General features: G+C 31.8%; 2 protein-coding genes across 4 annotated transcripts; one reads left to right on the forward strand and one right to left on the reverse strand.

Annotated features, from left to right (window-relative positions):
* Positions 1 to 1,986: 1,986 nt before the first annotated feature.
* On the forward strand, positions 1,987 to 37,379 carry LOC148609836 (uncharacterized). Of its 3 annotated transcripts, none has more exons than XM_088541764.1 (8): positions 1,987 to 2,055; positions 21,143 to 21,262; positions 21,715 to 21,789; positions 23,158 to 23,226; positions 32,595 to 32,717; positions 33,275 to 33,481; positions 36,350 to 36,591; positions 36,972 to 37,379. In XM_088541764.1, exons 2-8 carry the CDS (start codon positions 21,196 to 21,198, stop codon positions 37,044 to 37,046), a joined length of 858 nt encoding a protein of 285 aa, XP_088397890.1. In that variant the 5' UTR covers positions 1,987 to 2,055; positions 21,143 to 21,195; the 3' UTR covers positions 37,047 to 37,379. The 3 variants fall into 3 exon arrangements, with proteins under 3 accessions (XP_088397890.1, XP_088397893.1, XP_088397891.1); XM_088541765.1 differs by lacking the exon at positions 1,987 to 2,055 and adding an exon at positions 9,563 to 9,641; XM_088541767.1 differs by lacking the exon at positions 21,715 to 21,789.
* LOC148609837 (uncharacterized) lies at positions 30,023 to 31,947 on the reverse strand. The gene is made up of 2 exons (XM_088541210.1): positions 31,620 to 31,947; positions 30,023 to 31,198 (listed from the first exon to the last, which is right to left on the reverse strand). The coding sequence occupies exon 2, from the start codon at positions 30,938 to 30,940 to the stop codon at positions 30,023 to 30,025; it is 918 nt and encodes a 305-aa protein (XP_088397336.1). The 5' UTR covers positions 30,941 to 31,198; positions 31,620 to 31,947.
* Positions 37,380 to 62,494: the final 25,115 nt, after the last annotated feature.

The raw sequence follows: 62,494 nt of genomic DNA on the forward strand, positions 1-62,494 counted from the left end.
TATAAAATAAGAGTACAAAAGAATACCAATTCTTTATCAACGTAACACAGTTTTGCTACAAGCCTAAGACTAGGTTGACAAAAACATAGAAAAATTCATTAAACAGAAATTTGATTTTGCTCAAGACAGAAATTGATTTTCATATTATTGCAAGTCTATAAAATTATAAACAGCTTCGATCAAATTTCAAATGGCTGCAATAAATCACAAGATGGCAATCTTAAGAGCAAGATGACAACTATTATTACTTTCAATTGGCATATATTAAGTCGTAATTTAGAAAACGTCGTTAACGAAAGTAAACGACGAGGACTACTATATTTTTTCTGTTGCAATGCAGGGGTATTAACAGGGATAAGTCATTTGTAGAAAATTATCTCTCTTATCTCAATAGGAGAAATTCTAATGAGGAAACACTAAGTTGTCCATAGACCTCGCGTACTTCAATTTCCACTGTAAGCACAAGTTTTTTATATATGTCATATTTGTTTTCCGCCTCTCAATTAAAACCGAAACAAAATATTTTTAATTTCCTTAGGACCACCTGGTCCTAATTCTTCTCTGTCATTCATTTGACATTTCGTATTCCTACTATGTACATCGTCTAATAAACTGAATTCCATCGACCACCTTCTCCGAATCACAAACTAAATCTATTTACGGTAGCATACTTTCTTTTTTATCGAATACAAGTCACAAATATGATCTTGTTAAATAAACGTAACGGTTCCCATATAGTGAATGGTTAAACAAAATTAAAGCTGCATTAGCTGTCATATTCGTAATTTTTTTTTCTATTGAAATATACCTTAACTTTGAATTATTTCTACTAATTTTTACTTTTCCTGTATAATTCCATTTAATATCATTACATAAAATGCATAAAATGCATGAACTAGATGTCTATATATTTATTGCCTTGCAAGACAAAAAGCGACCTAGATAACTTCGTATGCATGTGACTTCTGGTGACCTTAATACACGCATGTGCTGTAAGGGTCGCTTTTTTAGTAACAAATCTGATTGCAAAGCGAAAGTGGTTATTCAAAGGCAAGGAAGACCGACGGACTCAAGCCGTAAAAGAAAAAAAATGTTCGAATATAACGCAAGGATCCTTTTGAAATTTACGTATTGTTATTTAATGTGGCTCAAATATGGTCATTTTTCATTTGCAAACTAATCAAGAAATAGATGAAATGAAAACAAATTATTAAACACATGCTTACCTTTGTATCTGTTATTCTTATTTTTTACCAAGGTTAAAGTCTCTTTAACCCACGTGTATGTCCTGTCGACAATCTTCGGAAGTAATGGCGAAAAATAGTAGATCAGAGCTATTAATCTTCCCTTATTAAAAAAACCCATTATTTTCACAACATTCTGTAGGTATTATCGACATTGATAGATTCAGTTACAATACTACAAATGTAGTTCATTGAATCAGCAAAATTCAGTAGAATCAAAACTCAACAAATTTGACAGGTAATGCAGCTTTAAAAAAAGAGTGATCTATTTTTTATCCCGTCAACTTTAGGGATTTTAGCAATGTTTGTTTGTTTGTTTGTTTGTTTGTTTGTTTTTGTTTGTTTGTTTTGTTTTGTTTTGTTTTTGTTGTTGTTGTTTTTTTCTTACTTTTTTGCATTCACACCATTGGAAGATGCTATGATTGTAGTTTACAAAAATATGTTATTAAGGTAAAACTGTTTTGCTACAAGACCAGCTCGAAAAATGTAGAAAAAGACATTCAGCAGAAACGTGATGTTGCTCAAGACAGAAATTGATTTTCATTATTATTGCAAGTCTATAAAACTATCAACAACTCTATTCAAATTTCAAGTTTCAAACTGCTCCCAATCACAAACTAAATTTTTAATAGCATACTTTTTTAACATTGAATACAAGCCATAAATATAATCTTGTTTGGAAATACCAGTTTTTTTAAATATCGAGGGTTGACAAACATTGTATCTAAGTATCATAAGCATGCGCGCCACAGATAGTTTACAAGAAGAAAGACTGATTTGAAGAACAGAATTTACGTTTTCTTTATTGAAGGTATTGTTTTTTTTCTTTCAATTTAGAGGATTCACATTGCAAAACATGGATATTGTCCTATAATAGATTTTGATAAGAATCTCGTTTGGTAAATACAAGTTTTTTTTAATATCGGTCGTTTAAATAACATTGTTTCTAAGTATCATAAGCATGCGCATCACAGAAAGTTTGCAAGATGGTAGACTGGCTTGACGAACCGAATATACGTTTTTTGTTATGAAGGTATTATTTTTTTTTCATCAAAATTTTTTTTTTTTATTTCTGTCGAAATAAATGAAAATCAAGACTTTTTTTCCAGTCATTAAAACGATTTAATCAAATATTCTTGACCAAATATCTGTTAAAGTAGACATGACACAAACATTTCATTTTTTAACATTTATATTTATAAGAACTATAGTATGCTTAGATACGAGTAATGAATGTTTTCTCATCACGTTAGCACTAAATAAAGTTTTAATTTGTGTTATCACGACGACCTTATGAATATGCATAAATGAAAACCGGAATGAACAACTACTAACCATATATGGAAGTGCTACGTCATTGGTTCTCAATCTCTATTTGGGTGCATTTAAATGTATACACATGCCTGACAACAGTAACAAATTTTCAAAAATAGCTTGAATATATAATGTAGAGTGATCCAACGATCCGTGTATGAGTTCGATAGTCTTGTTTAGAAAGTAAGAAGACTTAAGTTCTTCTTGCTTTCTGTCAACTTTTCATTTTCTTTAGGCACTTTGCACACTATTTTTAGGATTTGTACTCTATTTGTCTCAGTTTTTATTCTTTTGGTTTGTTGCATCAGTTTTTGTCAGCTGATGTTTATGACTTATGGCTGATTATCGCGATTATCCCTTTGGTTTGTTGACTGGTGTGGGTACAGGTGTCAAAAGAGTAGGCCTGCAGCAGCACTAAACTTGACGTAAAAGGCAACTAAACAGTGCTCAAACCCCTGATCGGGGGCTCGGGTGCTCTGACCAGGGCAACTGGGTTGTGTGCATCAGGTGGTTGAACGAGTAACCATTGTATTCTACATGCTAGGGTCGTCACGCAATAATATGGAAAACCTGACCCCAAACCATAGTGGTGCAATGTGTTTTGAAAAACGCCAAGTTCCTTGCACGTTAAAGAATTCTGGGTTGTATTCATAAGAATTTGGAACCTCTGCGCTCCGACACAGGAGGTTTAATTCACTGAAATTACCCACAATTCCTATTTCTCTGGTGTTAAACACAAACAAATCATGCAATCAATCATGTTTCTGTATTCGATAGTGATGTTTGTATTTATATATTTTAATGGAAAATGGCAGCAATTAGCTTGGAGTGCTCCAACTCATTCCAAGAGCAAACTTATATATATATTATATTTTAATTATGCTTTCATTAAATAATTAGCATTGCTGAAATTATACTCAAATCAAAATCATTATTAATTCATATAATATTCGACCCCGAAAGCATTAAAAATACTGGATATTTAAAAAAAATATATCAAATATTTTTCTTTTAAAAAGTATGATTAGTTTTGATATTAAATATCCAAAACAATATAAAAAAAAGTATATTTCAAATCAAAATGATCCCTCATCTATTTTAAGACTGTTTTTATATTTAATCTGTTTAAATATATATTTATTGTTTATTTACTTATAAGAGAAAACCCTTGCTACCCTCAAATTATAATGATGTTGTTTGATTAACGACAATTAAATAGGACAATCAGAACTTTTGTTGTTGGACAATCAGAACTCTATAATATTAAAATGTTGGACAATCGAGAATAAACCTTTTCTGCGCCTCGTGACAGGTGCCGACGCAGGCGTATGACTTCGATAATTGAAATGAAATTGCATTTCTTTTGTCTTACGAATTTTGAAATAAGACAATTTACATGGAGAATTTGACACAATACACAATTTGTAACAGGCGCCCCTAGGTGAGTTTAACGGAGCTTTTCTGGTACGAACAATATTTAATCATAGGTCAGTTCAAGGATTTATATTTAATTCCATGGTCAGTTAAAATATTTAATTTTAGCAAGACAGATTTAGAACACAAGGAATTTTCAGCACGAAACCTTTATGGGTTCTCAAAAAGAATTATCAAAAACCAATAAAAAATAAACATGTTCGTATTATTCTATTGCTGTGCTTGCGGGGTATAATTTGAATGTATTTTTAAGAATGTTTTCTTCTTTGTTGCTTTGGACATTTTTAATTTTATGAGTTGTCAATTGGGTATCTGCTGGTACACTTGCCAGAAGTAACGTTCCTTAAAAAAGGGTAAAATCATTATTTTCATTGAAGATCGAGATCGAAACAGTTTAATTCTTAGAATGTGAATTTATGAAAAAAATCAATCGAACATGATAGAACAAAATGAAATATTTTTATGTAATCTTCGAAAAGAAGTGGTGTCGTCTCTCGGTAGAGTCTAGTCTTCTCACATGTAAATGTTAAATATTTCTGTCATTGTTTATCAATTTCTTCTCGAAGTTGTTTGAATAATACAACATTAGGCATATATTTGCTGGCAAACTAAAACTTTCAATACTTTCAATCTCAATTGTAGAAATCAGGTAAAAAGTGCAGACGCCCCACGCATTTCAGCTACTCGATCTATGAATTGAGAACCAATGACGTAGCACGGTCATGTGACCACATGGCTAATTAAGATTCGTATGGCTTTGACCTTCGTCGACATTGAATCAATTTATCTTCAATTAAGCGGCCTAAGTGATCACAAGGGGCGTTTTCATGATATATATTAGGTGTAATAAATCAAATCAACAAGAAATTCAAAAAAATAAATATTTGTGTCATGTCTCCTTTAAGGATAATATGTTAATATACTTTCTGTTCTGGTACAAAAAAAAAAAAAGAAAAACGGGATAAATAGTACAATGAATGCATTTTCATTTCCACAATCTGATATGTACGATATTTTTGTTGTGGTGATGTAATAAACGCTGTAAATATGATTCATAAAATTGGATATATATTGCAGAATTTCATATTTGATTGTGCAGTGTATAAAGACCTACATGTTTTAGATCGTATCATTTGCAGAAATACCTTGATATAATTTTGTGTATCCCCAGTGTAACATTTTTGTAATAAACGTAACGCTAGCCATATCGTGAATGGATAAACAAAATTGTAAAAAAGAGTGAATTATACTTTATCCTGTCAACTTTTTTGTGATTTTTGCTATTTTATTTTTTTGTTTGTTTTTATTCTATTTGTTTTGTTTTTGTTTTGTTTTTGCGTTTGTTTTTTTTTTGTCTTTTTTAATTGTTGTTTTTCTTATTTTTTTATATTCACATCATTGGAGGATGCTATGATTGTAGTTGATAACATAGAAATGGTAACATAAATTGAGGCGTATATGACTCCTCCTTAAATAAAAGAATACGAATACAATAAAAGACCAATACTTTATTAATGTAAAACAGTTTTGCTGCCAGACCAGATTGATAAATGTATAAAAAAGACAACTAACAGAAATTTGAGGTCGCTAAAAACTGAAACTGATTTTCATTAATATTGCAAGTCTATAAAACTATAAACAACTTCAGTCAAATTTGAAGTTTCAAACTTCTTCCAATCACAAACTATATATCTATACACAACTATTAGTGTCACCCATAAAACCACTTAGGATATTAAGTATGATTTACAGAGGAATCGATCTTGGCATGACATATTTGTCATATTGATTTGGTTTAGTATGATTTTCCCATGATGGGATGTAGGAGCTTTATATTTGTTTCACTAAAATGTGAATATTACTTACACCGTTGCAAGCCAATATATACTCATAAGATAATCAAATAAATACCATGGGAGTATAAAGTTATATGGGTGTCCGTCTGCCCGTGATGCAAGGGGTGTCCGTTCCTTATCTTTTAATTCTCTAACATCACTGAATGAATAAAATTGAAACTTTCACAAAATCTTTAATATTGTTCTTGTGTTTCAATTGTCTGCCTCCTATATTAGATTTCGATTGGAATCAATTTAGAGGATTCACATTGCAAAACATGGATATTATAATTTGTGAATATTGAGTAAAGGGGTATAACTCTCCTATCCTTTACAACTTCCATACCACTGAATGGAATTGAATGAAACTTTCACATAATCTTTATTATGTTATTTTTCCATCGCGCAGCTCCTTTTTTAGATTTTGATACGAATCGATTTCGGGTTTTACATAACAAAACATGTTCGTTGTCATTTGTGAATGTGGGTACATTGGGGAACTATTTCCTGGTCGTTTGTCCTATAACACTACTAAATAGAATTGAATGACACATTCACGGAATCTTTATAAAATGTTCCCATTGAGCAGATCCTATCCTATACATTTTTCAAAAGCAATATGGAGGTCAGTCAAAAGTGAATACGGGAGGTGATGGTAACAATATAATGTGCATTACTCAGTTTGTGTTCCTTTTTCGTAAGAATTCAAGATAAAACAAACTTGCTGGGTTAAAAACTTGCTTAAAAACTTGTAAGTTATCAAAGAGTTCAGGATATCGGGAAAATAAATCAAGATAGTTTCGTTGGTAAGGTCATTAGATATAGGCAACTAAATAACGTTTATGATATTTGATTCTCATCACCTTACTTATAATACGAAATCTGGGAAAAGATCTTTTTTTTAGAGAAAAGTCCAATAACTCCAAAACTTAAAATAAGAAATTTATATTAAGAAAATGTAAGATTGTTGTAGATTGTTGACAAAAGTAAGAAAGTTATGTTTCTTGAAATCCGATATTCTTACCCCTTTTAACGGTAAATCTTGTGTGTCTTGTTTCCAAATAGCTGACAAAGTGCTGAAACTTGCATCTTTGTAGCTAATGGTCAAAGTTGACTTCATATGGTTTTCTTTATAAGCCAATATTTGTTCATTCATTTGAATTTGGCCTTTCAAGAAACAATCTTTAGTTCTTATGGAACGAACTTTAATGTTCAAATACTGACGAATTAAAAAAAAATACAAAGTGAATTTTTACGATGTTTGTGTTGTGGTGATGGAGGAAACGCTAAAAATATTCATCATATAATTGTCTTAGATCCTGTTGTTTGCAGAAATACCATGATATTTTTTACGTATTCCCAGTCTAATATTTTTCTGATAAACGTAACGCTTGCTTTATAGAGTATGGTTAGAAATAAATTAAAAGTGTAATTTTATTAATTATCTGTTCCACTTTATTTTTTCGCTCATTATTTGTTTTGTTTTGTGTTATTTTTGTTTTTTATTGCTTTTTTCACACTGTTTTGTATTGACACCATATGAGGAATAATGATTGTAGTGTAACACCTAAATGTTCACATAAATTAAGGTGTATATGAGACCTCCCTATTCTATCAAAAGCTACTAATAACAAAAACACCCAGGTCTCTGTAACTAATGTTACAAAAACTTAACACCTCCAATTACAAAAGTGCAGTGTGAGCAACTTCGTTTAATGCTGATGTACGAAAAATAATGAACTTAAGCCAAATGAAAACTATTGTTTTGGTTAAGTTGAACCTTTCAATAAAATATATATAAAATAAGAGTGCAAAAGAATACCAATACTTTATTAACGTAACACAGTTTTGCTACAAGCCTAAGACTAGGTTGACAAAAAAAAAAGAAAAAGTCATTAAACAGAAATTTGATGTTGCTCAAGACAGAAATTGATTTTCATATTAGTGCAAGTCTATAAAACTATAAACAGCTTCGATCAAATTTCAAATGGCTGCAATAAATCACAAGATGGCAAACTTAAGCGCAAGATGACAACTATTATTACTTTCAATTGGCATATATTAAGTCGTAATTTAGAAAACGTCGTTAACGAAAGTAAACGACGAGGATATTTATTCTGTTGCAATGCAGGGGTAATAACAGGGATAAGTCATTTGTAGAAAATTGTCTTATCTCAATAGGAGAAATTCTAATGAGGAAACACTAAGTTGTCCATAGACCTCGTGCACTTCAATTTCCACTGTAAGCACAAGTTTTTGATATATGTCATATTTGTTTTCCGCCTCTCAATTAAAACCGAAACAAAATATTTTTAATTTCCTTAGGACCACCTGGTCCTAATTCTTCTCTGTCATTCATTTGACATTTCGTATTCCTCATATGTACATCGTCTAATAAACTGAATTCTATCGACCACCTTCTCCGAATCACAAACTATATATATTTACGGTAGCATACTTTCTTTTTATCGAATACAAGTCACAAATATAAATTTGTTAAATAAACGTAACGCTTCCCATATAGTGAATGGTTAAACAAAATTAAAGCTGCATTAGCTGTCATATTCGTAATTTTTTTTCTGTTGAAATATACCTTAACTTTGAATTATTTCTACTAGTTTTTACTTTTCCTGTATAATTCCATTAAATATCCATACATAAAATGCATAAAATGCATGAACTAGATGTCTATATATTTATTGCCTTGCAAGACAAAAAGCGACCTAGATAACTTCGTATGCATGTGACTTCTGGTGACCTTAATACACGCATGTACTGTAAGGATCGCTTTTTTCAGTAACAAATCTGATTGCAAAGCGAAAGTGGTTATTCAAAGGCAAGGAAGACCGACGGACTCAAGCCGTAAAAGAAAAATATTCGAATATAACGCAAGGATCCTTTTGAAATTTACGTATTGTTATTTAATGTGGCTCAAATATGGTCATTTTTCATTTGAAAACTAATCAAGAAATAGATGAAATGAAATGAAAACAAATTATTAAACACATGCTTACCTTTGTATCTGTTATTCTTAGTTTTTACCAAGGTTAAAGTATCTTTAACCCACGTGTATGTCCTGTCGACAATCTTCGGAAGTAATGGCGAAAAATAATTAGATCAGAGCTATTAATCTTCCCTTATTAAAAAAAAAACATTATTTTCACAACATTCTGTAGGTATTTTCGACATTAATTGATTCAGTTACAATAATACAAATGTAGTTAATTGAATCAGCAAAATTCAGTAGAATCAAAACTCAACAAATTTGACAGCTAATGCAGCTTTAAAAAAAGAGTGAGTGATCTATTTTTATCCCGTCAACTTTAGGGATTTTTGCTATGTTTGTTTGTTTGTTTTTGTTTGTTTGTTTTGTTTTGTTCTTGTTTTTGTTCTTGTTGTTTTTTTTCTTGCTTTTTTTGCATCCACACCATTGGAAGATGCTATGATTGTAGTTTATAAAAGTATTTTATTAAGGTAAAACTGTTTTGCTACAAGACCAGCTCGAAAAATGTAGAAAAAGACATTCAACAGAAATGTGATGTTGCTCAAGACTGAAATTGATTTTCATTATTATTGCAAGTCTATAAAACTATCAACAATTTTAGTCACATTTCAAGTTTCAAACTCCCAATCACAAACTAAATTATTAACGGTGGCATAATTTTTTAACATTGAATACAAGCCATAGATCAAATACCAGTTTTTCAATACAATACAAACATTGTATCTAAGTATCATAAGCATGCGCGCCGCAGATAGTTTACAAGAAGGAAGACTGATTTGAAGAACATAATTTACGTGTTCTTTATTGAAGGTATTGTTCTTTTCTTTCAATTTAGAGGATTCACATTGCAAAACATGGATATTGTCCTATTATAGATTTTGATAAGAATCTTGTTTGGTAAATACAAGTTTTTTTTAATATCGATTGTTGAAATAACATTGTTTCTAAGTATCATAAGCATGCGCATCACAGAAAGTTTGCAAGATGGTAGACTGGCTTGACGAACCGAATATACGTTTTTTGTTATGAAGGTATTTTTTTTTCTTTATCAAGACATTTTTTTTTTATTTCTGTCGAAATAAATGAAAATCAAGACTTTTGTCCAGTCATTAAAACGATTTAATCAAATATTCTTGACCAAATATCTGTTAAAGTAGACATGACACAAACATTTCATTTTTTAACATTTATATTTATAAAAAACTATAGTATGCTTAGATACGCGTAATGAATGTTTTCTCATCACGTTAGCACTAAATAAAGTTTTAATTTGTGTTATCACGACGACCTTATGAATATGCATAAATGAAAACCGGAAAGAACAATCACTAACCATATATGGAAGTGCTACGTCATTGGTTCTCAATCTCTATTTGGGTGCATTTAAATGGATACACATGCCTGACGACAGTAACAAATCTTCAAAAATAGCTTGAATATATAATGTAAAGTGATCCAACGATCTGTGTATGAGTTCGATAATCTTGTTTAGAAAGTAAAAAGTCTTAAGTTCTTCTTGCTTTCTGTCAACTTTTCATTTTCTTTAGGCACTTTGCACACTATTTTAAGGACTTGTACAGAAGGGTGAAAATAACATAGTAACACTGTGAGTATTGTTCTTTCTTTGCCGTTGTGTTATATCAATTAACAAGCCCTGTAGACTTAATTATGGCCAAGAGAAAGCATGAGCGGCTTCTTTTATTTTTACATGGTTCTGTGGTGTCTTCCCGATTTGAAAATTACAGGTAAAAAAGGGGGAAAAATGTTGGACAATTGGGAATGTTTTAAAAAGAAATTTACATGTTGGTTAATTTGAAAATGTTTTGATAAAGATATTTCTAGGTCCTATAAGGGATATTCATTAAGAGAAAAATATTCTAGTGTTGATTTAGGTTTGTGATATAAATTTGTACTCTATTTGTCTTAGTTTTTATTCTTTTGGTTTGTTGCATCTGTATTTGTTAGCTGATGTTTATGATTTATGGCTGATTATCGCGATTATCCCTTTGGTTTGTTGCCTGGTGTGGGTCCAGGTATCAAAAGAGTAGGCCTGCAGCAGCACTAAGTTTGACGTAAAAGGCAACTAAACAGTGCTCAAACCCCTGATCGGGGACATAGGTGCTCTGCCCAGGGCAACTGAGTTGTGTGCATCAGGTGGTTGAACAAGTAACCCTTGTATTCTACATGCTAGGGTCGTCACGCAATAATATGGAAAACCTGACCCCAAACCATAGTGGTGCAATGTGTTTTGAAAGACACCAAGTTCCATGCACGTTAAAGAACTCTGGGTTGTATTAATAAGAAATTGGAACCTCTGCACTCCGACACAGCCGGCTTAATTCACTGAAATTACCCACTCTTCCTATTTCTCTGGTGTTAAACACAAGCAAATCATGCAATCAATCATGTTTCTGTATTCGATAGTGATGTTTGTATTTATATATTTTAATGGAAAATGGGAACATATTTTCACTTTAATTTTTATACATGTGATATTTAAATGTTTTAGTTTTGTTAAAAAAATATGAAATTATACATGCATATTAAAGCAATGCGCATACTATTACAGTTATTAACAATTATTATATATCACTTGTGAGAAGTGTTCTGTCAACATCCCATACTCAGTTAATCATAGACCTTGGACTGGTTAGGCTAGTACAGTTGTCATTTTTGTTGAATGAAAACATATCATTAAGCAATTAGCTTGGAGTGCTCCAACTCATTCCAAGAGTAAACTTCATTTATTATATTTTAATTATGCTTTTATTAAATAGTTAGTATTGCTGAAATTATACTCAAATCAAAATCATTATTAATTCATATAATATTCGATCCCGAAAGCATTAAAAATACTGGATATTTAAAAAAAACCTATATCAAATAGTTTTCGTTTAAAAAGTATGATTAGTTTTTGATATGAAATATCCAAAACAATATTAAAAAAGTATATTTCAAATCAAAATTATTCTTCATCTATTTTATTATATTTAATCTGTTTAAATATGTATTTATTATTTATTTATTTACAAAAGAAACCCCTTGCTACCCTCAAATTATAATGATGATCATATATTGTTTGATTAACGACAATTAAAGTAGGACAATCAGAACTTTTGTTGTTGGACAAACTATATAATATTAAAATGTTGGACTATCGCGAATAAACCTTTTCTGCGCCTCGTGACACAGGTGTCGACGCAGGCGTATGACTTCGATAATTGGATTGAAATTGCATTTCTTTTGAAATAAGACAATTTACATGGGGAATTTGACACAATGCACAATTTATTACGGGCGCCCCTAGGTGAGTTTAAGTGAGCTTTTCTGGTGCGAACAATATTTTTTCATAGGTCAGTTCAAGGATTTATATTTAAAATAATTAATTTTAGCAACACAGATTTAGAACACGAGGAATTTTCAGCACGAAACCTTTATTGGTTCTCAAAAAGAATTATCAAAAACCAATAAAAAATAAACATGTTCGTATTATTCTATTGCTGTACTTGCGGGGTATAATTTGAATGTATTTTTAAGAATGTTTTCTTCTTTGTTGCTTTGGACATTTTTAATTTTATGAGTTGTCAATTGGGTATCTGCTGGTACACTTGTCAGAAGTAACGTTCCTTAAAAAGGGTAAAATCAATATTTTCATTGAAGATCGAGATCGAAACAGTTTAAATCTTAGAATGTGAATTTACTTTATGTAAAAAGTACAATCGAACATGATAGAACAAAATGAAATATTTTTATGTAATCTTCGAAAAAGAAGTGGTGTCGTCTCTCGGTAGAGTCTAGTCTCCACACATGTAAAAGTTGAATATTTCTGTCATTGTTTATCAATTTCTTCTCGAAGTTGTTTGAATAATACAACATTAAGCATATATTTGCTGGCAAACTAAAACTTTCAATATTTGCACTCTCAATTGTAGAAATCAGGTAAATAGTGCAGACGCCCCACGCATTTCAGCTACTCGATCTATGAATTGAGAACCAATGACGTAGCACGGTCACGTGACCACATGGCTAATTAAGATTCGTATGGCTTGGGCGATTGTCGACATTAATTTAATTTATCTTCAATTAAACGGCGTAGGTGGGGCGTTTTATGATATATATTAGGTGTAATAAATCAAATCAACAAGAAATTCAAAAAATAAATATTTGTGTGATGTCTCCTTTAAGGATAATATGTTAATATACTTTCTGTTCTGGTACAAAAAATAAATAAACGATAAAAATAAAAACATAAAAAAAAAAAAACAAAACAAAACAAAACAAAACATAAAAACGGATAAATAATACGATGAATGCATTTTCATTTCCACAATCTGATATGTACGATATTTTTGTTGCGGTGATGGAATAAACGCTGTAAATATGAATAATAAAATTGGATATAAATTGCCGAATTTCATATTTGTTTGTGCAGTGTATAAAAACTTACATGTCTATGATCGTATCATTTGCAGAAATACCTTGATATATTTTGTATATTCCCAGTGTAACATTTTTGTAATAAACGTTACGCTATCCATGTCGTGAATGGTTAAACAAAATTGTAAAAAAGAGTGAATTATACTTTATCCTGTCATCTTAAGTGATTTTTGCTATGTTATTTTCTGTTTGTTTTTATTCTATTTGTTTTGATTTTGTTTTGTTTTTGCTTCTGTTTTGTTTTTGTTTTTGTTTTGTTTTTGTTTTGTTTTTCTTACTTTTTTTATATTAACACCATTGGAGGATGCTATGATTGTAGTTGATAACATAGAAATTGTGACATAAATTGAGGCGTATATGACTCCTCCTTAAAAAAAAAAGAATACGAATACAATAAAAGACCAATACTTTATTAATGTAAAACAGTTTTGCTGCCAGACCAGATTGATAAATGTAGAAAAAAAGACATTAAACAGAAATTTGATGTCGCTAAAAACTGAAACTGATTTTCATTATTATTGGAAGTCTACAAATCTATAAACAACTTCAGTCAAATTTTAAGTTTCAAACTTCTCCCAATCACAAACTAAATCTATTAAAGGTAGTATACTTTTGTTACATTGAATACAAGCCATATATATAATCTTGAATGGAAATACAAGTTTTTTTTAATATCGATCGTTGACAAACATTGTATGTTAGTATCATAAGCATGTGCACAAAAAAACAAAAACAAAAACAAACAAAAACAAAACAAAAACAAAAACAAAACAAAAAAACCCAAAAATGCAAAAAAAAACAAAAACAAAAAAACAAAAAAAACAAAACAAAAAAAAACGAACAAACAAACAAACGAACAAATAAAAAACAACGGGGTAAATTATACGACGCATGTAATTTTATTTCCATAATTTCAAAAGTTCTGGCATCGTACGTTCTTCGTTTAAGTATATATCTATACACATCTATTAGTGTCACCCATAAAACCACTTAGGATATTATGATTTACAGAGGAATCGAACTTGGCATGACATTTTTATCATATTGGTTTAGTATCATTTTCCCATGATGAAATGTAGGAGCTTTATATTTGTTTCACTAAAATGTAAATATTACTTACACCGATGCAAACCAATTTCTTCATAATTCGGAAGTATTGGCTTAAACTTGTTCCCTGCTTTGATTTTTACGCTTTCAGTGTTGTAGATACACTCTCCTAGATGACTCCTTAGCCTGCATTAGAAATGGACAGGCTCTGTATTTACATGTTTGTATAAAAAAAACCATCTATTTCTCTCTTTGTTGACATTTTTAACAGTTTTTTAACAATGCCCTGCGATAAAAAAAAGTATTTTTCAGTATTTCGATGATTACTAGTAGGAATCACCTTTACATGTTTGTACATGTACAAGTATAACAAGTGGGAAACTTCGTGAACATTTACTATTTGATGAAGGAAATGACAGACGGTGGACTGAAATGCTATAATAACCTCCTTGAATGCCTTCATAGTTGTAATTCAAACTCATTTCCTTGTGAATGACATGTTGAAGATAATTCTTCTTTTCAACGAAAAATATAAAATATAGACATTTATATGTTCATAGTATTTACTTGTAAATGTGTATCTACAACACTGAAAGTGAAAAAAATCAAAGCAGGGAACAAGTTTTGCAAGGGCCCGACAGTCAATACTTCTGAAAAATCTAGTGGACCCATAACAGGAAAAACCTCATTTATGAAACAATTTTAACATTAAATTTATAAATGTATAACATACATTTATGGTCGGTATTTATTAGAGTTTCCTATCAACTATACATAATCTAATATGTCCAGTGGGAGGCTAAATCAGAAAACAGCCCAGGACACTGAATCCCAAAAAGGGATTAGGTTGTACTATATACGACCAATACATAAAGTATTCACTACATTCGGAATTACACCTAGTCCACGCCTATTCAGTACATTGTACCATACTTTGTACATGTACATGTACAACTACAAAATGTACATTTGTACATGTTTCAGTAGTATCGAAATGTTATGGACTAAAATTATCCTTTTGGTCAATAATTATCATATCAGTACACGTGTCTTACCTGTCTTTGATGATACCATTAATGGCGTTAAAGTTTCCGTGATTCCGTCCATCATTTATCAATACACCATTTTAGTCAATCCTTCAAACTCATATAAAGCAACATTTAAAGATAATGCTGTGCTGTGTTTTCCCTAGTCCTTTTAAGCATCGCTATAATTCATGCTTAATAACAGTCATTGTTGGGCTCACAGCCAAATTTCTGAATTGTTAGTCAGTGTATAATAGCAATCCACGACCTTTACTATTTCCGCATTACAACACATAAATATGTCGACATTTGTTCTGACAAAGTCAGGTTCAAACCCTTCCGATAAAAAAGATACTCAAGAACGAGTTAATCATCATATTTAAGCTGTATTAGTTTATAAGTTGTTTATTTCGTACAATATGCAACATTTTCTAAACAAACAAAGGAGGAACAGAATGTAGGGAATGGGAACATCTAATTTTTCAATTGATCAAGTCGAACCCCAGTAATCTCGTCCCATAAATTGCCTCTATATGAAATATTGTTTTCAAACTTGTATTCAGTGTTTCACTGATTCCATTCTTATATTTATTCCATTTAATGAATAAATTGTATGAAGATTGGGATATGGTATACATAGCATATAAAAAAAAACTTTTCACCAAACATACCTATCATAATGTAAAACTACCAGCTCCACATTTTACAAATAGGTAATTTAAAGCTACATTAGATGTCAACTTTGCTCAGTTTTGATTCTACTGAGTTTTGCTGATTAAATGAAATAGGTTTGTAGTATAGCAATTGACGCGAATGTTCAGTTTGCAAAAAGTATGTTAAAACTTTCCCATGTTTTCTGTTTACAAATTTACAACAGTTGACGCACACTTCGCAAGTCGTGATGGTTCACTTCCTGATCATAGTCTATAAGCATTCATTTGGATCTCCGATAAAAACTAAGTAATCTACATCTTACATTTAACTTTGGCTCTTATATGTCCTAGCGAAGCGATTGAATAAGTACACTGTTGTAAGTTTTTAAACAGAAAACATGTGAAAGTTTTAACATACTTTTTGCATACTGTAAATTCGCAGCATTAAAAGAATTATTTTTGTTTGTTTTGTTGTAATTTTAGCATAGAATACAAGCAAAACTTATTTTTTTAGGTTTCTAAGGAGTAGTCCGTTATCCATTATGTCATGGCAAAAAAACATGCATGGTATTTTCCAGGCACGGATCATAATACATGCGTGCTTATGGTATGCACCAATGAAATTATGAATTTTCTGTTTTGCATGCATTTTTTTTTTACAAAATATACCTCCAACACACTGTTTTACCACGTTTCGCGCGGCATTATGTTCTTTTAATGCTTTTTAACATTATTAGCATGATTCCGCTGTTTTTTCATATTTTGTAATATCTGACCTTGAATTTCTCGCAATTGTGTGGCGTGAGTTTCTCTTTCTGATCTCGCGTCGCAATTTAGAACTAAATCCATGTCCATGTGGCAGAGAAAGCAGTCATACATTTTTCTGCATGTAATAATTCTCCTCATTGGAAATAAATAGTTTGAATATTGAAATCGTAACTTGTTTTATATAATGCATAAATAAATGGTGTCTGGGTATTTTTTGTGTTATTTTGTAACCCTATGCTGGTCTATCCCTATCGTTCCGCATTCCACTGCAGACGACCGGTAGTCGTCCAAAAATGTCTTCCGACAGTAAAACGGAGCCTGTATCGCAATTCAACATGGACTGGTTACCGACCTTAAACATCCAGAATCTTAATGTTCACATGTACCGCCAAATTCCATGTATGAATGACTCGTTTCGTGACGTAATGATACTGTAAAAGCCTTTGACATGACTTGTTGACATTTTTTATCCAGGTGAAAAAAGTTATATTATTTATTTATAGTATTGTGATATGTGATTTTCACGATATAAAATTCAAAATAAATCATAAATTTACGAACTCATTTCAGCGTCCATCGTCAACAATTTCTTCATAAAACTTCGTCGCCGTTTATGCAAAAAAGGTATACCTCAGGTCCGCAACCGTAGTGTTTTATAAGGATCATTTTTCTGCATTAAATCACAAAGGAAACATTGTTTTAAAATACTTTTAATTAAAGGCATTTACATTCATAAAAATATTTAGATTACAAATACAGGAAGCATTTAATCCCGAATGTATTATTTTAAAATGAATGGGCAGACTCGCAGGATTTGCATACCAATACCGTCGCTTGCTTAAATATTACTCCGCACTGCGTCAATAGATGCACAATAAGGATACTTTTTTGTAAACCACGTATAAAGGCGATTTTACATAGAATAGACTAAAACCAATATTTTTTTTTATTTGCATGATAAACACAATACAAAACCAGTGTCCTAGCATATCGGAAATATCGGTTATTCGGCGGAAACGGGTTTTTTTAGCTTCATACCCATATTTCAATATGCCAGGACACGGAATATGTATTATATATATATATATATATAAATGTAAGGTGTCATGTAAATATTATCATCCCTAAATTGTCACCTGCAAATAAAACTTCATACGTAAGAACTGAATAATATGAACGTCAAATACACGCATATTTATTATAATCTGAAATTCAATTTTAAATAAGAAATAACAATACAATGATTACATATACAGACTATAATAAATATATTCTGAGATAAATATGAGAAAACAAGACATCTCAAACAAAAATCTTAAATGCTAGCAATATAAGTTCCCACAAAAACCCGACAGTGACATCATGTGCCCCGGAAGGTTAAACATGTCCTGCTCTGCCGGCGGCACCCGGCATATTGCAAGTGAGTATTATCCGGTAAAAGTCTATCATCAATAATACAGCTCCCGACACGAGTCATAAAGGGGTCCCTCTAAACAAAATTTATACTTGGGCGACATATTTCAATTAGACGAAGTATTTGAAAAGAAATACATTGAATATAAGACATTATACCAAGCACAATAGGGAAACCATTAAAATAGAAGGGTATTTATTATATAGATAGAGTAATTTACCGAATGTTCCCAGTGTAAACATTTTGGATAATTTACGCGGTGAAATAATTTCGGTAATTATTCTTTCGCCCGCCAAAATGTCACCACTTTGATATAAAACCGCCAATTACAGAATTAAAATTCATGTTGAAAATACCGATAATTATTAAGAAAGTCGGTATAATAAATGGGATAATCGATTGATTATCATGAATTACCAAAACTTATCACTCGTACCAAGAACGCTTGAGGATTTCATTCGTACGCGGAACAAGTTCCGCACACTCCTTAAATCTAGGGCTTCGTCGGCACTCGTGATATTATTTTGTTTATTCACTCTTTCCATTTAATTATCATATTAATCGTAAAGAAAAATCATATGAGCGATGTGGAACGAGTGATGTATTCCTTACATGTACATTTGGTATAGGAGAACATGATCTTTGTGAAATTTTAAGCGTTTAACTACGACATAATCATTTGGGTTTGGTTTTCTTTATTTTTTCCCTATAACAAGGACAACACTAAAGCCTATAACTTTTCAGGTATAGTCACATAATAGGTTATCGAGGCCTACCCTGATTATTATTATTTCTTTTTAATTGAAAAATCCGAGATCTTAAATATTTGAAATAATTTACGAAGCTCACAAAATCTACAGCCACCCCCATCCCCCGGATCAAATTCAATTATATGGCTTATATATATATGAAGCTTCTGTTGAAATATTATGTGGTTTTAATACGTAGTGGCAGTGATAACTGTTGAGAAATTTGTATTCAAACAATATGGTCAGAATATAAAATACTGAATTAGTAAACGTTATCAGGAAGTTAATTTCGCTATGTCTCAAACAAATTCGCACCATATGGCTTATTTCTATACATATTTTGTCAGAATATTGAGTGTTTGGGATAGAACAACTTCGAAAAAGGTGCTGACAGATGAAAAAAAGGGCGCAAGTTATGATCACATAACACCTACCACTTTTGGTAGCAGGATATAAAAATTAGTCTTGTATGCAAATATTTTCTTAACAACGAATTTGATTACATGACATAGGAAGCCATTGAATATTGTTTTAATTTACTTTAATAAAAAACAAGGCTAATGACATGTACGAATTAGTGGGTACACAATATTTTCTCTGTATAAACTGAAAACATATATCCTCACCGCGATAATTTTACAAGGAGGAAAACATATAATATTTCCAGACCATTTACGGTATATTTGGTCCATAGTGTTTACAATCCCGAGCAATTTAACAATTGTTTACCTCATATAACACAAGTAAGCTCTAAAAAAGCTATCGATTCCTAAAATACAAATGTCATTTTATAAGTGTTTTTGTATGTCAAGTTCTAAATATAATCGTTCGAATTAGTTTGATACTTACAGTCGCACGAAATATACTAATGTGTATGTCATAAACTAGTCTTTTACAACTTGCATGTGTATAATTCTTTTTATTAATCAATACAATGCAGTTTTGTTGTGTTTCTTCATTTTTTTTGTTCTCCTCCATGTCATTTTTCTTGCCCGGAACAAACATTATAACATGACGAAGGGTCTTAGGAGGCTATTTTCACAACGGTTTGTGACATTGGTACACGAAGATTTAAACGTTAGAATAATGCAAATAAAAGAAACGCAATGTACGCATTTTCCCCCTATTTTTAAAAAAACGTTTAATCTTTTCTTCCTCTTAGAATATTAATTTAGTTTCGAAAATAGTTAATTATTTTTTAATTTGTTTTTGGCAACAGTTTAATAGTGAGTTACTATCAATTTTGATTGGGGGAATATCATATATTTTTTTTAATTTTATTTTAATAAAAATGATTGTACTGCTTGTTCTTAATTTGAATTACTATACTTTCTATTTATTGTGTATATTGGTCTCCATGTGTCTTTGTGTGTCTTTACTTAAAGTTCATACTTGATAACTACTCTGCTCGAATTCTTGAAATCAGATACATTCCCTAACTTTGTTTTACAATATAAGCATGTAATCTACCACTTATGGAAGAACAAAATGAAAATAACCCTTCATTTGTTATGCTACAAAACCAAGTTTTGTATAAGGAAAATCAATTTGACAAACTATGCAATATTAAAAAAAATCACAGTTGGTTTGTCTAGAAAAGCAGAGGACGCTTACCTTACCGGTGCACTTGGTCCATGCTCCCAGTTTTTAGTGGAGTACGAGTTTCTTATTTGCTTTTGTTACTTTGTATGTGTTATTTTATCTACTTTATGTTCTTTGTTCTTTGTTGTGTATGTCTTTTTTTCATGTCTATAGATATTAGTTAAGTTATTCTTAAAACAAAACCCTGCTCAATACTATTTAAAGAAAACAACGTAATGTACTAAAGAAAGCGATTTTGTTTAAGTAAAATTGTTGCGCATAGGTAAAATATTCATTTCAGTTGATTTGACTCAAAATATCTAGTCATTACTCATTCTTCTCTGTCGTTCCTTTGTTTGTTTTTAAACTACATTCGTTTGATTTAAATAAAAATTATAGGATTGTTTATATCAGTACATACACGTCTATCCAAACGTTACGATCATAGTGTTATGAGGATTCTTTGTTGACTTTAAAAAATGTATATTCGCTTATTTCTATATAGCCGTTCATTTTAAACAAAATAAATTGATATGAAGCACCAGAGTTAACTTAAATGAGTCCTTTAGTACGTTGAAAACACAACAATATTGAGAAACGCAGATTGTTTTACCAGTGTAAATAAAATTGATTGCAGCTTGTAGCCTTCCTAAAGAGAATATTCGATTAGTTCTGGCAAAGCAGGATGAAATGTCGACTGAATTAAAAGAACAATTACACAATATAACAGGACTACTGAATAAAATGTCGATTAAAGGTAAAACATTGGTGGTATAGGAGACACCATTCGTTTTTAAATTACCGCATAAATGATCATATGTTTTATTTTCTGTTGTTAGAAAGGTTAACACACCTTTCATTACAGATGATTCAAGATAAATTATTACTAGATTTCCATCTATTAATTTTCTCAGCAAATATTTTTGATCCAAGTTTATTAATTTTGTAGTTTTTACGTAATATCATTGTTCTTTGCATATTGAAAAAGAATATGCTTACATGAATTTGCAAGATGACCGAAAGGATATGTTTCTATCTTTATATTAAATTGTGTCAAAAGTATACTACATGACCCGTCTTAATTGATTCGAATAGGTTGCTTTCATAGATCGAAGGAAAAAAGAAATGGATAAATTAAGGTTTAAGTAATTCTTTTAATGTATATTAGTTTTTACTAGTACATTTTGGTAATTTGAATTTTTTTTAAAGTTGTTATCGATTTTGTCGTCAATTTTCTACGCCAACATTTCATCGTACAACAAACGTCTGATCTTGAACAAAAAGGTATGTGTATTACTATAAATAAGAAGTAAAACATAATATAAGTGTTGCTTTCTATTTCTGAATGCCGCCTTGTTTAATTTACTATACAAAAAGAAAACATTAAGCGTTATACATGTTATATTTCAAAACATTCGTCATGTTTGAAAAAGTAATCAAGGGAACCACGATTCTAGCGGAAATAACAAAAAATGTAATCCAGGGACAAAGACTAGACATGGAAAACGGACAAACATGACAAAGAACATAAAGCAACTAAAATAATACATACCAAGTAACCCAAGTAAATGAGCAACTCGGACTCCACTAAAAACTGGGAGCAAGGACCAGGTGCACCGTTAGGATGAGCGTCTTCTGCTTTTCTAGAAACACTCGCCGAATTGCTCATAAAATGTCAAGTCCTAGTTAGGGGAAAGATAAATGAAAACTATGACAAGTTCAACAAATCAGTTTTCATGGTGGAGATGGATACACTGTAATGATGACTTCAATCTTGTAGCAACATAACCCTGTTCAAGGAGCTTAATTGAAAGAAGCTTAGTGCAATTCAAAGAGTCTGCGTAGTTGCGGCAGGTCTTGCATAACGCATGAGTTGTGATATGAAAACTCCATTCGATGTGCTGAAGGGATGTTGCCGTAGAGGAAAGAAAATGTGACAATTCTGAATGAAAAGTCATCACGTTTGTCATAAAGTTTGGTCAGTAGTTTTCCTTTACCATCGATCCTTAAGTATAGATGAAGATATGAGGCTGACTTTACAGTGTCTGTAGTATTCTTTATTTCAAGTCCTTTGGGAGGACTTGATAAATCAAATCCTCAAAAGCAAATTGTCATCTTTATAGCGGAAACTGATATTAAAAGATCTAGCTAAACGAAGTTCTTTCGAGTCAGATCAGCTATAAAGTAAGCCTCATAGGAGTGAATGAATAGGTCAGCAAGTAGAAGATCAGAATTTGTTCTTATTAGAATACCGACCGTTTTTGAAAATAATAAAATAAATATTTTCATAATTCTGGTAGGCTCTGCTCTGAATTGAATTATGTACATTGAATACATCATTTCGTGGTTAAACGATGTAAGTCAACTGGTAAATTTTCGTGCAATCTTTGTCGCGGTTTTTGCAATAATCTATTTTAGAATTAAATCGGCTATGGAACGCTAAATCGTGCTATAATGTAAAAAAAAAAACGAAAAACAAAAAACAGAAATATTCAAGACAGTTATTGCTTATACCGCAAAAACGGGGATAATAAAATTGGCGTGAAAATCCAACGGTTTACATTATTTGTCATGTACAATACTTACATTAAAAAACAACTTTATCTTGTTAGTCTTTGCATTCAAATGCAATAACATCATATGTCTAAACAGATTCTGAGGAAAGCCATGATTCTACTGCTACAGAAGGGATAACTCACTCCTCTCTAAAAGATGCCAGAGGTAAAAATTATTTCATGATTAGGTGTTTTCTGTTAAAATGTCACATGTTTAAGTTATCACTCTATCAGATGATAACCAATACTGAACAGATTGTTCCATCCACTTTAAGATTTAATAAGGGTCAAAACAATCTGAGTTTATAATCGATAATTAGTATTCATGTGCCAAAAATTCTAATCATGATATTGTTCATGCTTATAGCCATTTTTGATAGTCGATAGCGTCGTTACCAGAAAGTTCATACATGCATTAACTTCTCTTGATCATTCATACATGCATGAACGCCAGTCAACTTGAAACCAATATGGCGACCGTGTAGATCGAAAAAGTGTGGCAATGAATTGAACGGCATAATATAGCCTTAAGAATAGTTTATTACATGCACATTGATTTTACCAGTCAAGTTTGTTTACAGACAGTAATTTTCAGCTCGAGAAAGAAACTTATGACTGAGTCTGACTGAACCCTTGAAGACATTACATGAACGGCCTTCGGCCGTACATTGAGTTTGGAGCTCCGAGATCCCTTCATACATGCATGAACGACCGAAAATAGCTGTTCAATCCTATAATAACTAGGAACTTTTTAATTGTTCTATATATGATACATACACCTTGAAATCGTCTAATGTTCACCCTTCCAGATATATATAATTCATATTTCACTTCCTTACAAATAAAAAAATCCTTTTGTTTTGATATAAAATTATTGAATGACTGTAGTGGAATATTGAACCAACAAGCTCAAATACACGCGCTAACGACGGATAGTATTTACCAAAATTCATCCAATAACTCTTATCCTTCAAAGCGAAGCATATGTTTTTCAAATTGGTTATTGCTATCAGCGCCGTTACCGTTAATTGAGCGTGTACCACAAAGCGTTGTGAGCTGTACGGTAATTACATATATCTTAATTTCTTGAAAAGTTCACAAGTATATCAAAACAAGATATCAAGGAAGTAATATGAAAGTGGCTGGTCTTTCGGAGAAAATTTCAGACTTCTTTAAACAGAAATGATTTATATACGGTTACAAATTGTGTTTAAAAAAAAAAAAACTTTTCGTGATGTTCTTGAGTCTTTTTTTATGCTTAAATTAAAAGAAATGAAAAATGATGTGTTTATAAGTTTCGAAAAGAGTTTGTTACGTACGTATCTTTCTCCGCTAATGCACTTGCTGTTGACAAGAACCTTATTTTGCCTCGAAATAAATATATAGCCTCGATAAGTAATCTAAATTGAAAAATAGCTTTTTGTAAGAACTGAAAGGCAATCATTTTGTTTTTCAAGCCATTAGATGAGTCTTCACCATTTGTTTATGATACATGTTATGTATAAACTATTCTCTCCATTCATGGAGAACTGTAACATTTTATGAAACTTTACAAATATTAATCAGACCTGCTTAAATTATCAAGGTCAGTGAAATTGATCAAGATGGCCGCGAGGGTAAAGATGAGATTTAAATAAGTAAAGTGCACGGTGTTCGCTTTTATCGACGATGCCTACGCCATATTATTTCACGCCGACACTTAACATACTGTAAACATTTTCATTTAATTGTAAATCTAGAAGTCTGTGAAGTACAATGGCGTTGGTCTATACCAAATAATTGGAATATACATTTTCCATTTTCTTTATGTTTGACAATTTGGTTTTCGTGGTATTTTATAGTCAAATTTAGAAGATTTTTTGTCAATCGAAGCTGATTGTCCTTATTTTAAAAAGAAGTTTAAATATCGCCTATGTCTTGAGAAGACAAAAATAATCAAGTTTTTGGCTAAACACTATAATAAAAGTATAACCAAGTGTGACCAAGTGGGGCGTGATGGTAAATGCTGGCCCAAATATAACACGAATGTGGAACTACTTTTATTAACACATAGAAGGCATTGAAAGATCTACAAAATAGAGAACAAAAGGAATAATGAATAAATATACAAAATAGACCAATTATCGTCAAATACATGCAAAGCATAGAAAATCATTGCAAATATTCAAACAACTTGCATAAATCAAATTCATTTGCATGTTCAAAACAATTTAACTTAACGAACACACGAAAAGAACACAAATCATCAATTGAATATTTAAATGTAATACCCACAGTTAACTATAATTGTACACAACTGACCATTTAAAGTCCTTTATAAGTACTCACTATAACAAGGTATAACATTAAATCAATTAAACTGATTCAATGATCTGCAAAATCAATAAAACAAATTGAAATAAAACATTGAAATACAAAAATGCTTTAAATGCAAAGTGCCAGTACGAAAAATGAAAAGTAAGAACATGAAAAAGTAACATCATAAATACCTTATCTGCTGGCTATACTTCTAACAATTAAAAGCGGACATTCATCTTGGCCTCCCAGTTCCACATTGAAATACTATAAAAAGTTCTGAGTATTTATACCAAAATATAGTACTACTCACAAGTGGAAAAACTAGAACATCCAACCTCTAAATATATTAAATCCAATAACAACCAGTGAGCAGATTTTCAGCACAATGCGAAGAAAATGCAAAATGCAACGAAGCGTAAAGTAACTCAGACCACTGTAGAGAACAGATCAAAATTTCGAAAGAAATATAAGTCAATAAATGGAAAACAATAATTATTTTGATAAGTAAAAATCAGCTTGTCCACATACTCCCCAGCTGAAATGTTATCGTCTCGATAAACAATACCAAAAATTAACTCCACATACTCCCAAATAATAGGAACAATAGTAAAATGACAACATACATTTACCATAATCAAAATGATAAATTGAAGAGTCAACAGCACTACAAATCACATTGTATTAAAATTACTAACTTTTGTAAGCAGTTTACTTTGCTAATAAATACTAACTACAATAAACAGCACATGGTAGTCTATTCGGATTAGAATGTTTACCAGCATTTATCCTCGTACTTCGTCTCGGTACCATCAGAGTATCATCATCATCACCGTCGCTCGAATCGTACGGAGTAAGTTCATCACAATCCGGCCGACACTTCAACACATGTTGACGATTCAGCGTCCTGGATATACCAGCTCCATCACTAGGTTCAACGACAACGGTATTTTCGGATGATCTTACCACTCGGTAAACGGCGGAGTCCCAAGTGTCTTGAATCTTGTTTCGCCCATGTACGCCACGATTCCTGATGTAAACCGAATCTCCCTCACGGATTTCAGGATTAAAATGTCTCTTGTCGTGCTGTTCCTTCCTGTACGATGCACGGTCTTTCATCTGCTCCCCAGCTTTTTCGTGAGCATATCGTAGACGATTCTGATGTTCAACAATCCATTCATCTAAAAGAACTTCAGAGTCATTAGATTCATTATTGCACAACAAAAAATCAACAGCTAATTTTGGATGCCGTCCGAACAATAGATAATACGGACTGTAACCAGTTGATGAATTCATTGATACATTGTACGAAAATACAAGTTCTGGTAAATATTTCGGCCAATTTTTCTTTTTGTCAACAGGTAACGATTTTAAAAGATTGTGTAGAGTTCTGTTAAATCGTTCACATTGAGCATTTCCTTCCGGGTGATACGGTGTTGTACGAGTGCGATTAATGTTGTACAGTTTACAAAGCTGGCGAATAACGTCAGATTCGAAATTCCGACCTTGATCGGAGTGTAAGCGCTCAGGTACCCCATAAATGCAAAACCACTCGGTCAATAAAACGTTTGCAACGGTGTCTGCTTTTTGATCCTTCGTGGGAATTGCCCTAGTAAATTTTGTAAAAATATCAGTCATTACCAAAACATTCTCTTTGCCATGTGCTGGTTCAAGTATGGTAAAGTCAATTGCTAAAATTTGTAACGGTTTGTTGGCAATGAGATGCCCCATAGCTGGTCGAATACTAGGTTGCGGCATTTTTGAAATCACACAACGTCTACAATTCTTACAATAATCTTTAATTGTGTTAAACATACCTGGCCAATAGCATCTGGTCCGTATGGTGGTAAACGTACGTTCAATCCCTTGATGTCCTAAATCGTCATGGCACTTTCTCAATACTTTGTCCCTCAGAACAACTGGCAAAATCAACTGGTTTATCTCACCATTTATCGGATCACGTATCCTTCTATAAAATATACCATTTACAACAATCATTCTGTCCCATTGACGTAAAAGAGTAACTAAATTTCTATCTAACTTGTGTATTTCTGACCGTGAAGGTTTAACCTTAGTGTTCCAAATTGCAATAAATTTACTTATTACTGAATCAGAATTTTGTAAATTTCGAATTTCACCTTTGTCAAAAGTTGGTAAAGTTGTATGAGCTTCTTCAACAAAAACAGTTTGACAGTCTTCAGACCTAACATTCTGAACTACATCACCTGGAACTGCTGTACCGGTAGCAAACTTCTGTAGCAATGTTTTTATATCTTCGGACTTTGCAAGTTCTACCTTATTATGTGTTCTAGACAAAGCGTCAGCATTTAAATTATGCTTTTGTGGTCTATACCTGACATCAAAATCAAACACTGCTAATCGGGACAGCCACCTCTGTTCCTGTGCTGAAAGTTTTGACGTCTGCAAATAACATAATGGATTATTATCGGTATAAACAGTAAACTTAGAACATAATAAATAGTCTCTAAATTTCTCAGTTATCGCCCAAGCTACTGCCAATAGTTCTAACTTTCTAGAACTATAATTGTTCATATTTCGCTCGTTCGGTCTTAATGCTCTACTCGCATAAGCAACAACTCGTAATTTTCCTTCCACATATTGAGATAACACAGCACCTAAGCCTTGCATACTTGCATCGGTTTCCAAAACGAATGGTTTATTAAAGTTTGCATATGTCAATATCGGTGCAGAAACTAAGTGTTCTTTCAACGTATCGAACGCTTTTTGACAATCGGTGTTCCAATCTTTTCCAAAAAGTTTACGTGGATGTGGTGTATACTGCTGAGCCAATTGATTCAAAGGAGAAGCAATTTTGCTAAAGTCTCTAATATAACGTCGATAGTAACCAGCTAATCCCAAAAATGATTTCAATTTCTTTACATTTGACGGAACTTCAAAATTTTCTATAGCACTAACCTTGTCAGGATCTGTGTGTATACCATCAGCAGACACCACGTGACCAAGATATCTTACTTCACGCTTGAAAAAATGGCATTTTGAAGGCTTCAGTTTCAGTCCATGCTGTCTTAAACGCTGAAAAACTACTTCAAGACGTTTTAAATGATCATCAAATGTACTAGAAAATGTGATAATGTCATCAAGAAATACAAGCAAAATTTGAAACAGTTCATTTCGAAAACAATGCTGCATTAACCGTTGAAATGTAGCCGGCGCATTGCAGAGTCCGAAAGGCATGCGTAAATACTCGTACAAACCCATAGGAGTAGTAAATGCAGTTTTCTCAATATCATCATCATTCATTGCAATTTGGTTGTAACCAGAAGTCAAGTCCATCGTAGAAAATAGTTTAGCGCCACTGAGAGCATCAAAAGATTCTTCAACTCGCGGAAGCGGAAATGCGTCTTTGTTGGTTTTCGAGTTAAGTAAACGGAAGTCAACACAGAGCCTCAGAGAGTTATCTTTCTTTCTGACCAAAACGATCGGCGAAGCATAAGGGCTGGTGCTTTCACGAATGATCTTATTTTCTAGCAACTTTTTGATATGATTCTTAACTTCCTCATATTGTGTTGGCGGTATACGCCTGTATGGTTGTACGATCGGTTTATCATCTTGCAGCCGAATGGTATGCTTAACGGTAGAAGTGAAACCAACATCATTATCATCTTTTGAGAAAACATCTTTGTATCTATAAAACAACTTTTGAACAGCGTTTAACTCAATTTTGTTAACAGATAGATGGCTTATATCAACCGGCATTTCAAATTGTTTATAATCATCATCAACTTTAGAATTCGGAACATCAGAAAATGGTAAATTACTGTGGAAAATTATTTCTTCAACAGAATCAGTTCGAATGAACTCAATACGTGACCGATTGTTTTGCTCGACTTCTCCTTTCATAAGAATGCCAACTCTTGTTTTTGGTGCAATATAAATGTCATCACTGCCTAAGTTTGCGACTCGAAATGAAAAATGACCACGTTTGACGGTTACAAAAGTGTGTACTACGACTAGTGAACTTGGCAAATGTCCGCTTGATTTTAATGGTTCTATTACGGCATCATATATTCTAGGAAGATTTGGTCCTGTGCCATTTAAAGTAACAACAGACGAAGCAGGTATGCGTACAGGAGAACTAGCGCAAACTTTAGCATAACCAATAGTGTTCAAATGTTCATCTTTAATGCAAGCTTTAAATTGCTCTTTAAGTTTTGAATTTTCCGCAATAGTGGATACTTCTTCGCAAAAGTTCCTGCCAAAATCAAATTCTAAAATGTTTTTACAGCTCCTAATGATATTCATACCTAATAGCCCTGGAACCAATGCCTTCCTTCTTCTTGTGACTGGATCAGTGGAATCTTTCACAATCAATACACCACAGCTTTTCAACGTTTGTCCCATCACTACCATATCAACTTCCACATAACCAATATATGGAATAGAAAGTCCATTTGCAGCCCGAAGCTGCAAAGCTACGTCAGTACGTAATAGAGTACAATCCCGCAGAAATTTATCATAGAACGACTCTGTAACCGAAGAAATAGTAGATCCCGTATCCACTAAACATTTAGCCTCTGTGCCTGCTATGGCAACGGTAACCACCGGACACTTTCCTATCAAATAATCACAATCAACAGAGTCCATATATCCTCCATCTAACATGGGACTCGACACGAAAGATGGCGCTAGTTTCCCTGCTTATTCGGACAATCAGCAACTTTATGACCCGGCCTTTTACACCCAAAGCATAAATTAGAAGAACGTTGTTCATTGTAGGATCTATTCTGACCAGATGGCTTGGAATTGACTGTTTTTGTTAAAGCATCGATCTGCTCACTTTGTTTCCTTACTATCGCGAAAAGCTGATTCATTTTATCATCATTAGAATGCTGATCTTTCAGTACATTTGAATCTACCTGAACTTTCACTTTAGGTACGGGATCATTTATCTCCTCCTCTTCTGACCACATAATCGCTTCTTCGCGGAGACCGAGAAACGTAATGTCTGGATCAGATCTAACTAAACGCTTCAGGTGCTTCCTAAGCATGACATCCTGTACATTTTGGGAAAACTGATCACATAGTGATTTGTCCTTGTTCGGAATCAATGAATCATCTTTTCTAATTACTTTCCGGATTAAATCCATTAGAGCATAAGAATACTCACGTAAGGATTCGCCCTGTCGTTGCACTCTGTCGAGAAAATTTTTCTGCAGCTTTGTGATGTTGTCCTTCCCACCAAATGCATCCTGCAGAACTTTCACAATTCGACTAGGATTCTGTCTAATACCGTTCGATCTATATTTAATTTCTTCCTTGGCTGCACCTTCCAAAAACGAATAAATGAAATCAGCACGCTCCTGACGAGACATTTCACGTGTGCAAGACTCAACATCTTCAAGCCAATCCTCTACGTTCATGTTATATCCGGAAAACTTTGGTACCCTTCTGTCACGCTGAACATATATAACAGAACGTTTCTGGTCGTATAGTTGTTCATCATTCTCCACGTCTTCATTATCATCAGTTGTTTTCATCTGGTTAAGTTGATGCTGTAGTTCAAGAACTTGTCTTTGAAGCGACTTACATGTAGGGCGAGACATCCTTACAGGTATATTACTCGGCAAACTCCGTGTAGTTCACTTGGTAATGTTCGACATCTTCCGGAATCCTATCAAAATATCGTCTGCTTAATGCCTTTAACCTTGCTTTCCCGCCTTGCCAGCAGTCAATGCCTTCTACATAATTGAATTGTCGACGACGCCATTCTGTGACCAAGTGGGGCGTGATGGTAAATGCTGGCCCAAATATAACACGAATGTGGAACTACTTTTATTAACACATAGAAGGCATTGAAAGATCTACAAAATAGAGAACAAAAGGAATAATGAATAAATATACAAAATAGACCAATTATCGTCAAATACATGCAAAGCATAGAAAATCATTGCAAATATTCAAACAACTTGCATAAATCAAATTCATTTGCATGTTCAAAACAATTTAACTTAACGAACACACGAAAAGAACACAAATCATCAATTGAATATTTAAATGTAATACCCACAGTTAACTATAATTGTACACAACTGACCATTTAAAGTCCTTTATAAGTACTCACTATAACAAGGTATAACATTAAATCAATTAAACTGATTCAATGATCTGCAAAATCAATAAAACAAATTGAAATAAAACATTGAAATACAAAAATGCTTTAAATGCAAAGTGCCAGTACGAAAAATGAAAAGTAAGAACATGAAAAAGTAACATCATAAATACCTTATCTGCTGGCTATACTTCTAACAATTAAAAGCGGACATTCATCTTGGCCTCCCAGTTCCACATTGAAATACTATAAAAAGTTCTGAGTATTTATACCAAAATATAGTACTACTCACAAGTGGAAAAACTAGAACATCCAACCTCTAAATATATTAAATCCAATAACAACCAGTGAGCAGATTTTCAGCACAATGCGAAGAAAATGCAAAATGCAACGAAGCGTAAAGTAACTCAGACCACTGTAGAGAACAGATCAAAATTTCGAAAGAAATATAAGTCAATAAATGGAAAACAATAATTATTTTGATAAGTAAAAATCAGCTTGTCCACACAAGGAAACAGATAATCAATTTGTTATTACATAAAAACTTAATATCAATTCTTAGATTTCAGTAAAGCGATTGATTTTTGACAAGTTATAATGTAAATTGGATCTTGCATATTCACGTATTCTTTTTTGTTTTAATAAAACGTCAATAATGGCTACAATACTAGTACTGCTTGTTGCAACATATGTACACGTGTACGATTCGATCCTGAATATATTGCGGAATTAATGCTACCTTAGATAATTTATCAACTTGATCTCTTAAGCGTGGACATACCATGATATATAAAAACTATTTGAAAAAAGTATTTTCCGTAGGAAATCAAACGCAGTTTTTTATGTAAACAAATGTTTGTTTTTAATTTAAAATGTTAATTAAAGAAAAGGATAAGTTAAATCGAAATAAAACAACGAAAATGTCCAACATGTAATTTACAAGTATGGTGAGTTTAGCCATGTGATACGAGCTAGATAATACAGACTGATTGTATGAACCTATATCAAGTAAATTAAGTGTTAAATATTCATTATAAAGCTAATTACAACTCCTAGAAATAATGACTTTCCGCATATTAAAATATAAATGTGTATGTACATGCCTATGGTAAACGTTAAATAACAATATTTTTTTTCGAATAAAAAAGGAGATCAATTTGAAGCTAAGTCAAAACGGGATGAAACCCGAGATAAAATACAAGACAGTTGGACAAGGATTGGACTGATTTCTGCTCAAACTGTCGTACACAAACCAACGTATTTGAGAAAAGGTAAATATTTTTTTCTTCGTGTTTTTTTTAAATTTTGTTTGTTTGGTTTTTTTATTGTTGTGTTTTTTAACAAGATGAGAACTGAAAAGCTATTTAGGAAAAAAAAAGAAATACTGATGTTATTGCATACCAATATCATCATATATGGTTGGATTGCATTTTTCGTGAGATTGCATATTCCAAGAAAATTGCAATCTAACCATATATGCTGATACTGGTGTGCAATGCAAGCAAACCATGGTTTACTCCGAAAGACAAACAGTCGTTTCTCTGTGTATGCTCTACACTATTTCACTGACATTTTGCTAAAGCGTTCCATAGGGTATCATACTTATTTAAACTAAGAATATAAATTTAATTTTACTATATCATTTTGAATAATATGAACACATTGTCTTTTACATTTTCTATTTTAATTTGTACGTCGTGTTTGTGGTATCGGGTCTATAATTCACAATTCAGTCAATCCGAAAGTAGTATACATTCGATCATCTTGTAATAAAAGCACATACCAATATTAATGTAAAAGAATGATCACCACCTTTTGATATTCTTAGAAGAACAGAATCATCTTTATTTAATGTTTCTGTTGACAAATATGTGTACGCGAGCTGTGAAGCAGATTTTTGACCAGGTACTTCCACAACAACTACTTGAAGCATGTCTTAGAACGGGTTATGATCGCATTAAAAGGTTGAAAGAATGGAATATCATTACTGATCCTCAATTGAACAGATTGTATCCCAGCGCTGATTTTCGCAGAGGTGCGTCTTAATAAGAAATATAAATATAGATGTAAAACCTTCTATAAAATGCAGATATTATAGTGGAAGCACGAGGTAAATGATAAATCATAGAAATGAAGAAAAAAAAAGATTCAATACCCGATGACATAGTAAGACCCCCGCCAAATATTGACCTCGGGGTTAAAATATCATAGCAAAATGTTAACCACCATTTTAAAACAATTTGACACCCCCCCCCTTGTATTATATTTTAACTCCGCGATATTTTGCCCCCATTGGTTGTTGAATGAAAAAAATGGGGTTAAAATATCCCAACAGAAGGGTTAAAATATCATAACAGGGAGGTTAAATTATCGCAGCAGGGGGGTAGTTTATTGCAGCAATGGGATTTAAATATAATAACAGTAGGATAATTTTATCCACAAGGGGGGTTAATTTATTGCATCAGAGAGATTGAAATTACATAACAGAGAGGTTAAAATATTACAGCAAGGGGGTTAAAATATTACATCAGGGAGTTGAAATAATACAGCAAAGGGGTTAGTATATAATAATATCGCAGCAAAGGGATAATTTATCGCAGTGGAAGAGTTGAAAATTTATAACAGCGAGAATAAATTATTGTAGCAGGGGGTTAAATATCATAACAGGGATGTTTGAATATCGCAGCAGGGGGTTATTTATTAAATCAGGAATTAATATATTGTAGCAGGGTGGTAAATATGAAACAGGGGTTTGATATATCACAGTTAGGGGGTTAAAACATCACAAATAGGGGGTTAAATATTGCACATGGAGATTTGAAAAATATTTCATTTTTTTTTGGCAAGTTATAAGCGTCAATAGTTTAGTTATATGTGGTATGTATTTCATTATTATTATTTTTTATATGTATTTGTTTCTATTTTGTGACAGGCACAAACAAAATAAAAAAACGGAGCTATAGTTTTATTTATTTGTCACATTCTTTTCAGTAACATAATTTGAGATGTGAACAATTTTTGTTTAAAGGGGCCCAATCAAAAATGTATATTACAAAGATTTGACATAGCTGTAAAGAAGTACCTTTGATCTACAGGAAGATATGATTTAAGCTGTCAACATTTATAGGGGAAGCCATAAATGGTTTTAAAACATTGTATTTGCTGCACATGAATATCTTTATTACTTCATATTTTCATATAGCTTGTCCCACGAATGCAAAATAAACATATAATTAAAGAAAGGGAATTAATCGGTATTCGAAGGGATATAATGTTTTATTAACTGTTAATAGATATATCAAACATTTTAAATGTAAGCTATACCATAAATACATTTCTTAGATTTTTCAAAATAAAACATGTTTAAGTTATATTATAAGCCTACAATTAAATATAATTGTAATAAAATGCAATTAGTTTAAAATATATTTATTGAATATCATTATAACAACGGTGTTGTTTAAAGGAAAATGACACTTAAGCAAGATTTTACATTAATTGTCAAATTCATTTAGATCTCGCAAGCTGACTCGGTTAAAACAGGAGTGTCAGAATGAGAAAAAAAGTTTAGGTAATATGGGAAGTGATTTGTTGTAAAATTAATTTCCTTTCAGTTTGTGTTCGATATTTGTCTTATAATGCAAGATATTTTTTCGTGTCCATTTATGCAGTAGAGGCACTCGGTAGCCCCTTGCCATATTTCCCAAACTTACATTTTTCATTTTCCAGTAGATATTTAAAATGGTGAATAAACCATACATTCATACATTCATACTTCAATTTGTGTAATTGGATTAAAAAAACGAACATTAAATAGTAAAAGGGAAAAGGGACATTGATATCATTATTGATAATATTATTATTACTATAGATAAAAAAAAAGAAAAACTTTGTAACTTTTTATTGTATTTCGATATCATAAACGTGTTAAACGTAGGAAAAGAAAAGTTTTTTTTTGCATTTTAATAAAAAAGATAACATAGCTGGTAACACTCCTTCCTTAGGAGACTCCCTTGGTGCTATAAAATATCCCCTGTTATGATATTTTAACCTCCTCTTTTGAAATTTAAACGTTTATATTATATGTATTAAACGGGGTTAACATATTATATGGTATTTTTACCCCGGGGTCAACATTTCGCGAGAATCAAAATATCAAATGACACCGGACTATGCTGGAACTGAAAACTATTGATCAAATGTTTGAACTCTTGTTAAATGACAACTGATTCATACAAAAATATAAATTAAGGAATCTTTCAATGTGTAAGGTATTTATTTTTACAGAACAATTAGAAAGCCGACATAATATGAAATTACACATATTAAGTAAATGTTCCACGTACATGTATTATTACAGCAAATAATGCAGTTAAAACACACAATGATGTAGATAAAATTGACAAATATTCAATTGCATTAAACACAATAGATCAACTGAGATCAATTAATGGCTAATCAATTACCTATTGTTATATATTATTGTTGCGAGACTATTAGCGAATAATACTCAATTATTGCATTATGACGGGTGCCACTGATGGTGCAGACATGATAATCCTGTCAGAGCACCTAATATTACTCCATTTTTTTGTGGTTGTCAATATTGCTAGTGCGTAAGTTCTCTGTTGACGTGTTAACTTGTTGTCCTTATCTTCAGTTTAAATCTAATTTATTTGAATCGCCACATTGTATATGTAGATCAGCTTTGTTTTCTATTTCCACATTCAAACCGTATCTAGATTTTGACGTATTTGAATTTTACCAATCAAGCCCATGTATGTCTCGGCATGTACATCCAGTGTTTAGATTCATAATCCTTTTCTATACACATGTATGGCAACATAAAAGAAATATTAATTCCACTATGTAAAAACATTTTTTTTTGTATATTCCATGACAGGCTTCTTCATTTCTTCCATTCCATCGGATGTAAATAGTAACTCAAATACTTATGATTTACAACTCATGCTTACGATCCTGATACATCTAAAAACCTTGCCGATTGGTGCAGCCGCCACAAAATTGAACAATTTAGAAAGTACATTAAAACGACTTGAAAACCACAGAAACACTGTTTTCAGTATGACACCATGGGAATTAGATGATGCTAAGAACCAAGAAATATTAATGGATTTGTTACAGGTAAGTATGATATTTATGAATCAGCACTAATTATATTCCTGTTATTGGTTTACTGCCAAGTTGACATTTTGAAAAAGTGAAAGATTATTGAATGAAGATTAATTATAGTTTATATTTCACAAAAACGATTAAAACAAAACCAGGAAATGAGTTTCCACATTTAAAATGTAAGAAAAGGAAAATACAAAATGAAACATTTTTGACCGGAAACCTCTTCCTCGGGTCAAATTCCGATAAACGAAACATATGGTCAAACACAATGCTACAACTTATGAAACTTTTGATACATTTCAATAAGAAGGAGGTTGCAATTGTAAGTTGTAAATATACAATGAACTTCTTTGAACTCTAATGACTGACATTAGTTTGTTTTTCAACAGATTGTGTTGGAGATTGCAGGACCAAAACTCCGCGAGGAATGCAACAATTTCAAGGTTCAAATTATGTATACATAAATCAGAACATAACAATCCCATTGGTATCCTTTTTGTCACTGTTTTTTTTCTTCGTTTTGTTTTGTTTGTTTTTTATAATGAATGTCATTTAAGTCCTTTGATTTTAGATGAATTGCAGTGAGATCAATACCATAGCAAAGGTGCATCAAAATTGGTTTCTCAAAATCAAAGGTTTAGACAGCAGTCTCTGTTTGTGATAAAACAAAGTTTGCGGTTTGCCAACTGCTTTACACCATAAATAGAGGCTGACGTTCCAAAGTAATGTACGGAAGACGGTATCGGCCACTTATTTTTTCAAAGTTTTTTTCTTACCAATTTAAGATGAAAATTTTAAGAATTTGGCATGATAATTTTACAAAATCAAGATAATGAGTTGAAATTCAAATTATGATGACTTGTAAAGTTCATTGAAATTCTAAATTATATCCAGGCAAAGCCATGTAATTATAATTATAAGCAAACCTGTATTACTATACGCCTGTCTACAAGCAAGCCACTGTTTTAGCTTTTGACATCACTTGGCGCCCGTCAGCGTCGTCGTTAACAATTTTTTTCATAAACTCTTTTCTTCTATCACTACTGGACGAATAAGTACCAACCTTGGTAGGAATAAATTGAAGGGAATTCTACCTAGAACAATATGGGGATTTTTTATATACCAAAAACATGGCCAATATTAATAAAAATGATAGCTGTTTTTTGTATATATCTCTATGACCGTTGGATTAGCCAAATTCTGACATAGGGGTAAAAGTGTTCAGCATGATTTGCTTTATCTGAGATAAAATATTCGGGTAAATTTGTTAAGCCTTGTAGGAATTGTTGCCCTTTTTGACGTTTTTATCCCTAATTTATAATATAAGTTAATATTCTACTCAAAAACTTCGGGTCATAATTCAATGAAAGTTGATATTACTTGACCAACAGGCATGAGTATTAGGAATTTTATCCAACATTTACATGGCCGGTTTTAAAAAAAATGACTGCGGTTTATAAAGCCAGATTAGCGATCATGCTCTACCATAATTAAAATTCACACCAAGTGTGGTCCTAATTGGTCTTGATATATCAGAATGAGGAAAACGTCAAACAGGGCAACTCCAAAATGGCTTAATACTTTTACTCGAAAATTTGACAATAAAAAGATCCAATCATACTGTAGACTTTTACCCCATGTTTAAGAGATGTAATAAAACTCCATTCTGACCCCCAATGGTCTGTTTTATGTAACGGTGGCCATGTTGTTGTTTAAAACCCCAAATCAGTTCTAGGCAAAATATTTGCAGAAACATTAATAGCAAATTTAGTACTTACTGGTCAAGTAATATCAGAGAACAGTTTTAAAAAGTTGTTAACGGCAACGAAGACGGACGAAGGGTGAGCTTAAATGAACAAATGGAGTATGCATTATTGTATCTGTAAGATATGCTTTTGTTGTTGTGGTGACGCTGTTAATAAGAATCATTCAGTTGAATTTAAGTTGCAAAGTTTCATATTTTTAGTGTGATGTGTATAGAACCAACATATCTAGAATCTGAATATATTGACGTATATACGAGTAGCCCATTAACTTTCGTTTCTTTGTACTTATTTCTATAGTATTTCATGTTCCTGGTTGTGTGTGTCCGTTTTGCCTTTTCAGTCTTTATTCTTGATATACATTCTATTGATTTCCGCTTGATTCTTGATTCCCTTGATTACTCTTTTGTGAATAAAAAAAGATAAAATTAGCGAGCTAAAAATAAATAAACGGAGTACTTATTAACTAATCTGTAGGATATGTTGTTATTGTTGTGGTTATGCTTTAATTAGAATCATTTATTTGAATTTAATTTGCAACGTTTCATATTTGATTTTGCAGTTACTCAACTTTGTAGAGTAAATGGTACTTGATCCTGTCAACTTCTATTGTTTCCGTTTTTGGCATGTTCACCATTTTAGGATGCTATGATTTTTGTTTATAAAAGTAACATAAATAAAGATAGAATGTGTATGACACGTCTAAATGATATCAACTCAGATTTGTGCTACAAATTATAGCAAACAAATACTTAAACCTAATTTTACGTAAGTGTCGTTTAAATATATTTATCAAATGAATAACGAACATGGGGAATTATTATTGACTTCCTTTCGATAGAAACTATTTTTACAGTATAGAAATGTTTAAACATTGTCAGTTAGATAAAGTTTTTACTTTTTGTAAGCGCATCTCTATATTTTTCAAATTTATTAATACTTTTAATCTGCACAGACTTTTGAAAAAATGCCAAATATAACCAGATTAATTTACGCTTCCAAATGATGCCAGTAATATAATTCATGTTCACAACTAGCACAAGCACACAAAATCGTTAAATATAACTGTTTATAATGATGCATGTACACCTGCAATGTGTAATGTTGTAATAAAGTTTAATTTGATTGTTCTTGTTTTCTGAAATAATTAAATAGTTTTCTGTAGTTTAGAACCTTGTAATACAACGTCATAGAGTACCATACACCTTTATTTAAATTATTACCTGAAAACCTAAAACAATATTGTTCGTTTTTGTTTTGGTTAGTAAAGCCATATCTCTCAAATTCAATCGTTGTATGGATCCCTATAGTTTAAAAAAGACAATAACCCAAATAATCACCCCTGATATTCACAACAACAGCAAAATATCAGGGGTCATGTCAAAATAGAACTGCCAGCTGAACATAATATGTAAAGAGTTACCTCATATTGTAAATCTGAGCTCCTTAGTTGCTTAAGTTGCACAGAAATTATGTGGTTTCATAAATTTACTAACTAGCATACATAATACAACAAACACAGAGAAAAACATTGAAAAAGAAAGACCTACCAACACAAAAGAAGTATTATTCTTCTGTACATCATTTTTCGAGTGCAAACTGGTCCTGATGACTTCAGATCTAACTTAATATTGTAAAAGCGTCCATGCGTAGTATATTTCAGGAATAACGACGGATAAGTAATGCATCTGAGTACCATGACAGTGCATGCTCGCATTTTAATTTATTGTTTCTGTCGTTTGACATTTTGCTGCATTTTGTTTGCTGCACGATTGCTGGGGTTGAACACAGAACAGTGAGGACAGGTATGGATGTACCTAACCAGCTAAATGCAACTCTGAATTTTGATTGTCAAAAACTATTGCCATCTTAATGGGCAAAACTCTCCTTTTTGCATTTTCATTTGACAGGATATGATGGTTTTAACTTCCCCCTGGGTGTTTTGAAAGGTTATCAAATTCATCAATATCTAATTAAATAGAACATTACTTGAGGAATAAACAAATGCTAACATCAAATCCCATTGCATGACATGCCATTATTTAGTTTCTGTCAAAGCTTCAAGTGGATGTGATGTACAGTTGCAGAAAAACGTGTTTACAAAAATACACATATGGATGGACGGAAGGACGGACATCATGTTCGCAAAATAGCTACTAAATCATGTGCACTAATCGATGTCTTGCGATTAATTTTGTACGTTATGCATCGGTTTGTCTGACGTGCCAGAGTCACATAGGTGTTTACGTAATTTACTTATGCCAGATTTTATTTAAAAGCTAAAACAAAAGGAGTATCCTCGATATGGTTTCCGTTATTTGTTGAGTATAAGTCACTCCTCTCTTTGGTTTAATACTTCAATGAATCATTACATAGTTTCATTACAACCCATCTTCTACAGACTTTGATTAAACCTTTAAGGTCAATATCAATTTTTAAACTTATTTTCTGTATCTAATTACATGTAGTTCACCTCTGGAAAATACTTTAAACATGGGCTCAACATGGTCGTTATTTCGTATTTCCTTTAGCAAATATGGAAAAAGACTTTGTTGCCTGAAAATACGTTTTCAAGTAAAATATAACATATACTTCAAAAACTGTTATGATTTTTTCTGCACAAATATTTAACGATAGTATCAATATCAAAAGATATTTAAACTAGTTTGGTACATTCTATACTTGTCCTTGACATAATATTTATTTTGTATTTAAATCATGCGCACCACGAATTATTTACAAGAATGAAGACGTATTACTGATTTACGCTTTTCTCTAACTAAGGTGTGAGTATTTTCTTAGTCAAGTCTTTTATAATCACGTCGAAATAAATGAAAGCCAAACAGATCTAATAGTCTCCCGTCATCAAAATGATTTAAACAATCAATCCGGACCATTTATTTTCTGTTTATGTCTATATAATGTTACAAAACTTGTACTTTATCCTAACAAACTGAGAGTAAGGGGTCATTTTAATGACACAACAATAATCGGGATGGTTCAAAACATTAAATGTAAACAAAATATCGACCGATTAAGGCAGCTCATTATGTTGTGTTTCCTTTACTTCATTTAATATTCACTCGGCAATCGATCGTTTTGCTTTAAAGTTTGTCACTTCACAGAACTTATAGCGTCACGCATGGAATCATTATTATAATGGAGTAAAATATGATTTTCATACGAGTCCATACAGATTTTGCTGTCTGCGAAAGAAGTCATTGATGTCATTGATAACGAAGATCATGAATGTAACCAAAGGAAAAGATAAAACAAAATGATAAACTCTGCATGACAGTGGTATGGAGAGTTGAATATAATACGAACAAGTTATCACAGCTTTAGCCGAAATCAAGTGAATCACATTGGAAATCGTACACATATTAGTTATTGTTAACGTTTGTTTACTCGCGGAATGTTTCTATTTTTTAACAGGCAATACGAAATAACTTGGTTGGCGGCAGTTCACACTTACAAACCACAGTTTATCAAAAATGTAAACTGGAATGAACTAGGTTGTTGAGTATAACTGTTAAAAAATACAACATTCTTACAATTTATTTTTAATGGATGAAAATACAAGTACACGTATTAATAACTGACCCTAAATCCAAGCATACAACTTATCACAGAATATGGTCGTCTACTATAGTCACTGATATCGTAATCGTCAAATCAATTAGATAATGCATTCATAGGAAACACATACATGTAGTATGTTCATACACAGTCCTAATTATATTACAAGTGAGGGATATTGGTACAAAAAGTCAGTTTTGCCTGGTCGTTCATCGTACATACACTAATGCAGCATTGTACACAGGGTGTATTATTATGAATTAGGCAACATTCAGGATAAAAATATATGGATCTTGTGCCTCCAATTACAAACCAAAATAAAATATGATATAACATTCTTGTATGTAAGCATTATTGTTTTATTTCAGTGGTATTAATTTCATATGGTTTCTCATGTTGATCCTCAGTATTGTTAGCTGGTCATAATCTAGGTTGTTACTTTAAGGTCTCTGATTGGTCTAATTATTGTTTCTATATTTAACTTTACTTTTAGGTGAACTGGATCACTGGCATGAGTTTTTGAAGTCAGATATCTTGAAATTGATACATTTTTTTAGATCTGTTTTGCATTTCGGACAGAGTTCTGTTTATGGTTTTAAATTATCATATTACGTATTAGATTAGTTTTAGTTTTGTTTCTTGGAGGAACTTGAGTTTTCATATTTTTTATATTACTACTCAGAGCTTTCTTATCTCATTGATAAGTATTTGCATTTAAGTCTCATTTTCATGACTTATTGAATAGTGCTTTTCATTGTTTTTTTGTTTTTGTTTTTGTTTTTGTTTTTGTTTTTTTTTTGTTGGTAATTTTATATCCACATTGGTTCATGTGCTGTGTGAGACCAAACGGAATTAGGAAATTCATAGCCCTTGGTACCTGACATTTTGGTAAGCTTTGTATGATGATTTTGTAACCTTAGTTCCCAACCATTTAATTTAGTTTTCTAGTTCAGTGTTGTTGTTACAATTTTGACAATAGTTATTATCAATAACATGAAATATCCAACTGGAAGTATGCATGCAAGTCAGTTTCTATAACCACGAATAGGATTCTTTGATACTGAATCTTTGAAATGTGTATTGTTCTGAATAAATTGAATTGTTTCCCTTTGTACAGTATGCACTATGATTATGTGTTTGAATATTTGTTATTTGTTTTATAGGGCAGTGATATCTTGATTAATGAACACAAGAATCCTAGTAAACTTTTGACGCCCTCGATACGCTTTGGGTACACGTGTACCACGAGAAAAAGAATCAACTGTAATTATTTCACATTGAATGCGCGAGTGAATAGATATGAATCACATGCACACTCGTCCTTCAATTGTAACTTTTTCCAGAATATTGCAGCGTAATTTATGGATAAACATTTTCACCATGTGTCTCGTGTTTTTGAAGATGGGCACGGTTCTGAGCAGAAAAAAACTGAAAATTAGAAACACAATGCCCAACTTCTGTTAATTCATATTTCGATTTTTTTTTAATTTTTATTTAATTTTTTTTTTTTTTGGTGCTGTTTGATACACTATAATGATCCATGAGTAGATTATGTTAACTATAAATCTTTTGTAGCAGTAACTTTAATCTTGTAGCAAAATTACCCTGTTCTAGAAACCTACGAGAGAGTAATCAAGAGAAGGATTAAATGAGAGCTGACCATACGAAATGAGAAATCATCGCATTTGTACTATATTTGGTCATGAATTTCCCTTCCCCTCTCTCTTTAAGTGTGATCTATCTCTATCTCGATATTAGGAAAATACGGACATTATGAAGTCAGCCTGATATGAGGCTGACTTCATAGTGTCTATAGTGTCCTTTATCTCAATTTCTTTGGGATAGATGCGAGGGATGAAATTAACGAAACTAGAATTGTTTACTTCAATTATATAGGGAAAACTGTGATCAAAGGATTTTTCTAAACGTTGCTCCTTCTTTCTCGATTGACCATGTATTAACCGAACTGAAAAATTCTGAATGTGAAACCTGCATGCACACACATAATAAGCAAAATTGAATTTAAAAAAAAATTAACATAAACGGTATTGTCTGATATTGAACACGTTTGTTGAGTCTTATAATGACTCAAGACTTGAATTGACGTCCAAATATCATCAGGCATACTTGAGAAATCAAACATCTTGGTGGAACCGGACATGTATATATTCCACACATTCTGCGTATAAAAACATACTTTAGTAGTCAGTTTAAGCTTCAACACAGAAAACAGTGTGACATGATTTACCATTAAATGATTGAAACTTTATCTGAAGATTATGTTGTCTTTTAAACTGTTTAACCGTTTAGCAGGTTCATGCATAGTTATCAGACTTACGAATATATCCTATATCTGTAACATGTTTAGATGGAATATCAGCCAAGTTTTTGTGCCCAAAAATCATTTCGATTGCATATTATTTTCTTATGTGTGGTGTTAAAATTATTGTTAATAAGAAATCAGTACTAGTTTTTTTAACTTTTGAATTAAGTAAATGTTATTGTAGCATTGCGCACAATCTGATTTTTATCAAGAGACTGTACTTCAAATATGTTGATTTAGTTACACGGTTCACCGTTAAAAATTAGATAAACAAATCCAACACTATTATCACTATGTTCAAGTGACATTACACTTTAACACTGCACATTCAATGTCAAATTTAACGGACATCCCAGCTGTGACTGTAAAATAGATCTTGAATGTATATATATATGTATAATATTGTTTGCACATCTTTATATAAAATATATCGTCATTACAAAGGTAGGAAGTGTTAAAAATAGGGTAATCAAAACATACTTTAAAGGTTATCACTCTATCAGTTAGAGTTCATAGATAGTTCTGCCCTGAAATAAATGCATACTTCTTTTTCGTCTGTCGAATTTTTCTTTGTTTGGTATCACTGAATGTCGGAGCATCCAGCATTTATCAGGTAATCTCCAACTTTTGTTTAAAAGGCATAATTAAAACTTCATACTTCAATTTTTCATCCATTCTGTAGAAATGTTGTCTCCTAAATCTTAAAAATGGAAAGACTTATTTTTGCAGCAACGTGGGTTATATATGTTATTCCAGTGTTGTTTCATAACTGTACCTAGCGACAAATTTGTGGGTTAAGATAAAACAGATCGGTAGATGGATGTTATAAAGTGTTGTTTGCATTCAAAAGTTTTTTTTTTGTTTTTTTTTTTAAACAATGGTCCTTTACATGGACTCCTCTTGTCTCTTTTTGGTTTTTCTAGCCGTTATCAATAAATGATAAGTCGTTTAAATGTGACAAAGACGGCAAAGCAGAAAACAGATGAAACAGTGTAATAATGCAGATTTAAGGGTGTCATTTCACAAAACGCTTGAAATTCACATCGTACCTTAAGAGAACTGACGTTACATAAAGCGATGGAAACGTTTTGTACTCGTTTAAGAATTTACATCTTATACACCCATCATTGTTAAAAAACTATCATTACTCATTAAATGGAAGTACCTCTTCACAAACTAATGATTCGGCTAATACATGTATCTGCTTATCCTAAAAGTTTCTGTGTATGCAAATTTCAATTTATAATTGTTAATATAGTTTAATACTTAAAGAAAATAGCACAACAAAGATTAGTGTGTTCTAAACAAAAGAATATATTTTTACGACTTGAGATGGTGTATTTTTTTAAATTTTATTGTGTCTATTCATCAATTTTGTTAAAAAAAGAGTGTTCTCTATTTCATTTTCCTGGTCTAGTTAAAGGTTGAAACGAAAAAAAAATTTTTTTTTCTGTTTTTAAACAACTATTTTTGTTCTTCGAAAGCAAAGTTATTCCTGAAATGAGCACATTAGAACGTTATCTATGTTTGGACATTTAGTTACAACAGTTTGATGGTGTTTTGTTTTGAGGGAGTATAAGTTTTAGAACTTCATTTGTGCCAAGATTGTATTGCATCTTCTTAATTTGGCTATTCATAATTTACATGCGCCTACATGTGTCTGGGTGTTTGTTTTCTTACAGTTCATTTATGACAACTACTGCTCCAAATGGTCTAAATTGTTACACCTACTAATGTCATCTGAAAAGGAAAGACAGTTTTTAAGACTTTTCAAATTTTCATTTGATGTTTCACATCGTGTGGCTCGAGTACATACAGAAGAAAATATTTTAAAATCAGATACACTTCCCAACTTCGTTTTAAAACATAAACATGTAACCTACTACCTATGGAACAACAAAGTGAAATGTGATTGTAAGAATTACCCTTCATTTGTAATATCACAATACCCAGTTTTGTATAAATACAAACAATTTGACAAACTTTGCAATGTTACTAAAAAGTACAATCACCGCCATTATATCAGAAGAGGTAGAAAAGTGAAACAACATTGCTTGTGTCCTGTAGAACTGGCTTCAAATTCTTCCCTTTGACAATTTAGATATTACTAGCATTCATTCCTGGATGAGAAACTGTGTGCCAGTTCAACAAAATGATGAACAATGTCTACAGGAGATGATAGACACACACTTTCATACACTCAAAGCTTTACAAGTTATGACGTCAACGATCTAAACGGCTTATGGGAAAGACTTGAAGCACCAGTACTTGGTTTGACATGCAACATAAAAATCAAATATTTTGAAACAGGCACAAAAAAAGAAATTAAATTAATAAAAAAACCCATTTTCACCGACGAAGATGTCACGGAAATGATTAAGTGTTTGGGTCAAAAAAATGTAAGTACACATAAAAATGCCAGAAAGGTTACAAGCGGGATAACATCTAATGAGTGGCTTTTTTGTTTATCACAGGTCGCTTCCTTGTGTAGTTTGAAAAATGATTCACAGATTTATGTATGTGATTATCATGTTAATGGGAATGTAGTTTGTTAAAATGTTACAGCATTACACGATTTACACTTTTCGGATTTGATGGGAAATGAAACAAGTGTTGCATTTCATTACATTATAACTCTACGAATTTAACTTACTTTTCCATCTATTCTAGTGTTTTTAATTGTGTTTTAGAATATTGGATTTAAAACATTGTAGATCTGTTAATGCTGAATAAACCACACGAAGCTGGCGGTTTATGTTGCTGCGTAAACCGACCTAGAGTCGCTAATATCCAATATTCTAACCAACATTTGAAAACTGTAGCCATATTTTAATTTACAAAAGAAAGAAAACAAAAAATAACTAAATAATGAGAAGTTATTTCTACTAACACTAATAATATGAAATCAACATTTTTAACGCAGAGCAATTCAATCGACGTGATCGATGATTTGCGCCATCTGTAATTTACATGCATGCTTTAATGTATTAGGATACCATTGAAGTAGTCTCGCAGCTAAGAGGCGTGCTTAAAATGCCAAGTTAGATTGTATGAAATGTTGCTAAAACCCTGAACTGCTTAATAAGGATATCAACAAAATTAACCAACACTCCATAATCAAGTCAAGTCCAAATTGAATCAGACATATAGATGTACACTACCGGAGTAGATGGTACCGCAATGGTCCCGACATGGTACATGCAATTCAAACGAAATGGTGTTTTACATCTAGTTTTTACTGCGTGCCAAACATTCCTCTTCATATACCGGTGGTGATTAGTTTGCATTTGTATGTTATAGTGTCATAATTGGTAAATCAGCGGGCGCATAAACACAGAAATAATTTACAAAAAAGAATCATTACTCATTGCCAATGACTGATATCTGAAAAAAAAATGGTAAAAACATTTTAAAACAAATTTCCGTAAACCTCTGATTCAAGAGTCTGTTTTGCAGATATTTATTGCGGCCAAGGAAATCAGAGTAGTTAGTACTTACTCCAGCGTAGAGAATCAATTGTGAAATATAAGCATCATATAAAGGAGACGAAGGTCATTGCTGCACTGGCAAGGAAAATTTATAATTTTAAAAATTTGGTCATCCTAAATCTTAATTCTGAGATTACCATTGTTATCGAATTCGAGTCCAAAAAGATGCTGAACAAGTTGTTTCTGTAGTCTCCTTTTATCTCGAGCTTAGATGGATATAATGAAGGTAACCATTAACCGAAAGAGGAGTTGTTAATGGATAACTAAAATTAAATGTTTGAATTAATTAATTAATTAAATACACCATCAATATATTTGTATGTGAAATTGAATGATTTAGCATCTTTTATATTGTTTTTCTTTACGAGATTTGAAAGAATTTTCAGTCGCGCATGAATCCAGAGTAAGACATTCACTGAAATTTTAACCAGCCCTGAACTTGAATGTTACATGTTACATAGTCAAAATTTGCTAAATTTTAGCCAGCCCTGTCCAGGAATTACCAGTCATGGACAGGAGGCCAGACTAGTATTTCCAACTCTGGCATGAATAAACAACAAGTAAGCTAGGACAGGAGCACAATTAGTGCCATGGGAATACTAACTTTTTGCTGACAAATAAATTCTCAAAATGTGATAAATATGTTTTTCAATGAGGAAATCAAGAATGCTGCAAACCTGTGTGGCACGTACAATCCTTCTGTGATGTTTAAACAAATTGTGGATTTGTCACCCAGAACAACATGATTTCTCGAAATAGCAAAGGATTTACGAATAAGTCGTAACATGTGGTATGTAAAGAGTTGAGAAGTCAAAAGTTTCAAGAGAACTTGTTTCCTAAAACCACTTGATTTAAGGTTTTCAAGTAAATTTTAGAATAGAGTTTTTGTTACCAATCTGGTTAACAATTCAATGGATTGACAAAGCTATTGGGACATATAAATTGACCGGTTGCTATTGTAAGAGTTGATGAATAGGTAGCCACTCACCCATGACAATTTACCTAGTCAGGTGTAAGGCAGCCAATACTGTCTATGTTTCACATCATATTGAATTTTCTCAGCTTGTGAATATTACTCACAATTTAATGTGTTTTTTACATAATTTGTACTTTTGTACTTGCTAACACAGGAAAAGTACTAAAATGGAAAACTATTGGTTGTGAATATTGTTTATATTTTTCCAAGAAAAAAAACTTTAAACCCACAGGTCCCCAAGTGGATAGCAAATATGAAATGGCAAATTAATGTAAAATAATAACACTTTCATGGAATGAACAATAACTTGAAGTTACAATGTTATGCTACTATTTATTTATTTGTCCCATCTCAAAGGTGAATCCATTGAATACTGGTTTTTAAATATATGCGTTGAAATGTACTCCTTCAAAGTATCTACTTTAACAATAGTTTGGATTCTTATAAATTTCCTGCACACATTTTTATATTATTTAAAATATACATGTACAAAATGTATATATAGTTCTGATGAAATTTAATGCACTTTAGCCATAGTATACACTTCAAGTATAATTCCAATAAAATCTTTTTACATAAAGCAGTGAATTATAGCACTTAATCCAGAATGAAAATGAAACTAAGAAATATTCTCCATACAATTCCAGTTACATGTACAGTCAAACCCCGGTAGCTCGAACTCCAAGGGACCACTGAAAAGTAGAATTCCGGATTTGTTCGTTGCCGGTCCGAGTTTGACTTTATCGTTAGAAATTGCTTACGTTTTGTTGTTTCGTGGATCTTTCTTCATTCGATTGGGGAAGACTATGTTGACTTTAGGGCATTAAAAATGCTGTGTTTGCATTTAAAAAAATTCAGAGTTCGAATTCCTTAGTCAGTAATTTGTTTTCATCTGATTTTCTTTGATGATTTCATCATGCCGATTTCGGAACATTCTCGAACTTCAATCAGTACTAGTTAGATCAAAACTATCTAATTAGTTATGTCTTAAATTTTACCTGTAATTAACTAAAATACCATTGATAAATGATGGGGTTTCAGTTTTTCACACCTTTTATTGCCCAAGCTGACAAAATGGCTGACGAATTCGAGTTAGTGAGTGTTATTATTACCGAACGGACCGACTAGTAAATTCGAGTGTTCGAGAAATCGAAGTTCGAGAAATTTAAAGTTATTTATAGATTATATAGGAAGAAATTTTGGTACTTTGAATTTTATACGAGAAATCCGGGGTGTTCGAGCCATCCAAGTTCGAGTTAGTGAAGTTCGACTGTGTATCATTGCACGTAATTCCAAGCTGTAATGCCAATTTAAAAAAAACAATTAATCCAAATCTTTAATTTAAAAATAACCATTGCACTAGATCCCAAACTACATGTTATGGTAATGAAAATCATTGCACTTTCATAATCCCCAAAAGTTTCGAGGAAAACAGCATTTAAATCCAAAGTTATACATTCAATAAACTGCACTTAATCCAAAGAAGTTTCAATGTAAATAACACTTTTTTCCAAATCTTAAATTTCATTGAAAGTCATTGCACTTAGAATCCCAAATTATAATTTCAATCAAACTCAATGCACTAAATCCCAAACTATAACACAAATGAAAATTATTATTAACATAAAACTTAATCCCAAACTATGAAAACCAGCGTAGTTAATCCGGAACATCATAATTCCAATGGAAATCCTCACACTTGATAAAGCACTTAATTCACTTTAAAGCTTACTCATACTCAAAATTGAATAAAATAAACTCTAAAATAAGCACTATTTAAAAAAATATTATTCACGTGACCTTAAACTGTTTGCATTTTGTATAACACTTGTTCCTTAACTATAGTATGAATCGTATACTTTCCATTAAAAGGGCACATTGGTAGGCCTATTCCAGTTTTATGAAGGAGGGAATATATACTGATAGAGGTCTCATTTTGATAATAATATTTAAGACTTCTGTGCAATGTAGTTAAGATAAAATAAGTACTTTAATATACTATTCTAAATCATGGTTTTCAATCTTGTCAACAAAATACAAAACAAAGTATAATTTATTAAATTTGAACTCTCCTGACCAATGATAAATAGAATAACCCAGGTAGCTGCTTCAGATTTAGATAACTAGGAGCTAGCTATGAAAAGATTTATGAATGAGTATTCATCAACTCTTTCAACAGCAACTGGTCAGTTTAAATGTCCCAATAGCTTTGTCAATCCATTTTTCACTAATATCTAATGTAATTTGCATCTCCTTTGTGGAGCAATGTGACGGTCAAACGATGTACCTTTCAAAAGTTTGTTTGTGGCATTACCTGGGATTTTGATGCCCAATTCCATGATAAGGCAATTGGGGACATGGGTTTAACAAACAAATGCAATATTGTTTGAAGCTTTGTCCACGGGAAAATATTTGCCATCGAGTGAGGAAAGACGTCCAGGTGCGGCGTGATCGCTGACAACGGACCTGAGTCGTTTATTGATACGCTTCTTGATATTGTCAATACGATTCCCTACCAACGATCGAACGGTATTACTAGATAACTTCGCATTCTATGCTTTTTTGTTCATCATCAACACAATACACAATTATCATACACAATTCAAGTGAGTAAGCAAAAATGATCCTTTTTGAAAAAAGCGATACATTGTTTATACTTTGTCACTGATCTATTCTTAGTTAAGTCTTAAATGTTATACGTATATCATATTCACTTCAAGTCACATTCAATTGTAAGTTACCCTGTCAGATATAGATCAATGGAAGCAGTCAGTACTCTTTTTCATAGAAATAGTAAGTGCAAAATCAGTCGTAAGTTATGACGTCACAATTTTTAGATCTTTCATGAAATCATAACTTTAGAAAATTTTAAAATGACAATGTTTTTGTAAAAAGGGCTGCTTATCCCAAAGAAAAAGTGATGTATTGACCACTTTTGGCTGAACCTTGTATTACTGAAGTTCGCATACTGATTGTTCGACATACTTGTTTATGTATTATTCTACATCAACATTATATGTTGTTTGTAAATCTATTAGGAAAAGACTAATACACTATAATGATGTGTTTATTATCATCAATGGAGTTACGTCATTAAGCTCGTTTTTTTTTATATCTAATCATTAATGATTTAACAATATATATTGGTCAAAATAAGCTTTGTAGAATTAATTTTTGTTACGCAGTTTCCATGTTTACCATTTACACAGATAAATGCGATAGTTTTACTTATTTTTCAATAATGAAAAATTGAGTTTCTTTTATCGATTGAAATAAAGTAAATCATTTAAAGCTGCATCAGGAGCCAAATTTATTCAGTTTTGATTCTACCGAATTTTGCTGATTCAATGAACTAAGCAATAGATATCGATAATACCTACAGAATATTGTGAAAACAACGGTTTTTTTTTTAATCAAAGAAGATCGATAGCTCTGATCTAATTATTTTTCGTCATTACTTCCGAAGATTGCCGACAGGACATTCACCTGGGTTCAAAATACTTTAACCTTTGTAAAAAAAATAATAACAATAAGGGATCCACAGGTATGCATGTGTCATGTTTTCATTTCATTTCATCTACTTCTTGATTAGTTTTCAAATAAATAATGACCATATTTGAGCCACATTATATCACAATAGGTGTTCAAAAAGATCCTAGCGTTATATTCGAACCTTTTTTTATATTACGTCTTGAGTCCGTCGGTATTCCTAACCATTGAATAACCATTTTGGCATTGCAGATTCGTTATTAAAGAAGCGACCGTTACAGCACATGCACGGTTTCAGGTCACCTGAAGTCAAATGCACATGAATTTATCTAGGTCGATTTTTTGTCTTGCAAGACAATAAATATATAGACACCTAGTTCATGTATTTAATGCATATTGTTTGTGGGTATCAAATGAGGTTATACAGGAAAAGTACAATTTAGTAGAAATAGTTATTTCAAAAGAAACAAAAAATTTACGAAAATGACAGCTATTGCAGCTTTAACGTTTTATTAACATATATGAAAACCCCATTAACTGTCACTGACGGGATGTTGTCATAGATGTTTGAAAAATTGATAATACAGGACGGGACACCATTGTTAATGTTGTACAGCTTGTCCCTTTCAATAGAACTATAAGAGGACGTAAAGATGTGATGGTAAGTCATAGTATTTATGGAGTCCTTTACCTCAAATTGTGTTGAATTCTAGAATCAAGGATTGTTTATGAAAAAAACGTCTCCTGCATAGTTTAGAATGGAATAGAACTTTTAAGGATCTATCTACGTGATATTCCATCGTTTTTTTTATTTTATAAAATCAGCTGTGAAGTCAGCCTCCTAAAAGTGAAGGAAGGAGAATGGGAGTAACACAGAAACATTTCCATCCTATTTAGATGCCGACCACATGCTTAATGTTTAAATGTCAAAAATATTGAACACATATGTTGTCAGTTAAATATCCTGGCAATTAGAGTACATCTTCGTATTTTTTTTAATATTTTGAATTGAATAGAGACAACACTCCCGCCAGGATGAAAAATGTCAGCTCTAGGCCAGCCATGTGTCTTTAATGAACAACGAGGAAACCCTCACACCACTGGGCCGGCTGCATCTGGCCCTTAAAACTGTTTTAATTAATTTGTATTATGACATAACATTATTCTTAATGAAAAGTATACATTACAAATGTTTTTCCCCTTACTTGTCTGATATTTACAACACATTTGATTGGGAAACAATATTTGAATTATTTTCTAGTTAGTGTAAAACATTTTTGTAGCTTGCACCATCCCTAAAGGAATTATTCGATGAGAATGTCCGATTAGTTAGCAATATGAAATGTCGACTGATATTAAAGAACAGTTACAGAATGTAATAGACATTCTGAATAAAAAGACGATAAAAGGTGTATAATCATTGTGAATAAATAAAAAGAAAAACTGTTATCCAAACTTCAAAAAAGGCATCAATTAGCATGTTTTTGCATGTTTTTCCGTGGTTCATGGTACATATGTTGCATGTCTGAATGAACGATTCTGTCAACATTAATACGGAGTTGGTTTTATATATTGAACGAACATCTGAAAATGTCAAGGTTTAGTAATACATTTATAAAATAATTTTCACTGCTAAAGTTGGTAACTTTAATTTTCTATTTTAAGTTGATATCGACGATCTTACTTTTGATGTGAAGTGTCTATACAAAAAGACAGTAAGCAACAAACGTCTGAATTCAAACAAAAAGGTATATGTATTACTATAATTGAGAAGCAAAATATACGTGTTGCTTTCTAATTTTGAAAACTGTTTTGGGTGGTCCCCTTTACATTGACAATGAGATTAGATTTATAGTTAAAAAAGTCGTCATGCATGCAACAAATTTATAAAGAGTTATTTTTTTAAATGCTGAAGTGCATTGCCTTTCATAATAACAATTAAGCCCATAAATATTTTAATTTCTAATTATACGATATATTCCTCATGTATAACATTCACATAGTTAATATAAAAATCTCGTTTTGCATATTTACCTGAATGCTTAAACGTCTAAACAGATTCCGATGATATCCAAGCATTCACCTTCAGAGAAGAGAGAACTGACTCTTATACCACCACAGATGATAGACCTGACTCGTGTTCAGAAAGTAATAAAGGTGAAAATGTAGTGATTACCTTAATTCTTTTCTTGAACATTTCCCTTTATTTTTTTTGTAAGTTTGCTACATATTTCAGTAAAAATCAATGTACCAGCTTGGTATTAATGCTACTGTTACTATGAGCTAGTACAATAAAAATCATGCTCAGCATGTCACGCTTTTACAAAACATGGTATGTTCGATTGATAAAAGTTTCCTGTGTTAAATGTTTAAGATATCTGCAGCGCGTTGTTCAGAACAATATTTAATCAATCATCAGTAACGATAAGGAACAGACTAGTTTTCTATGGGTGACAAGACAGTACAGTAAACTGAATGTTGAATCTTGGGCGTCTTAAGGAGGTAGACCTATGGTAACGGATATAACTCTTGAAATCAGTGATATGTTTGTATCATATTCAATTTCATCAAAGCTTTCATTTGAAGCAGAATAAAATCAATCCAAGTTAATTAGATGCTTACATAATATTGATGTGAAATGCTTAATGCAAACGTTCCAACGATTTTTAAGAGTTATGTCCCTTACCCTAGGTCTACCTCCTTAATATCTTAGTTTTAGGTGAAGGTTAAAAGCTTGCATTCGTTCCTTGTATTATAGACTCGAGTGTAGACGATTTGATGTCAAATAATGGTGTATTTCCATATTGTTAAAAAATGTTTAAATGTAGTTCATGTCTGAAGAAGACTGAAATAATCAACTACCTGGCAAAGAACTTCAGAACAAAGTACTATCAAGGAAACAGGTAAAATTTTCTATGAAATCTCAATTCTTGAACTTGTATATTATCAAAACATCTATAATATATAAAAATGAAATAAAAAGTAGAAGCCATATCTAAACGTTACCAGAAATAATATACATGCAATACATTTTGTTCAAGAATTGATATGACGGTATCACTCGACCAGAAATTGAACCTATGGAACTGCAACTCGATTGATTGCAGACAGACAATGAAGTTTGATTTTTTGTTTGGTTATCATGTAATTTATAATGGACAAAATAGTATATACTGATAGTGTTTGATCCAACCTAATATTTCCTAGTGATAATTCCGTAATGCAAGTTATGTCATCGTAGATAAGTAATAGACAGTGTCCATAAAGCTTCGAAATGGCATGAAATTTAAGACCTATTTGAACAAGTCTTTCCTTTATGAAGTATATACATTCAGTAGTAAAGAAAAATAACTTAGCGATTAGCTAATATAAATTTGTCGAAGGTGGGGTAAGTGGTTTCAAACAAGTACAGTTATTAAATTTTATTTTTTTATACTGATTGTTTAAGCATTCATGGATCTTGAGAAAAATTGCTTTTCTCCTTTAAATGTCAATCGTATTTTCATGTTTGTGCGGAATTCTATAATTCGTTAAGTCTGTGATTTTTTTTTATTTGTATTCCATAAAAAAACAGCTTTCAGCTTCTGAATAATTGTTGTTGTTTCAATATGTTTCGCATTCATAAATTAATTTTCTCGATGCTAAAATTTCAATAACCTAGACTTTGAAAGAAAAGAAGCAACTCTGCAAGAAGGTAAATGCGTAGCTGGAAAGAAAAGGGCAGAACATAATGGTAAGTACCATGTTTTCAACGAAACTATATAAATAATATACATGTACATACATTGTGTTCAAATGAGAACTTTATTCCATTTAAAGCATGAATATATTATGTCACATGAGAAATCAAAATAACCAAAACTTTGCAGATTTTACTGATGTTTATATCGATTACATGTAGTTAAATGTCAATTTCTCATCCCCCCGCAAAAGATGTTTGGCATAAATAGGGTCTGAAAGTCTCGTTCTAGTTTCGTTTTCCTTACGGGAATTTCTAATGTAGAACGTATAGAAATCCGAGTACCGGTATGCATTTTATTTACTTCCGAGATCTCTAAAAGATGTATTATAATACTAATTCTTCTATTTTACGCTTTTCTTAACACTTTAGTCATCTGGAAATAGATATTTGTCATTTTTATCGGTATTTTTAAACGCAAATATTTTTGCTGTCATAAACTGAACCCAACGCTTTTAAATGACAAATCTCTATGCATTAGAATGGTAGACTAGGACCCATTCTCGTGAAATCACAGAGACACATGACGAAACTTACAAATCCTATTATGATAAATGTCAGTTGGATTGTGTCCGTTTTAGATTTTATGTGTTTTCATCCTTGTTTTTCACTTTGTATGTTCAGTGTTATTCTAATTAGAACACTTTAACCTGTCTTCTGTTTATCCTTATTTGGGAATACTTTTTGGCTATTTTTATAAATCTCAAGGTTATAACCATATATAGACATGGTCAGTTTTTCTAATTTTAATATTAAGACATTTTGAGTAGTCTTATGTCAAATATCTAGTTCTATCTGTTTTTTTTTATTTGCTGTATAAACTGTGCATTTTTAAAACTTGTATCAGTGCCTGTTTTGGATTTGTTTGATAAACTACTATTTTCTGGAATATACTGTTACTGTGATTGTAAGTACTTATTTCGAACTTTTGTAACTTTTGTAACTTTATTGTAAAGTAATTTCTGGATTTTAATTTAGCGAGATAAATGCTTTATGTATTTCAATAGTAATGGCTAAAGTTCTTATATAGTACTTTGTATAAATATTGCTACTGAATATAAAGTGTTAATGTTTATTTAGTCTGAATTGTTTATTCTGTAAATGTTTGTTTTGCTTAACAGTAAGACATAGGATTTCTTTTATATAGGATTATATTGGATCTGTGTATTTAGAGATGATGTAAATCCATGACGCATATATTACGCTAATTCACTTCGTCACACTGATGGTACGATATGTTTTATATTATTCCTTATCTTATCGTTTTAAATGAATTTCGTATAACATGTATAATTGTAATATCAGAAGATCTGCAAATTTCCATTAGAATTTACAAGTATTTGTTGTAACTGAAATGATTTCATATTTCATTTTCAAAGTTATTAATTTGGTACAATTTATGCCTAATGTCTATGTATTATGACAATATATGAATATATGCTTTTATTTATATATATTCTTGTTTCGTTGTAGTTGGTGTTTAAATTTAGCATTCAATAAATAATTAAAGAATCCTAGAAACGACTTCCGTATTTGTGTCTTACGAAAGCCTGTTACAGCATTATTCTAGCAAGTAGAATAAGATTCTTCACAAGACGCTGCTTGATACAAAAGCTTTGGTCGATTCCTGAACAGATGGGGCAATAAAAGACACAACATTCAAATTTGAAGAGTAATCAAGAGAACCAAGTTTTAAGCGGGACTTAAAGAAAGAATATATTCCGAGGATAAAGACTAAACAGGAAACGGCAAAATATACACATATAACAATTCACATGATCTGAACACGCACAAAAATAAATGAGCAATCAGAACTCCACTAAAACCTGTGAGTATGGACCAGGTGCACCGATAAAGAAAATGTTTTCTGCTTTTCTTGAAACACCCTCCTAGCTGGTTTGACACGTCCGGCGTAGACGAAAAGGAAAGGAAAACTATGATACGGTAAACAAATCGGTCTGGTAGAGCAAAAGGATACATCATAAAGATCCACGAGTTCATTGCTACAGCTCTTTGAAATCAAAGGAAAAGGCATGACCAAATTATACGACAAAAAAGGGACAAAATCAAACATTTTCCTAATTTTCAGGAAATACGTTTCGTTGAAATGATTAGACTTCCATAAAATACTAACATAAAACAACAGAATGGCTGTGATTTATTTTGTGTATAACGCATAACGTGTGAGTTGTGATATGCAAACTCCATAGGCAGGTGCTAAAGGAATGTTTCATTAGATGATATGAAAGTTGGCAATACTAAACGAGGTCATAGGTTTAAAACGACATAGCGATCTATAGTTAGTTTCAGTAATCATCCAGACATTAAATTTTTATGACGGCAACATAATAATACATTTATAAGACAGCAAATACTTTAGGTCGAGAAAAGGGAAGATTTGTGAGATAAAATAAATCGAATAAAATAAACTATAAAGAGAAAAACCCTCGATTTATATAACAACAAAAATCCTGCGCATTGTGCATTACTGCATGCTGTATTAAAACTATTACATATAATAGACAATACCTAGTAACGTATTTTTGACTTTCGAATTACTAGTAGATCAATTTGTAATTCAAAACATGATAGAACTAGAGTAAAAACGCAAGACTGCTGGACAACCTCTGCATCGATTCCTCTTCAAACTGTTATAGAAAAACAAAACCGGCTAAGAAGAGGTAAAGAGTTTTCTTCTCTTTTTAACATGGTGTGTTCTTTGTTTGGCTGTATGAATAAATTTCGCTCACTTATTCGTGAACTTGTCAATTTTTCATTTTTTTTTTTGTTATTAGTTTGTTGTTGGCTTTTTGAGGGTGGGTGTATGTCTTTATTTTTGTAATTTTGTTTAAGATATAAATCACGGAAACACCTTTTTATCCTCTTTTCATATCATATGACTAGTTTCTTCATAATTCTTATGAATAGACATAGTTTATGATGATGTTCATATGTTTATCACTTTCTACCACGGCTGCAGTCTCAAGAGCTTTAAAGGACGTCATATTAGAATTGTTTTTCTTTTTTGCGAAGTTGATCCTCAATTCGATATTCATTGAGAGACAAAGTTGGTCCATCTTCCATAATTATAATTTCTGAAAGAGACATAATATAACTATGAACTTTTAAAATATAGAAGCATTATAAAAAAGGGACTTGTTATTGCATATTTGCTTACTTTATTTGTAATAACCTTTGATATGTAAATTGGCGATCACAATGTTGTTAATTCTCTAGAAGAAGAGAATCATCTTTATTTAATGTTTCTGTTGACGAATGTATGTACACGAGCTGTGAAGAAGCATTTTGACAAGATATTTCCACGACTACTACTTGAAGTAATTCTTGAAAGAAACCGTTTACAGATTGAAATATGGAAAGAAAAGAATATCATCACTGATTTTCAATACAAAAGATTGTATACCAATGAGTTTCTGCTTGGAGGTTCGTCTTACTTAAAAGATATAAGATATAAACGCAACGTTCAATACCCTTATTGCTTTGCAGTAACCCATTACTCTCGGAAAAGATCAAATTGATCATATAGGTGTACCCTTCAAGTGATTCATGTTTCTTGACTGCAATTGTAGATATGAACACTTAGTGAGAGCACTAATCACCAATACAAAGTTAGAATTAAGAAATCTTTAATTCTAAATCAATATTGTCATTGATCCTTTAAACTAATCTGTTTTCTTTTCACCTGAGTAAGATTATACTTATCTTCGCATGTGTCCTAGGGTTAATACGACTGGTCTACAACTGAAAAAAAAAAGAATCAGAATGAGATTATTAATATAACTAGAGTTAAATGTTTTTTTTTTATTCTTTTATGACCGGTTTTTTGTATGGGACTATGTCATACCAAGACCAGTAAATAGTGACTTAAATACGCATGATATGTAGCTAAAGATTATAATGTTGAAACACAGGGAACAATTATCTACCTATGCAGAAGTCACTGACTTGGATGCTCTCTTCTTTTATAATACTAGTAATACTTTCCTACGGCTTGGACACTTGGATCCTCCCTTCTTTGGAAATACTAGTAATACTTTCCTAGGGCGTGAATACTTGGATGCTCTCCTCTTTAGAAATACTAGTAATACTTTACTACGGCTTGAATACTTCAGACATAGTTTTATGAATATAATGCCATTGGAGTTAAATGATGGTAAGTATCAGGAAATGTTGTTGTCTTTGTCACAAGTAAGTATACTTATGGATTAACATTGATAATTTTTCCAAAATTGATTTACAGCTGAAGCTGATGTTGCAAAAGCAAAAGAAGTAGACCAGCACTTACTTATAACAAAGAATAAACAAAACAATGAAAGGAATTGCAAATTAAACGTAAAATGTGCAAACAAAATAATTTCGACCTAAAACCTCCTCAGGATAATTTCGAATAAAAGAAATATTTGGAAACACACAATAGTATTGCTTGTAAGTGTAATATTTCACTCGGTAAACAAATGTACAACAGATTAAATAGATCTGATAACTTTTATGAGTACTCTGATTCCTAGTGTTTTTTTATACAGATTGTATTGGAACTTGGAGGATAAAAGCTCCACGAGAAATGTGCACATTTCAAAGTTCAAATTTTGTATACATAAAATTGAAATCAATCTCTTGTTACTATGAACATGGATTTGTCACTGTGTAAGGGTATTACCACAAATTGGTAAATGCCCTATTTTGCATGGTTTAGCCAATAAAGAATGAGAAAGCAGTCGTTGTGCATGATAAAACAAGTTTGCGGTCTGTCAACTGATTCACAACACAAATACACGTTAGCTTACCAAAACAAATGTCCTCACATTACATTTAAGGAGTAGTCTTTATAAATATCATACAAAGGGTGATAAATTCAGTGCAATAACTCAAATTTTGTTGCATTCTTCAGATAAAAAACAAATATAAATTATATATGAAATTGGTACTTTGCCAGAGTTGTCTCTCTTCCATTGTTTGATTTAAGCGAGAAATGAATAGTTTTCTCTATGTTCAAAGGACTACAGTAACATAGGATATGACATCGTTCGTTCGATAGGTTTTGTTTTGTGTTTGCTGTACCATTAACTATCCATTACTTCATCATTGGCAGTTTCTGAATCTGATATGAATTGGTACTTTTTAGAATCAAGCCATTAGTAACTGGCATTCTTTTTATGTATACATGTATATGTACCTGTACATTTCTACTCATTGTCAATTGAATGTTTTTATTTTTTTTCATTGATTGTCTGGCAAAACAGTTAACCATGAACTTGTTTCATATGAAAGGAATCATTAATTCTTACCAACATTTTGAAGAATGTATTAACCTACATTGTACCTGAAAGAAATGTAGATTTTTTTCCAGCAGCAATTGTTGATATGTGTTGTTTAACTTTGATTAAGCCGTGTTCCGTGTGTTCTAGATCCTGTTAGATGGGAATATCCATTAAACTATGCTACATAAGTTCTTGCACTTCAATGAAAGAGTAATCAAGGGAATAAAGGTTATAGCGGTAATCAAAAGAATGTAATCCAGGGACAGAGACCCGACATGGAAAACAGACATACACAACAAAGAACATAAAGTAACTAAAATCATACATACAAAGTAACAAAAGCAAATGAGCAACTCGGACTCCAATAAAAACTGGGAGCATGGACCAGGTGCACTGGCAGGGTAAGCGTCCTCTAAAAAACGTAATCAAGTAATAAATACAACAGTGTGAATGACTGTTAAGCCTGTTGACTTTTGTTGTTTTTTATTGGTTTGCATACCATTACAGGACATTATGATTTTAGTTTATATACATGTAGTAATGTTAGAATAAATGAAAGTAACATTAATATGACACATCTTTATTCTATCGAAAACTCCCGATAACAAAAACGTTCTGATCTGTGCAACAAATTCTACTTAAACATACTAAGCACCTAATTTTACTAAAAGATCTTCATTAAATGCTGTTGTTTAAAGATTCATGAACTTCCTTTCAACAAAAACTAATTTTACAGCTATGTTGCACACTTAAGTCATCGTACAAAACAAAATACAAATCTTTATCAAAGAAAAGCAGGTTTCTTAATGAAAGGTAATAACAAAATTATCAAACTGATTATTTCAGACAAAAGAAAAAAATAATAGTCAAAATGGAAAGTCAAGATAAATTGAATGGTAATATCAAGACAAAAACAATCACAGTGGTCCAGACTTGGTAAAGACATTTTGTATGATAATGTGGATTAATCATGGTTTTAAAGTGCTCTAAACCTCCTGCTTCTAGGTTAACAGTTAATTCTGATACAGTTTTGTAAACATATATTTTTCCACTTGACTAGCTAATATCAAATCAGTTGGAAAAAAGTCTTGTATTTATAGGATATCAAAGTACAAGTGTTGTTTTCTTTCCTATTCAATATTAACGAATACCCAAATAATAATAATATAAAAAAAAACGGATAGCACTGCATTCTTCATAATAAAATATCCTTGGACCTTACAGTTTATTCTGACACAATTATGTAAACATATATTTTACCACTTGACTATCCTAT

This window comes from Perna viridis, chromosome 8 (assembly GCF_037379345.1).
Source record: "Perna viridis isolate PV_CMFRI_1.1 ecotype Kerala chromosome 8, ASM3737934v1, whole genome shotgun sequence".
Classification (NCBI taxonomy): domain Eukaryota; kingdom Metazoa; phylum Mollusca; class Bivalvia; order Mytilida; family Mytilidae; genus Perna; species Perna viridis.

What these genes read in the sequence shown, in the direction of transcription:
- LOC148609837 (XM_088541210.1), bottom strand. Translation starts at nt 30,940, where the DNA reads ATGTCTCGCCCTACATGTAAGTCGCTTCAAAGACAAGTTCTTGAACTA.
- LOC148609836 (XM_088541764.1), top strand. Translation starts at nt 21,196, where the DNA reads ATGTCGACTGAATTAAAAGAACAATTACACAATATAACAGGACTACTG. An exon ending in GAATAAAATGTCGATTAAAG is followed by an intron (nt 21,263 to 21,714) that starts GTAAAACATTGG and finishes TTTTTTTTAAAG; the next exon opens with TTGTTATCGATTTTGTCGTC. An exon ending in GTCTGATCTTGAACAAAAAG is followed by an intron (nt 21,790 to 23,157) that starts GTATGTGTATTA and finishes ATGTCTAAACAG; the next exon opens with ATTCTGAGGAAAGCCATGAT.